This window comes from Vanellus vanellus, assembly GCF_965231255.1.
Source record: "Vanellus vanellus genome assembly, chromosome: Z".
NCBI lineage: Eukaryota > Metazoa > Chordata > Aves > Charadriiformes > Charadriidae > Vanellus > Vanellus vanellus.
In genome coordinates this window covers 60,951,963-61,005,484 of record NC_138908.1, presented here as the reverse complement: position 1 = coordinate 61,005,484, position 53,522 = coordinate 60,951,963, and the positions used below count along the sequence as shown (strand labels likewise).

The 53,522-nt window shown below is 41.1% G+C and overlaps 1 protein-coding gene across 1 annotated transcript; it reads left to right on the top strand.

Annotated features, from left to right (window-relative positions):
* Window positions 1-18,433: 18,433 nt before the first annotated feature.
* FAM169A (family with sequence similarity 169 member A) lies at window positions 18,434-50,434 on the top strand (the record flags this gene model as incomplete). The annotated part of the gene is made up of 13 exons (XM_082497995.1): window positions 18,434-18,480; window positions 32,054-32,189; window positions 33,645-33,744; window positions 34,780-34,865; window positions 36,281-36,452; window positions 40,029-40,208; window positions 41,623-41,751; window positions 41,956-42,065; window positions 45,191-45,245; window positions 45,602-45,740; window positions 47,908-48,073; window positions 48,939-49,145; window positions 49,895-50,434. 13 exons carry the CDS (start codon window positions 18,434-18,436, stop codon window positions 50,432-50,434), a joined length of 2,067 nt encoding a protein of 688 aa, XP_082354121.1.
* Between the last annotated feature and the right edge of the window lie 3,088 nt (window positions 50,435-53,522).

Here is a 53,522-nt window from a genome sequence, read left to right as displayed (position 1 = left end):
GAAAGGAAAGGAAAGGAAAGGAAAGGAAAGGAAAGGAAAGGAAAGGAAAGGAAAGGAAAAAGAAAAGAGAAAAAAATTAAAGTGTATTGGGTTTGCATGGCAAGGTTTTGGTAGCAGGGGACTGCAGGGGTGGCTTCTGTGAGAAGATGCCAGAAGCTTCCCCTGTGCCAAACAGAGCCAATGCCAGCTGGCTCCAAGATGGACTCACTGCTGGCCAGGGCCAAGCCCATCAGTGACGGTGGTAGTACCTCTGTGATAATACATTTAAGAAGGTAAAAAAAAACTGCTGTGCAACAGCAGCTGGGAAAGAGAAATGAGAATGTGTGAGAGAAACAATTCTGCAGACAGTAAAGACAGTGAAGAACGAGAGGGAGGAGATGCTCAAGGCACCAGAGCAGAGATTCCTTTGCAGCCCATGGTGAAGACCACGATGAGTCAGGCTGCTTTTCTGCAGCCCATGAAGGTCCACGGTGCAGCAGATATCCACCTGCAGCCTGTGGAAGACTCCATGCCAGAGCAGGTGTATGTGCCTGAAGAAGGCTGTGACATTGTTGTCGTGGTTTAGGCCAAATTGGCTACTGGGGACCTGGGGGACCCCAGATGGGACCGACAGATGCTCCCCTCTACCCCTCTTCAAAGAGAGAGGCAGAGAAAGGAAAAAGAAATTTATGAGTTTAGAAGGAACTAAACTACTTTAATGAAATATTAATAATAAAATAAAAAGAAATAATGAAATACAAAACCATATCAAGCTCCCAGGATGACAATCATGACACCGGCTGGCACTGGGGAAGTCCCAGACTGGACTCATTGACAGACGGGAACTGGATTCCAGATCTTCATTCAGGATTGGGATCAAAGGCAGATGAACAGACAGAGTCTGCCTCAGATGCCAGCCACTGAAGAAAGAGAGCGAGAGCTGACCCCTTGATCCCTCAGTTTTTATACTGAGCATGAGGCAAATGGGATAGAATACTCTGTTGGTCAGTTTTGGGTCACCTGTCCTGTCTGCTCCTCTCTGCAGTTGGGATCCCACTGCGCTTTTCTGCTTCTGACCCTCCAACAGGGCAAATACCAAAGTTGGTTGGCCTTGGCTGTTACAGCAATAAGTATAAGCAGGAGCCTCTCTGCATCCCATGCCTGGGCATCAGCTATAAACATTGGTCTTATCACTCTGAGAGAGTGAACACTGTCTGCAAAATATGCTGTTAATTTCAGTAGTTAGAAGAGGCCCAGCTAAGAAGCAAAGTTACCGAACAAAATTGGTTCTGTTTTACCTCAAACCAGGACACTTGTGGAGAGCTTGTGCTGGAGCAGGCTCCTGGCAGGACCTGTGGTCCCATGGGGAGGAGCCCACACTGGAGCAAGTTTGCTGCCAGGATTCGTGACCCCCAGAGGGGATGTACACTGGAGCAGTCTGTTCCTGAAGGACTGCACCTCATGGGAAGGACCCACACTGGAGCAGTTTGTGAAGAACTACAGCCTGTGGGTGGGACCCATGTTGGAGAAGTTCCTGGAGGTCTGTCTCCAGTGGGGGGACCCCACACTGGAGCAGGGGAAGAGTGTGAGGAGGAAGGAGTGGCAGTGACGTGTGATGGAATTGTGATGGACTGACCACAAGATCCATTCCCTGTCCCCTTGTGCACCTCTGAGGGAGGAGGTAGAGAAATTGGGAGTGATGTTGAGCTCAGGAAAAAGGAAAGAGTGGAGTGAAGGTGCCTTTAGTTTTGTTCTTATTTCTCATTATCCTACTCTGATTTGATTGGCAATAAATTACATTAATTTCCTCAAGACCACTCTGTTTTCCCCATGATGACGATTGGTGAGTGATCTCCCTGTTCTTGTCTCGACCCACAAGCCTTTCGTTGTATTTTCTCTCCCTATCCAGCTGAGGTGGAGGAGTGATAGAGCCACTTGGTGGGCACCTGGTGGCTAGCCAAGGTCAAACCACCACATTAACAGTCCCACAGTCAATGCACTGTACTGCTGAACCACCCAATGTCCAGAGGCACATTTCTTCTCTTAGCAGCTTTCTATTACAGCTACAATAAGTTCTACCTAACCTAAAACTTTAGAGTATTAATCACATCAAATGGCAAAATTACCTAACAAGAAACAAGAGATTATAACTTTATGTAGTTTGGAATCTGAGCTGAAGGTAATCTGAAAACTATATTTTCCTGTTAGGAACAAATTTAGGATGTTAACAAAGTACTGCTTGCCATAAATACACCCATATTTTTCTCTGTCTACTCAAACTGTTGCATGAACGTGCCCACCTTGTATCACAATAAGAGCTTTTTATCACTTGAATAGACATGAAAGTAGATGACGTCTACATAGTCTCATATTTTAGATAAAGCCTCTGGCACACTTTGCCACACCAGCACTTTATCACATATAAATTATGATACAAACACATACAAACCTCTTGAAAATTACCCAGTTAATTATTAAACGTGTGGGGATAATTTGAATAATGCAATCAGAAATGTTATATTTGGCAATATGCAGAATTTTACTATTGAAATCTAGAGTTGCCTATATTGTTCCTGTCAAGTGTTGCATTCTGCCTTTTGTATTTATACAACCTTAATTGAGGCTAGCTAAACGCACACTTTGCTCACTACTAAATTGTAGTTTTCCTGATAGTAAACAGCCTTTTCTTTTGCAGTTATCTTAATCTTTTAATTTAACATCTTTACCCACTCTCTGAATTGAAGACCATTTCTTATATTACCCAGTAGACTTTTTAATGCTTGAGATGTGACTGAATCTTACTCTCTGAAGATGAAACCTAGCCTGAAGATGAAGCAGCTGGCTGCAGCGGTAGGGCAAGATGCTCTGCTCTGTTAGCTTTAATGCAGGCTGTGTTTCAGACATTAAAAGTCATACAGATCTGCATACGGGCTTTGCATGGCCCTAAATAGTGTCTTGAAAAAACAGAAAATCCTGCTGTATCTTAAGGCCTATCACTAAATACTGTCAGCTCTTTGCTTCTTCTAAAACAGGTGAGAGAAGAGTGTGTAACCTTTTTTCCATGAGTCGTTATTGATAAGCGGGTACTAGCTCATTCGGGATCTCAGCTTATATCTGTAACTTTCAAGCCCGTACTTTGATACTATATCTTCTTTCTGTTCCTCATTCTTCTGATTCTGTGAATCTCAGCCTGACCCTTCCCAGAAGACTTTTACCTGCATTCTGTTCTCTCGCAACTCTCCTACAAAATGTTACATTACTGACAACAAACAAGGGACTTTCAAGAAAACTCACTTTTGTTTTCTTTCAGGAAAGGGGGAAGCAGTTTTGTTTAACACTCTGATCAGTGTCATCCTGTTATTTTTTTTTCCCCAAGTGAAGCTCAAACTATCTGTTTTTGTTAAATCTGGCTGAAACTAAGCCCAGGGTCAATCCAATTTCAACTAACACTTTCACCGCTGTCAATCATATGTGCTACACTTGCTTCTGCTAATAAGCTATGGCTTACAAAATGAATAATAGATTGCTTAATAGAACAACACCCTTCACATTCCACTGGTGATGGAAAATAATTTGCCACACTACAATATACAGATGCATAGTGGGCTGAACACGGAGTTGAGACAGCTGTCGATACAGGATAAGAGAATGGAGCTGTTTCACAGTAGGTGAAATGCAGTGATCGAAAAGGCACGGACTCCGATATGCAGGATCAAAATCAGCTTTATTAAGCAAGCGTGCTCTTTATATACTTTTCTACCAAGGCCAGTAATTTTTTACTTTACTTGTTTACACCATCGCGTACTCTAAAAGATCTCCTTCCCAATGAGAAGGGAATCTCTTCCTTGTGAGCAGCACCTCCTTATCTAGGGAGCAGCTTCACACAACTTCATCATCTGCCAGAACAGTGCTGCAGCTGCTTATTCCTCCCTATTAGTTCTACCACACTTAACCCTTCTTTTGCCTCAGTCCCCACAGTGAAACAACAATATTTTAAAGGAAACGTATCCAGTTGCTGTGCCCAAAGTCTTTCTAGAAATGACTGTCCTTTCTTGAGGAGGCTAAATGTATAGTTACTAAGTAAATAAATATATTTATTAAAAAGAATAAATCTGCATGTCTGGCGTACAAGTATCTAAAGGGTGGGTTGAAGGAGGATGGAGCCAGGCTCTTTTCAATGCTTCCCAGTGACAGGACGAGGGGCAATGGGCACAAGTTAGAACACAGGAAGTTCCGTTCAAATACACGGAAACACTTCTTTACGGTTCAGGTGACAGAGCACTGGCACAGGCTGCCCAGGGAGGTTGTGGAGTCCCCTTCTCTGGAGATTTTCAAGCCCCGCCTGGATGCAGTCCTGAGTAATGTGCTCTAGGCAATCCTGCTCTAGCAGGGGAGTTGGACTAGATGATCTCTAGAGGTCCCTTCCAACTCTGCTAATTCTGTGATTCTGTGTGATTCTGTGATGTCTTCCCATGCAGCATTTGTCACTCTCCTGCCCAAGTGTCCTGATGACAGTGTGCCAGGTCAGGCTTAGAGAAAACTGAAATGGGGACACTCGTCACATCAATGTACATCAAGATATTCAGGGAGCTAATGAGTGCTATCATATTGTATCCTGTCTCCAGGCAATGGACTGCACTGGAAGGTGATTGCTTTTCAGACCAGTGCAAAAAAGGATCATCTTGTTGATAAATGGCAAACAACCTGGCTTGTTGTCTCTTGAGTATTGAAAGGCAGTCCCAGAGGAAAGTCCTACATAACACGTGCCTTAGTGCACTGGTAAAGCTGGTGGTGCAAATGGAGAACAGTGCTTTCGGCTTGATGGCTGACCCACCAACTGTGAAGCCACAGGGCTGCCAAGTGAGAAACACAAGTTGAACAGTCCTGTACCCACAGCACCTGCTGGAGATGGGAAGGAGCAATCAGCAGGAGAAATTTGAAAAAGTAATTTCATCCTTTCTGTGGCTCTTTTAATTTCTCTCTCCATCCCTACATCATTACTTATATACAGTGTAAAGTGACATATGTACTCCTGGAGGGTGTTCACTGTGTATTTATTTTGGTTTTGGTGCAGACGGCCAAAGCGGACCACTGTTACCTTTCCAGGATGTTGATTAACATTTTCAGTTGTCAAACTGGTCAGCTTTACATTGCAGGATCCTCCCTCTCTGCCAGCCAAACTGCTTTCGGGGCAGTAAGAGGAGAGTGATAGTCGGTGCAGAGGTCAGCTGGGAGAGACAGAGTGAGGTCTGGCTGGAGGGCACAGTGTGAGCTCCAGCGTACAGGTGAAGAAACTTGGATAGATTTGACATTTCTTGTTTAGAAGAGAGGGACCAGTGAGCTGTGTCTCAGGAAATTCCTCGTTTACTCATAAATTTACTCATAAGTATTTGACAGCCTCGGTTTAGATCTCAGTTTGTAGTGTTAAAGACAACTTTATTATTATGTTCAATCCATAAATATCAATTAAGATAACACTAACTTACTTTAAAAGATCATGTTTGGACATGGAGTTAAGCAATAATTCCATATTTTGGAATAATACTTACCTTTCATTTTTTGAATTTTAAGATTAATTTTGGTCAACGTTGAGCTTTCCAAGTTAAATTTAATCATATCACAGAGCTTATAAATTATCAGGTTGTAGATAACTGTTTTGTAATGCATTTTAATTTAGTTAAGAAAATTATTATTATCTTCTTGAATCAGAGTGTTTAGACAGCCCACTGTGACATTCAGATGAGCTCTCAATGCAGAATTAAATGGTAAACTAAAATTTATAACTACTGTATTTACACCTGCATTCATTTTAAAATCTGTGCAGTATCTCAGAAACCTAAATTGTCCTTGGAAAAATCTAAAATCTACAAGCAGAAGCAAAGTTCAACCTTTTTCAGCAATCTTTACAAAAGCTTTTTAGATGTCTCCAGATCCTCCGTGGGGAAAAAAAAAATGGCTGTTTTTTTCTTACTGGTCCACTCTGACACCAGTTTGGATGGCTGAATTCTGCCCTACGATTCCAGCCAGATAGGGTGTTAGACACTTCTTGTCCTGAACTGCTGCTTGTGTTCACGGTAGCCTGATCCTCCAGCCCCAGCAGCAGGAGCAGGATATTTGGCATCCCACTGTGTATCTGTCCCCATTCAACAGAAATACAATATCAGAGCAGTCTGGTCCTTATTTATTATAGAACACAAGGCGTGTTGTAAGAGGACAAATTTTCACTGGGACTAATGAGCAGAGTCTTAATTGCAGTGGAACTAGGACAACAACATTTCAATTGCAGCATAACTGATTGAGGTAAAACGAGGATATTCTCCTCAGGTCATCCGAGGCCTTTTGAAATGATTAGATATGAGGCTGGCAGTACTTCGTAACTGTAACTGTGGAGTTGTTTGTGCAGTTCAATCTATGGCAATCCTTTCTGATTTCAAGTACAGCCTAACAAGCATATACAAATGCAAAATTTCTAGCAAATTGTTTACCCTTTCTGGAATTGCCAGAGCCTCTCAGAGATACAAGTGACGAGGAATTCTTTTTCCATATTAAAAATTACATATTTGGGATTCTTGTTCTTCTGAATAGGAATGAGAAGCCAAACTCTCTCAGTCAAAGTGGTTTGAAATCGAGGTAAGATTTTATTATTACAAATACCTTAAAAACTCTTTGGTTGCAATGAGATGAAAACAATGTTCATACAATGTCAAAACCTTGTAACGGAGAGGATAAATCTGGTAGATCTGGTCGTCCAACAGAGGCGAAGCCATTGCTGCTCCACACTCCCAGGTCCAAGCAGGAGCAAGGCTGAGTCCCAACAGGCACGCACACAGGCACACGTATACAACACGCATACAGACATACACATAGCTAGCCACATCGATGAACATGGACAGCAAATGCACCACTCACACCAACACAAGCCGCACCAGTGGCCTCAGCCTGTTCACTGCAAACAAAACATGGATTGCTGACTGCAACCCTCACTAACTGGTCCTGCATCCTCAGTTTCCATAGTTGCTGGCACCTGTGCACACAAGCCCCCAGTTCCTGCAGCCCCACTCACAGACATAAGCACATGATGGATCCCCCAGTAAGCACACCTGGATCCTCTTGTCCCCAGCTGCCTCACACAGGCACACACACATACAGATGCAAACCGGTCCCTCAGTTGACCTCAGCCCCCATGGTCTGGCCTGGACCCCGATCCCTGCAGCAACCATCTCCTTCTGTGGGCTCACTCAGAGATGCATGCACCCCTGGCTCCCACACCACCCCTGCTTGCCACCTAGTCCAGCATGATCTTCCTTAGTGCTCACATACTTGCTCGCACACTTGCGCTCCTGACAGTTGCTGTCAGCATGGATGGATGGGCCCCTGTGACGTGTGGTCCCTGCTCCAGTTGCTGGTGCTCAGACACCCATGCCTACACGCGCATGCAGGGTAGAGTCCCTCACCCAGGAAATTGCTTAGAAATGGATTTTAGTGAGAAGACAGGACATACTGTGGTGGCCAGACAAGTGCGCTGAGCAGCAACATGTTTACATGTCACCACCACTTTTATCCCCTCATCCCTCTATTTCCCCCACTTGTTCATCCCCAAACCACCCCGATCCCTTGCTTTCCCCACCCTTGGTTTCTCCCCTAAACATCCTTCAATAAGTCTTAAACAACCCCCAAATGCTCTTCCCAGTATGCCTGTTGTGGTTTAACGCCAGCAGGCAGCTAAGCCCCACTCAGCCGCTTGTTCGCTCCCTTCTGGTGGGATAGGGGCAGAGAATCAGAAGGGTAAAAGTGAGAAAACTCATGGGTTGAGATAAAGACAGTGCAATAGGTAAAGCGAAAGCTGCATGGGGAAACAAAGTGAAGTAAGGAATTCATTCACTATTTCCCATCAGCAGGCAGGGGTTCAGCCGCCTCCAGGAAAGCAGGGCTCCATCACACATAATGATGACTTGGGAAGACAAATGCCATCACTCTGAACATCCACCCCCTTCCTTCTTCTTCCCTCAGCTTTATATGCTGAGCACGAAGTCATAGGGTATGGGATATCCCTGTGGTTGGTTGGGGTCAGCTGTCCTGGCTGTGTCCCCTCCCAGCTTCTTGTGCACCCCCACTCTCCTCGCTGGCAGGGTGGTATGAGGAGCAGAAAAGGCCTTCACGCTGTGTAAGCACTGCTCAGCAGTAACTAAAACATCCCTGTACTATCAACACTGTTTTCAGCGCAAATCAAAAACATAGCCTGATCCCAGCTACTATGAAGAAACCCAGCAGCACCTCCTTCTTGCTTTGGATCCTGTTTGGAATTTTTCTAGGTAATATCTTTCACTAAAGTATTTTGCCTATTTTGTAATTGATAATATGAATTAAAGTCAAACTGAGAAATATGCAAAAACTAGCATTTATCAGCAAAAATAAAATCTTGCTGAAGAACCATTACTTTTCTAACTGGATAATATAACTGTTATTTGTACAAAGTGTATAACATAAATAATTAAACCAAATACAGCTCCTGGTCCTGCAGGAATATACGCAAGTACTCAATTACTTAACATTATTCACTCTGAACAAGTAGAAAGCTAAACACAGGTAGTAAATCTCTACTTGCTCCTAGTAATCAAGAAAGAAGTTGATTTTGTTTGGCTTGCCATGAATATTGACTACAGAACAAATATCCCTAAAGATATCCTCTCCTAGTCTCTTCAGGGGTACACAGGTATCTGCTCAAGGTCAATGTTAAACTGGCATTCTGATCCCTCGGACCAGCCGAGGTCTCCCACGCTTCTTCACTAGAGGTTAAAAGAGCAAGTTTAGACAAGTATATGCCAGAGTTGTGCTTAGGCTTAGTCCTCCCTCAGTACACAGGACTGGGGCTCCTTCTAGTCCCATATTTCTGAGAGAAGGCTTGCTGCTATCAGATGGAGAAGAAGAAAAAGATGTAAAAAATAATACTAGGTTGTCAGACAGCCTCTCTGTCCCTCTTACACCCCCACAAAGGTCTTAAATGTGACCTTACCACCCCCTGTCCATTATTAGGGCTGTGGTGGGTTTCTTCATTCCTATTGGTGATTTTCTGGCCTTTATTGGGACTTTCCCTTCTGCAAAACAGTATTCCCTACCTGTTGTCATCTAAGTGCTTCCTCTTCAGACTGCTGCTGAGGAAGATTCCCCAGTTTTCCAGACACAACCTTAGAAGTTCTTCCTACCATCTCCCCAACAAGTCCTCCCTCTTCTTCCTCACACAGAATGCTACTCAATAGTGACTACAAGAAATGAAGACTTGAAATTTGTATTCATTCACTTCAAAAACCCACTGCAGCAGCTGCTCCCCTCACATTGACACTTCCTCTGGAGTCGGAGACTGTAGGCACAGTCACACAACAGTGAGTGCCAATGCCACCTCTGTCCTGTGCATCAGGATGTACAGACACACCCTCTCCAGCCATAGGGAATCAGCATATAGAAACAAGTAGAACACAGGGAGAGCTGCAAGTGGATTTTAAAAGAAATTTTTGCCATCAATTTTGGGAGTAAAAAAGCAGAAAAGAATTTCTTTCTGAAAATGTGACTGTCCAGTAGGTGAGGTCACTGCTTTCCAAGGGAGAAAACAACCAAACATATAAAGTGCTAAGAACTAATCAGAACAATTACCAAATTTGTGGTTTGTAGTAAGAAATACATAGATATCAAAGGATGAAAGAAAGAGTTTGCTGTTTTCGAACTCTTTGACGTTAAAAATGTGTTCAGGTACAGCAATTGTTTTCACTCTTTCCCACATTGAAGAATTCTGCTTTGCAATGTTCACTTCTATACGGTAAAATCAAGTCTAAGGACAGAAAAATTGCTTTTTTTTTAAGTTATCCTTCAGAAATCCTTTAAAAGTTGTCACAAACCCACAGGGATACATAACCATGTTAAAAATCACTGTACTAGACAAGTGAAAAGATATGGCTGTGCGGTACTTTTACCTGCAAAAATGTAGTATAGGCAACATTTCTGTCACATGCACAACAACCTATGGTTCTTTTGGATGTGTTGAAGCTATGGGATGAAATTGTGTCTTCAGGACTGCCATCTGTCTGTGGTAGTTTGTGTGTGGTATTTTAGGACAAAAGCTGTCCTTCCATTTTCTCCTCTGCCATAAAATGTTAATCCTGACATAAACGAGGAACGGTCTTATCTAGGACTGGAAGATGGTCCCCGTTCAGAAAACTGACAGTGTCATGATAAGAAAGGAAACATGAGGCTTTATGAGCTGACAGAAGAAGCATGAGGTAACAGGGACACAATAGTGACCAGCCTGACAAGGATCGGTTCAAGCCCATCAAGTGGTCTGCATCTACCCATCTGCTATCACGTGTTTGCAGCTATCACAGACAAAAATGTAGAAGAAAGCATCTGAAGGAAGCCATGGAGAGCTGCTTTGGTATTTATTGAAAATATCTCTGAAGTACAAGGGAAGCATGTGTGTATTTCTGCCAGAAGTTAGGGTAAAAGTGCAGTAGAAAATGGTATTGTTTTAAAAAAATGAAAGGAGTAACCTCCTTTTAATTACCTTATATTCGTCATTGGGTAAAGGTATTCTTATGGGTGGCTACTACAGCTTAGTTAAATCCACACCAAGAATTGCTTCACACTAACTTGCTCTTGTCACTGCACATTGAGATAAGATAAACAGAGCTTGCTCACCTTAACTCTTTCTGCTCTTCACTATTTAAGTAATGTCTTATAAATTTGATTTAAGTTTTCAGTGCAACTTAACTGCAAATGTTTTCATCTATGTCTTGTCCTTCTTTCTTCCCATGTGTGCCCTGTACAGGGCCTCTCTAACTCCTGAAGACTGAGACTAGCGAATGCCTGGTTAACTTTTTGCTGCGCGAAGCAGATGGGACTGATGAGGTATTTCATTTCATGCTAGGAAAGCTATGAGAGGCCATAAGCCTTGGGGCCCGCAGGAGCAGTAAGTCATGGGGCCAGCAAGAGGACAGAGGCCACGAGGCCAGGTTGCAAATTAACTGCATAATAAGGGCATTGTACAGCGAAATGAGGGGGTAGAGGATAGGCATCCTGCAGAGGACAGACTACTGATTGCAGGCAGTCCTGATAGTGGAAGACACGGAGTGTGAAACAATAAAGAATATACATGTTTGAGCAAGCAAATTTGGGCAGTCTTAGAATGGTAAAGCTGTTTCTCAGCCTTTGTGAAGTGTCTTCTCTTGAGTTGTTCTGTGGTGTTAGAGCCCTCCTAGAGGACTTTCTACATCTACAATTCCATGAGGCATCTTCTTCAAACACACTTCGAGGTCGCTGCATTACTAATGCCCTTTTGCTATGAATAGCAGAGCTGACATGGTTAACTGCCTGCACGCTGTATGGACATTAATATGACTGCCTGTGTGGAAATCACAAATCTGTGTGATGACTGCAATATCAACATGATGTGAGAGGATGTCTATGTTGGTGGTTTAAAATGCAGTTCCACTTGGGTGAGGTTAGAAGATCTCCATATATATGGAGAATTATCCATTGGGTAATTGGCGATCCAGCGCTTGCCATTTAGCATATGATATTCATAACCATGACACCATGAGAACTTGCTACCTTTCCTTTTACTCTTTCTTTTTTGGAAAAAACTTTAATCTAGAAGTCCACCTGTGCAGGCTGTGGGCATCTCCCTTGCTGGAGATTTGAGAAAAAATAGCTTAGACAAACATCTCCCTGTCTTGGTTTTGCCTCACTGCAAGATGGGCCAGACAATTTGTTGAGGCTCCTTCCAATCTGACGTTTCTTGGAAAGTATCAATTGCTCTAAGATATCCATTGGATAATTCCTCCTTACATTGTTTTGAGGAGTCATAACATATATATGTGAGATTTTACTCTCACCTTCCCATTTTTTTTACAGGAGAAAGCTTTCTATTTGGCTCATTGACAGCACCTTTGATTTATTTATAAATGACCATTCTGTACTAGGGGAATGAAAAGATTTTGTCAAGAAATAGAAGATGCAGATGAAGGAAGCTTATGAAGCAAACCCAAAATGCTCCAAAAATCTTCACCTCCTGGTAAAACATACTATAACCATACAAAAATGTTTTCTTACTAGTAGACAGAAAATAGAGTCTTTGAGAGAGTAGGGGCTAGGCAAAATGAGTTTAGAGTGGGAAAACAAAACTCATACTGTACTTGGAAAAGGGAGATTTCAGGCCATGAAATTGGAAATTGAAAAGGAGGGGTTAACTTAGGAACTGTTATTTCTGTTAAATGCTGTTTGACGATGAAACTTCCGATGACATAGAAAAATCGTTCTGCATGTGGAATAAGCTGACCAGAAACGGAGATGTTTCTAGTTTTACTACAGGAATTTAAGAAGAGAAACAACTTTTGTTATGCAATTGTGGATGTATTGGGTTTGCACGGCAAGGTATTGGTAGCAGGGGGGCTGCAGGGGTGGCTTCTGTGAGCAGACGCCAGAAGCTTCCCCCATGACCGACAGAGCAGTGTTAGCTGACTCCAAGATGGAACCACCAATGGCCAAAACTGAGCTAAACAGGGATGGTGGTAGTGCCTCTGTGGTAAGGTATTGTCATGGTTTAGGCTGAATCAGCTACTGGGGACGTGGGGGACCGCAGATGGGACTGTCAGATGCTCCCCTCGACCCCTCTTCAAAGAGAGAGGCAGAGGAGTGAAAAAGAGACTTATGAGTTTAGAAGGAACTGAAACACTTTAATGAAATATTAATAATAAAATAAAAATAAAATGAAATACATACAAAACCGTATCAAGCTCCCAGGATGACAATATGTCATGGGCTGGCACTGGGGCAGTCCCAGGCTGGACTCATTGATGTATGGGAACTGGATTCTGGATCTGCATTCAGGATCGGGATCAAAGGCAGATGAACAGACAGAGTCCTCCTCAGACGTTGCCCATTGCAGAAAGAGAACTGACCCTTTGATCCCTCAGTTTTACACTGAGCATGAGGCAGATGGGATGGAATACCCTGTTGGTCAGTTTTGGGTCACCTGTCCTGTCCGCTCCTCCCTGCAGGTGCAACCCTCTACACTTTTCCACTTCCAACCCTCCAACGGGGTAAATAACTCAGTTATCTGGCCTTGGCTGTTATAGCAATAAGTATAAGCAAGAGCCTCTCTGCATACCATTCCTTGGCATCAACTACAAACATAGGTCTTATCACTCTGTGAGCGAACAGTTTCTGCACAATATGCTGTTAATTTCAGTAGTTAGAAGAGGCCCAGCTAAGAAGCAAAGTTACTGAACAAAATTGGTCCTGTTTTGCCTCAAACCAGGACAATGTATTTAAGAAAGGGTAAAAACTGCTGCACAACAGCAGCTGGGAGAAGAGAGAAAATGTGAGAGAAACAACTCTGCAGACACCAAGGTCAGTGAAGGAGGGGGAGGAGATGCTCCAGGTGCCAGAGCAGAGATTCCCCTGCAGCCTGTGGTGAAGACCATGGTGATGCCGGTTATTTCTCTGCAGCTCATGGAGGTCCCTGGTGGAGCAGATATCCACCCTGCAGCCTGTGGAGGATCCTATGCTGGAGCACGCTGGAGCAGTTCATGAACTGCAGCCCATGGGAAGGACCCATGTTGGAGAAGTTCATGGAGGACTGTCTCCCATGGATGGGACCCCATGCTGGAGCAGAGGAAGAGTGTGGGGAGGAAGGAGCAGTAGAGACAATGTATGATGATCTGACTGTAACTCCCATTCCCTGTACCTCTGCACCACTCTGGGGGAGGAGGTAGAGAAATCAGGAGTGAAGTCAATCCCAGGAAGAAGGGCGGGGTGGGGGAAAGGTGGTTTTAGATTTGTTCTTATTTCTTATTATCCTTCTCTAATTTGATTGGCAATAAATTAAATTAACTTCCCTGAGCCAAGTCTGTTTTGCTTGCTATGATAATTGTTCAGTGGTCTTCCTGTCCTTACCTCGACCCACAAGCCTTTCATCATATTTTCTCTCCCCTGTCCAGTTGAGGAGAGGGAGTTACAGAGTAGCTTGGTGGGCATGTGTTGGACAGCCAAAGTCAACCCACCACAGTGGAACACGCAGACTTTTGTTAATAAGTCACATGGGCAGACCAAACATCTCATCAATAGAGATGACAAGATGACATCACTTTTATTGAATCAAACACAGCTCTGCAAAGGATGCCAAGGCTGTATTTGTCCATGGAGGGTGGCAGGAGAGGTTAAAGAAGAGAAAGCTGGAGGACAGATATACCTGAATATCATGGTTTAGCCCCAGCCGGCAACTAGGACCATGCAGCCATTCTGTCACCCCTCACCCTCCCCACCCTCCCTGCACCAGTAGGGTAGGGAGAAGATGGAGAAAAAGGGAAAAAAAACTTGTGAGTTGAGATAAAGACAGTTTAACAAAACAGTGATGGAAGAGAAAGTAAAATAAAATAAAATAAAATAAAATAAAACAACAACAATAATAATAATAGTAATAGAAATAATGCTAAAATAATACACAAAATTGTGATGCAATACAATTGTTCACCAGCCAGTGATCAATTGCCCAGCTCAGCGACCGCGGATTCCTGAGCCCCAGCCAACTCCTGTTTATATACCAAGCATGATGTCTACGGTATGGAATATTCCTTTGGCCAGCTTGTCCTGTCTATGCTCCCTCTCAGCTTCCATGGGAAGCTGAAAAAGTCCTTGACTTAATATAACTATTACTTAGCAACAACTAAAACTATATGTGTTACCAACATTATTATGCTAAATCCAAAACACAGCAGCTTCTACGATGAAAATTAACTCTATCCCAGCTGAAACCAGAACACTGACATAGCTGCTTGATACGCTCTAAAAGAAGCTGTCAGTAAAAGGAACTGCAAGATACACATTACTTTCTTTACACCTTTCTTTCTTTACACTTAATTTAATAACAGCCCTAAGATTGCCCTTTTCTAGGAGTGAAAGGAAAGGAATACAGCTAAATGGTCAGCAGCTGTGATTTTCAATGTTCTGCATGCTTCATTTGTTATGCTTTGGCATGTTCTGTAAATCTTGCAAAAAGCAGGTTGTCCCTTTTTTTTGATGGGTTAGGCACTCCTGAGTCAGTAGCGATAAATGACTAATTCCTTCCTGGCTGCCAAATCTTGCTGGCCTAATGATGCACTTCAACAGGTGTGTAGCCATCAGAGCTCCCCCAGCAATGTCTGCCACCAGTTATTTACTTGTCAAAGCCCTGTCTCCCACTGGTAAGCCCCAGTATTTTGCCTGTTAAATTCTTGATTTTCTCTAGCGATAAGTCCCAGGATCACTAGCTGTAACATCTACTAACGAGTATAATTTTTTGTGATCAGGGTTCTGAGACTCTGCAACAAGTTGCCCAGAGAAGTTGTGGATGCCCCATCTTCGGAAGTGTTTGAGGTCAAGTTCAACAGGGCACTGAAGCAACCCGGCCTACTGAGAGATATCCATTCTCCTGGCAGGGGGGTTGAACTAGGTGACGTTTAAAGGTCCCTTCCAACCCAAACCATTCTATGATTCCATGTTTCTAAGTACATCATATGTCACTGCAACATTTATTTTGAGTACAAGTCACAGAAGCTGTGCCAAATGCATGGTCAGATGCACACCGTGTAGCTGCACAGCATGCTTGCATTTAGCATGCTACATCGCATGCTGGTCATTTAGCAAATGATATTCACAACCACAACACCATGAGAACTTGCTACCTTTCCTTGTACTCCTTCTTTTTTGGAAAAAACCTTTAATCTAGAAGTCCACCTATGCAGGCTGTTGGCATCTTCCTCACTGGAGATTTGAGAAAAAGCAGCTCAGACAAACGTCTCCCAGTCTTGGTGTTGCTTCACTGCAAGATGGGCAAGACAATTTGTTGAGGTTCCTTCCAATCTGACATTTCTTGGAAAGTATCAATTGCTCTAAGATACCAGAGAGGGGAGATATGAAAATACCGGGCAAGATGCTAGACCTTCCACTTCTACATTTCCTCTTCAATACAAAGGTTTTACAAAAGTATTTAGTAGTGGGAGCAGCTCCTTTTCTTGTACACTACCACGGCTTTAATGGGGTATGGTCTTTACTGCAAAAATTATCAAGGCAACCCAAAATGCCAAAGGAGAGCTAAAGGCACCTTGTGGCAGGTGGGATTGTGTGTGTGTGTGTGTGTGTGTATAATCTATTGCATATATATTCAGGGAATCATCCCAGTTCTATGTAATGTAATCTGTAAGATCTCCCACTGCATATATTTAATGTTATTGGTGTGAGTAGTCATACTAGTAAGGTTGAAAATGCTTTTAAATATTTGCCATGTAAGCATGATATAGGAGAGAAGAAATGGACACACAACCTCACAGTGAGATTAATATGATTACCAGAAAAAAAGCACTAGCCATGACCAAGCATCTTTTGTCAAGATTTCTGTGAGCCTCACAACCTAAGTTAAAGAGAAAGCAGTGAGTATTTATTTGTGGGTTTTGCACAGAGGTTCTTTCAGACATAAAAGATGGCATGAAAGAAGTGATAACAATGAAAAAAGAAAATGAAATGCAAATCTATTTCTAAACAATATTGGAAGTGACCTGTGAAGGCAATAATTTATTGGAGGATTTCTGTCTGAATTTATTTTTCTGCCTTAAGATCATATTTTTCTTTATATATTTCTTTTCCTAAAAGACTTTATCACCAGGATTTTAATAGCACATCTTTATTCCAAGCAACTAAGAAGAGAAATATTGTTATTAAATTACACTGCATATATTAAAGTCTCCTTATCTCCTTTACTATACCTAGTAAATAACGATGACAAAAAATGGATAAAAATTTTTTCACCAAAAAAGGCCCAAAGGTTTGGTCCTTCCATGAAACTGTCAGCAAAAATGAAGATAGAAACCCACAACCAGTTTCTAGATTCTTTCCTTACTTGTCATGAAAGCAAAAATACAGAAGAGGAGTTGCTAATTTTAAGAATTTCCTGACAGGTTTAAATTCTAATCTTACTCCATTAAAATGCCTTGTTTTCTACTACTACATATTGCAGAACGATTTTCACTATATAACACTGTGTAAATAAAATTTTCTGTCTTTCTTTGAAAAGCAAATGTAAAATATAATCAGTATTACTTTAATTAGGAGAAAAAAAATAAGGTAACATAAACCTTGGTCCTACTACACAGAGCTGTATGAGCCGATCTTTGAGCTCACAAGGCTTCTTGATGGACTGTGTTTTAGTAAGACCTAAAGGATATTCCCATATTAAACCCTTTTTCCATAGCCAACAGACCTTTGTCAAAGCTTGATCAAAAATGAATTTTTAAGGTAAACACTGTATTTAAAAAGTTCTGTTCATGCTGTCTCCTAAAAGATCCTCTTGTAACCTGATAGTTTCAGCAAAGTTACACTATTTTGGACGCACACATAATCATTATTAATGCCCTACTCCTCTGGCCCCTGGAGCGACAAACCTACCTTCGGCAGAGAGCACTGAGAAGCCCATGGAATGACCGCTGTCCCCCACATGGGGCAGTGACCCCATTTTGTCCCCAGCCTCCTCTGTCCCACCAATGCCACCACAGCTGTGCACCTCCTGCTCCCCCAGCTTGGCGCAAAGAATGAGGCGCTCTAAAGCAAGAGTACGTTGCACAGCCTGAGTTAAGGGCATGTGCTGTCCTCCCGCATGAACCCATGTTTGATTTTGTTGTTCTTCAGCTCCCTGGCATGCAGGTCGTCTTGGGGGTGGACGCTTGGGTGGCTGTGGCCAGTGTTGGTCAGTGCTGGGGAACAAGGCTGGCTGTTTTCCTCTGGAAAACACGCTCCTGCCGCTAGTTCAGCTCAGCTGACCCCCCAGTTTGGTGAGCAGGAGTGGTGGTGACGCCTCGGGCAGGCCCACAGTGTGGGTGTCTGTCGGAGATGGGGAGGCAGCTCATACAGGCCGGGACTATGAGGCCACCTTTCTTGCCAGAGGGCTGTTTCACCCCTAGTCTCACCTAGTGCCCGGTGTTAGGAGACTCCACGTGGCCTTGCTCCTTCCTCCCTGTGGGTACCATCGATCTCCCAGGCAGCCGTGGGCTCCCTCCATGGACGAGGGCCACAGGGCGGGTACCACCATCCTGGCATGGTGGGGGATGGCATGGGTACCACCACAAGCCACCGAGGCTGACCACGGGAACAGGTGCCAGGGCTGCCGCCACGGTGAGCGATGGGGCAGGTACCACCACACTACCCGTCACGGTGAGCGATGGCACAGGTATCACACCAGCCGCCACGCCGGGGCGCGATGGCGGGGTGACTGACGATGGCGCAGGTACCACCACCACTACCCGCCATGGCGGGGGGCGATGACGCGGCGCCCCCGGCAGCCGCCATGGCGGGCGGCGCGGGGCGAGCGGCGGCGGCGGCTCGAGGCGTAGCAGCGGGAGTGCGTCAGCGGCGAGGGGCGGGGAGGCCGCCGGGGGAGATGATATCAGGCGCCGGGCAGCGGGACCGGGGAAAGCCAGAGGTGAGGTGGGGAGCGCCGTGAACGGCGCCAGGGACCCCGGCCACCTCCTCTGCCTCCATTCATCCCGGCGCCGTCGCCTGCGTCCTCGCCCGCCGCCGCAGGAGGCTGCCCCGCCGGCTGAGGTAAGGCGCGGCGGGCTCTGAGGGGTAACCTGCCGGGGCGTCCTGCTTCTGCGCGCAGCCCAGCCGGGCCTGGCCGGCCTGGCGGATGGGTGGGCGGTAGGGAGGGAGGACGGCACTCGGTGGGCGCCTGCAGAGGCCGGGGGAAGGCAGGCAGGCCCGGCCCGGCCCGGCCCGGCGCGCCGGTGGGCGCGGGGCGTGCTGCCCAGCGGGAGGCAGGTAGGCGGGCCGGAGCGGCCGCTGTCCCGCGGCTCCCTCGTCGGCGCCCGCGGCAGGCAGGCCCGGCGCTGGGTGCCAGGGTGGTGCCGGGCACGCCCGCCGCCATCCCCCGCGGGCGCCGCGCCCCTTCGCTGGGGGGTAGCGCCCGGGCCCCGCCGCTCTCCCGCGGCCGTGGCAGCGCCGGGCAGGCCGGTGTGGCCGCTGCGAGCCTGCCGCCGGCGCCGCGGGAGGGCGGCGGCGGCTCTGTCAGGCGGTGAGGCCGACCGGGGTCTCCCGCGACGGGGGGCGGCCCGGCCCCGCCTCCCTTCCCCTCGGCTGGGCCCACCGACCCTCGCCCGGCCCGGCCCGGCCTCCGCAGGATGCGGGTCGGGGCTTGTGCCATGCTAAGTTTGGGGTGAGTTTTGGCCCCGGCCACTCCGCCTTGGCTAGGGCCAGCCATCTTTTGCGGGGGCATCTACGGTAGCTTTGCGATTTATGTGTTACAGCCACATACGTATACAAGATCTATTATAGGCACATATAGCTTTATACATATATATGAAAATAGTAATTGTAATGCTACAGTGGGTCCCTCCCACAAAAGATGGATCTGTGTGTGCGTGTATGTGCAAATACATGTGGACATGCACACTTACACACACACTCTTCTGTTTTCCTAGATGTGATGTGTGCAGTGGTTGGGTTTTTTTTTGGTTTTGGGTAGGGTTAATTCTTCCCTCTTAAAACATGGGGAAGCATCTTGCCTAACATATCCATTGACGTAGTATTGCTATCCTGCTTATCGAGTATTAAATCCAGCCTGAGAAAGTGGGTTATGCCAGGAGCTAGCGCAAAAGGTTTTACTATCATTAATGGAAAACAAAATCTACTAACTCACTGATTTTATATATATATAAATGTCCTATTTAGAGGAAACTGTTAAAGGGTGAACTTTAAGCTCTTCTGGGCTGTGGGGTTTTCAGTATTAATAATGAGAAATTTGGAAAAGTAGCCTATGGTGTGGGAACACTGTCCAGCTGGTACTTGATTTTTTGTGTATGTGCGTGTGTGAGAGAAGAGGGAGTTTGTTTTTCTTTCTGCTTAAGTGCAGATAATAATTTTGTGTGTTGGGCTGCACCATTGATCATAGCCTGGCATATAGCCTAAGAGTTTTTAAGGGGAATAAGTATTCTGGCAGTGATCAGTATAATAAAGTCAGCGCTGCCTGATGGAGCACCTATAGAAGAGTGCTGCAGATCAGAGTGATCATGGTCTCACTTCTCCTTGAAATTCTTCCTGTGGGGTCTGAGTGCACCTTCTCTCTGTGTCCTTAACCCCACCAGTGCCTTTCTTATTTAATTGACCTTTGCTTGATTTAGATACTGAAGAACTTGCTTCTTGTCTTAATGGTGGCTAGTAAGAGAACATTTTAGCATGTGTTTCATAGAGGGAAAACATCAGGGCAGAGAGTGGTTTATACTATAAATACTTAAATTCTGGTGGTGTTATCCTCCATGGTCGCCTCAATTTCAACAATTTTATGAATGAAAAGCTGCGGAGGCCTCTGATAGCAGCCGATTGTTTAAGTTGCTTCCCATTCCCCTTCCTCCAATCTGATCTTACTTGGGATCTGCTCTGTATGGAAGTAAATGTTTTACAGTGGCTTTCTTTACTGTTGTGGAAGATAAGTAATTAAAATGGGATTCGACTGTACTTTTCCAATATACTCTTTCCAGCAATGCATGATCGAGACACAGAGTACCAAATCTTTTTGGAGTGTTTCAGAACTACCTCTTTATAAAGAGTCATTACTCTGAGAAATGACTTGCAAAGTGCTCTTAATTTCTTCTGCATGCATATTAAGGTAGATCACATCTCTTCACTTTAATTATTAAAAACTGTTTTTTGTTTGTCTGTGTCGTTGTTTTTTTAACACCTATGAGTATTGTAAAGATAACACAACTCAGAATGAACTTAAAATTCTCCTTATCCAAAGACCCCATCTGTGCAGGTTGGTTTAAATAGTTGTAATTGCATAACTATTACAGTGCAGAATCTTTGCCAGTAAAAGATGGAGCAAGTTCACTTCAGTGTAGAGGCTGACACTTATTAATGCTTTTGTTTTCATTTTTAAATGTGAAAAATGGAAATGTTTGATATGAAAATCACTAGAAGAAGAACATGGAATTTGGTGATATTAGAGAAACTTATCAGAGTAGGAGAGCCCTTGCTTACGTTCTTAGGTATAATAAGGGTTGGTATCAATCTGTCTCATACTAATCAATGAATATCAAGTAGTAGTAATCATTTAAAGGTATTAAAAATTATATTTTTAATCTTCAAACACAAATAGTAATATTAGAGCTGAAGTAATGTGTATGCTTAGTTTCACATCGCTATCCCTTAAATATTTCTCTATAAAGTTACTAAAGCTTCTCATTTAATCACAGATAAATACCCTCCTCCAGACTCATGAGACTGTAACCTAGGCATCAAATTGTATCAGCTATACATTCCAAAAAGCCATAGTATTCCTTTGATCTGTGAAATGTGGAGTTTGGGGCAGCTGTGGTAGAGGTGCACGCTCTTCTTTGGAATTGCTTTCATCAATGAATGTCTCTTGGGTAAACTGTTTAAAAACGAAAAAACCTTTTTCATAGAATAGAAACGGGTTTTTTAAAAAAAAATATCAATCAAACAGAATTTGGCCCTCTGAAACTTTTGCTTCCAGCTGTTGCAGTACGGATTAAACAAACCGGAGTGGAAAAGCCTGCTTTAATGTGTTTCCTCTACTGCATTGTTTTAAATATGACTGAAACGGCATATGCGCTGTCTTGATAACTCTTCTCTGGCATTCTTGCAGTTTTGTCTGCTGTTGCTGACTTTTTCTTTTTTTTGAACAATGGGATGTGACAGAATATATTTACTTAATCATTATAAATTTAGTTGGTGTACTTCAGTGAGCCTGAGATTTCAAAGAAGCTTTTAAATATCTCTGTAAAATATGTAAAAGAATCCTGTCCCAAAGGAGTGACAAGCTGTCAGATCTTCCCTAAAAATCTCACTAAAATTAATGAGAATTGTCAGGACTAACGTATCTCTTTCTTTGTTCTCAAAGTTAACGGGGAAACCTACTAGTGTTTTAAATGATACATATATATGTACTAAATGATTCCTTGAATTGAAAATCTAGGAAGATCCATTTGTCTGGCTGTGTACTGAACTGTGTGTTGTACAGCTATTCAAGATAGCATTTTAGATTTTTGATTTGTTTTCAGATCTCAGTTGTTCCTTTATTGGGCCTGTACTTTGTTTTGTAGTAAAATAACATCTTACAATTTTATTACTGTAGAATGGGGGACCTGCTTATTCACAGTGTTAGTGTCTCCCCTCTGCATAGGGTTAGAAATTGTTTACGGGCCAGGGTGACTTGAATTCACTGTTACCCTTTTTTCTAGGCTTTATCAAAACATTTAAAGTAAGGGTGGTTAAATAGGTGTCCCTAATTCTCTGGATCACTGAAGAGGAAGAATGATTAGTAAAGGTGTGTTCTCTGTCCAGTCAGTAGTCCCTGAGGCAATGCTAGAAGAATACACCCTGTTCAGAAGTTCGAACGTAGCAGTGATTGTGGTCCTGCTGCTGCACTGGCCTTTCCTGAGCACTGAGTATCAATGAACTTTGAATGGTACAGAATGCTGCATTAACCCTAACTGACTTCATACTTCTAATGTACCAGGTGTAAAAATGTGAAAATGTGTTTAGGTTAGCAAATGTATTGCCAGAAGACCAGTCTTTTATCTAGCTCTTTTGCTGGTTGCAAATCCTGCAAATAGAAAGGCTTTCGAGCTTGAATAGCATTTCTCACAGCTGTTGTAGAATTAGCCAGCAATAATCATAACTCTGGGAAATTTGAGTGATTTGTGAGTTGATAATGATAAAATAGTTGGGGATGTTAACAATAACAATGTAAATGTTATTCCAGTGCAGCACCGACAACTTAAAATGATTTTAAAATGTTGGAATATTTTATTTCTTTTGATACTGCAGCACTGAGAGTTCATGTTGTCAGCCTTTTACTCTGAAGCTGCAGAAAGGAGTTTTCTGAAGAAGCAGGAGGTAACAACCTTATTCCTGCAACTCAGGCTTAAAAATGAACACTACTTTAGAGTCAATATCATGAGTTAGCAGTGCTAATACTGGTCCAGTTTTTCATACAGTATGGTGTAGTGATATGTTCAGAGGTATGATAAACGTGCTTGTCTTTGTTCTAAACCCACCCCTAACAAGCAACTAATGTCTGTATTTCTAGAGCAGATCAGTTTTGAAGCGCTTAAGGCATTTTTTTTCAAAAATTCAAGTACATTCATAACAGGATAGCCTAGGTAATAGGAGGTGTAGCTTAGAGGTGTGAATCTTGCACACATGTATTACAGTGAGAAGCAGAGGAAGTGCAGTATATTCCCAGAAGTGTCTAAGTTCTTGGAAGGATGTCAGGATGGTTGATGATGGAGATAAGGACAGGATGAGAGTAGGGAGGAGGTTGTGTACTAATTCCTTTCTGCTATTAGAGACATCCTTGCTAACTTTCTCAGACATAGAACTTCAGTCCTGTGGTAACATGCTTACTGATAGCTAGTGAATGCATGTCAACAAATGTTTTTTATAATGCAGCTGTGATAGGTTGAACTAAAACAGCAGTGGCTATATCCAGGCAATTCTGGGAAACAAAAATGAATTATCTGCAAGTAAGAGACTGCTGAAAGCAAAGGCCAACGCAGGGCTATGCTCTGTCTGCTAAGGAGTTTGCTAAATAGTGGTTCTGATGGCAGTAAGTATGGACAGTGGGGAGAAGTGATTAATTTTGAGGAACATGGTGTGTCCTGAACTGCTGCTTATTTGTGTGGTCCTGTTGGAAAGCCTAGAGAAGAGGGACATAACTCACTTGGTGTCTGAACAGATTCTTGAGGGCTCTGAGCAATGAAATACCTTTTTGTTGTTTTATTCTTCCTTTGTTTTGTGAACAGGACTTCATAAACAAGAAATACCAGACCTTGGTACTTATTTTTTTCTTCTAGCTGGAATAGCCTACAAGATGCCTGGCTCTTTCCTAGCTTCTTAGTCCTATTGATGCTAGGTATGAATTTGTGTTTCTTGAATGAGTTTCCTTCTACTTTTATAGTTTTAGTTCATATGTGCCCTTTTTCCATCCTTCTGAATATGGGATGAGGAAGACACAAATACTCACTGCTGAGTCCAGCTGTGAGCTACATTTGGGTAGTCTGTGTGGCCTTTGTAAAGGTGAGGAAGTATTGCTGCTGTTTTGCATGGACATAGGGAAATGCTTATACCCACCACTGTATTTGTGAAAATGGTGTCTGTCACCTGGGATGGTAGCTTGAAATCTCTCTTGGCAAAATGACTGGGCTCAGACTGACACTCAATAATGACATCCTCATCATGTCTGTGGCCCAAGCACGGTGTCTGAAAGCCCATATTACTTCCTTTGAACATTGTTCTTGATGTCTGTGGTGTTCTTGTCATCTGACTTTCACCCTACCTTTCTCTTGAGAAAGGCAAGGTAAAGTTCTTTCTAGTTATCTGTGTCCATAGCTCTTCTGATGTTCTTTGATCCCACCCTGTTTTGCTAAGTCCACAAACTGCATTGCCTGTGAAGTTCATCATTTTGTTGTACATTGTCAAGCCTTCAGCTGTATGCACCTGAAAGAACTTGCTACTGTAGAACAAGGAGCGCAAATAGCAGGCAAAATTCAGAATTTGCTTTTCTTAAACACTGTATTTTTAACCATCTGTCATCTTATGAAGATAATTGTAGTACCGGTTGGAGATAGCTGCCTATTCCCTTTTCTGGAAAAAAATGCAATTCTTAATCTACAGTAAGGTTTAAATTCTTACTGCTCCAAATATGTTGTGCTTACTGTAGTGCTGAATTCCAGATTCTGATCCTCAAGCTATTGTAAATGGGCTGTAGGATCATATAGTCAGACTCTGAACCTTCCCAATTCCGTGTGCTTGCCGGTCTGCAAGAAAGTTTTAGGGTTGACTGACAGGGATCTGCTGTTGCAGTCTTGTTTATTTGCTTTCCCTGCTTCACTTCTGTGACTTACTCCTACTCCTGGGAAGATCCCACCTTTCTGCATTTTCATTTGAATCACCCACAAAATCAAGGCAATTGCTGCTTTCTTAGTTATAGGGCTCCTGCTGCAAATGACTTTAAAAACAAACCAAAACCACTTACAGATAATTTAAAAAAAGGTAAAAAGAGCTTGAATACTACTTAGTTCTTGAATTTTCTACAGCTCCTCTGCTGAAAGCCATGACATCCACAAACTTCATGTGGCATAGTTGTAGCTCAGGCAACTGTTTTAGTAATTCCTTGGGTATGGAGGATACAATTACAAAGCTTAATAACTTGCTGCTCACTGTTAGTAACCATGGTCACCATCATATTTGAATCTGCATGTGGAATATTCTCAAAGCAGCCATAAAGAGAGTTGCTGCTGTTTGGCTAGTGAGCAGTAACTCATTAGTCTGTGCTAACATGTCTGCAATTGGCTGACCTAATCTGTGCAGCTTTGAAGTCTGCCCTCATTGTAGGGATAAGGTAGAGGACAGCACAACCAAGTGTCTAAAAATAGGTGCAAATGCGTACATAGGGTTCGTGCAACACCAGTCTCACTGCGATGTTAGGTTAGTCCACCAGCTGTCTGACCAGATTCAGTAGGTTTTTCCTAAGTATGGTCAAGAGAAGAGCTTTCTCTATTGTTATGTCTGAAATCACTAGGTGTGTTTGAAGTGCCCCTTCCACACCTGAGGGATAATGTTAAAGGAAAGTATGAAGGCTTGAAAACTGAGCAAGTTGACAAGAAACATGGGAGCAAGGGATGGTCTTCTGTTAGCAAGTGGCAAATAAAGCTGGAGAAAATCAGAGAGGAGGCATATCCTATTGTCTTGTTGAAGAGGTGCCTGGAGAAGCAGGAGGTGAACCTAGGCATGCAGAGCTGTGGAAGATGAGCAGAGGCAAGAGCAGCATGGCTGGGTGTATCCCAGGTGGCTGGCCAGCCACCTGACGAGGGAGGCTGAGCATGGGCTACAAGGAAGGCCTTAAGGATCTTTTAAGAGCAGATGCTGTGGGGGTATAAAGTGCAGGAGCAAAATTGGTGGGAGCTGAGGATGGAGCTGGAGAAATGCAGAACGGCAGCTCAGCTGCTGAGACATGGAAGGGAGAAAGAGCAGTGACCAGAGAGGAAAGGTGGGTCATTAGGGGTATCTGTGTGGGGTCTGGTGTTATTTTTCAGAACACTAAGCAGGTTTGTCTTGTGTAGTGAATGGTAGATATAGGAAAGTGGGAGATTAGAAAGAAGAGTGAGTGCTGAGCACAGGACATACCGGATATATGCCAGAGAGGCTGATCCAGGAAGTAATAATCCCACATAGTCCTATATTTCTGTCTTTCAGATGTTGATTATTTTCAAACGCAACTTTTTGTCTATGATATATTCACCTTGAATCTGAAAAGCTGAAAGGGAAGGCATGAAAGTTTTTTTTTAAGACAAACTCATTTTTTAGATTTATTAATTGTAGCTATTTTGAGTAGTCTCAAACACAGAGATTTAATTTATTAACTCTCCAGCATGCTCTCCTCACAGGAAACATTTGTGGGTATTAATTTCCCAAAACTCTCTACTGAAGAAAGTGCTCTTCAAGAAACCAGGTGATAATGTTATTAAAATGTGAGGCTGTGTAGAAAAATGTAAATAACATTTACATTTAGTAAATGTTAGTAGTTTGTAGACCAAAGAAGTTAGTCTTTGATTAAATAGACTACCTAATCAAATACTTAATTTTAGTCACTTGAGCAAAATGCCAGTGGTGTTACACAAGTGGTTAATCAGGCATATGCTTAAGAACCTTACCCACCTACCTTAGGTGGGTTTGAGAGTGAAGTTGCATAACATATTCTCCCTGATACTACTCTGTCACCTCAGTTTTGATAGCTGGTAAGTTTTCTGTCCTGTTTTCATTAAAGCTGTATAATTATGTAGTAGTTAGCAGAGTTCATGTTTTTTGCAAGTCTAACCACCGGTTGATTAAAAGTACCCTTTAATGCTGTTGCTTATACTTTAATTAAGAGGTTTATGTTAGTACATCTTGGTTGCAGTTTAGTCTTTTGGAATTACCAAATGTTAATTTTTTTTATTACATGTTAGAACATCCTGCATATATTTAGTTGTAGAGTGAACTTTTAGATACTTTAAGGCTGTATTTTGCTTTAATTAAATTAATGCTTTTCAAAGTTTAATTATTTTTATTAATTGAAAAGAAATCATGTGCAAATACTTTTTTTAATGTCAAGGACTTTTTTCTTTTTCCTTCCTTGTTCATGTTTCATTTGACAAGAGACTGAACCCAGTCGCATAGATCTTTTGACCATAATTCTTGCCGTTCTCCACTGCAATTGTGTTTTATAATAGGACCAGGGAGTTAGATCCTCTATGTAGGTTTCATAATTATGTATTATACAAGAAAATTAAAGTTCAGTTGTGGTGGCTAATTAATGAACAGAAAAGATTTATTATTTTTGTTTGTTTATTTGCATTCAAATCAACAGCTTTGATTTGTGCCTCTGGTAGAAAACCAGAGCTGCATAAGCAGCTTTAAGCAGATTACAGATAATGTGGTTGGCATATTAATCTAGAGTTCTTGCTGGATGTTGGCAACAATTTCTAGACCACTGTTCTGTGTTTCCTCAAGAACTTTCTATTTGGGATTTTATTGGGTATGAGTAGATATTATTTGGGGGTTTATGTTCCCTTTTCCTAAAAAAAAAAAAAAAAACCCACAAAAAAACCACCAAAAAAACCCAAACCAAAACCAAACCAAAAAACACCCCAAACATCCAAACACCGAAGCCCAAAACTTTTGAGGAAAAAATAAAACCCTAAACCAGACCAAATTTATCTGAGTTGGCAAGAATTTGTTTTTAAGATTGGTGTGTCTATATCCTCTAAAAATGTGAAAAGCCACACTGTAGGAAGTAGTATTTATACCACTGGCTCTGGAGTGTAGCTCAGGACTTCTGCAGTCCTGGCTTGGTTTTCTCTGGAACATCGGCAGATAGTGTATATAAGGAGATAAATATTTAGTTTGTTGTTTATGTCTCTTCTCGTGATGCTGCCCCAGATGTAGCTTATTGCTAGTCTGGAAGATCATGGTAGGATTATATTTTTAAGATAGAACTTGGTTCAAGGTGTGTGATGATTCGTAAGAAATGCACGGCAGTCCTTGGCGTTCTGTGATCCAGTACTTCCATGCTTGTTTAAATGGGTTAAAGCTTAGGTCAGACACTACTGTGCTCTACTTTTTGTCCGAGTAGGCCAGTACTTCATCACAGGACCGGACCTCACGTGTGTCCTGAAGGCTGGGGCTGGATTAGTTGTCCAGGTTTAGCAGAAAAATTCTGCAGGTTGCAGCTTGATCACCCCAGTGTCTGTTTTCTAAACTTCAAATTTTAATGACAACCCCCCAATTAAGTTATAATTATTTATTATTAAACACAAATTTAAGCCTGAAGATTGTTCACCTACTCTGTAACTGTTGGTTTAGTTTTGCGCATATTTGTTACACCCGGCGTGTTTATCTGTCACGGTTATTTTATGTTGAAAAGTCCTTGGTGGATTGTTTGTTACTTTTTTTTTTTTAAGGAAAATGAGCTGTGCAGTTAAGTTGTGCTGTGTAAGTTATTGTCTGCTTCCAGTACTTGTCAAGTTTTGCAACAATTTGTGTTCAAGTATCTCATGATTTTGGTAAAATACCTCTCATACTGGTCTCTGAAGTAGTGATTATTCGCATTTTGTAGATGAGGAGTTCAGGCAGATCAAGTAACATGTCCGTGCTAGAGCTAGAAATTCATCCTGATCCCTCTAAATCCTTGGCTGGCAGCCTAACCACTTAGACTTCAGTTCCCCAAGATAAAGGCACCCGAAACCAGGTTTAAGCTGTATTTAAGCCCTCTGACATGCTGTAAGAAACAATACAGCTTTTGGCTTCTTATCTTTTTGCTATTTCGTGGCCCTCTGTTGAGGGTCTGCAAGGGGATGAACAGATCTCTTGATTCCTGCTGAAATCGATGTGTGAGCTCTACGTGCTGTGCATCTCTACTTCATTCACTTCTAAGATAAAATAGGGATTGTGGCTATAATTTATAATTATATAAATTTGCAACACTGCCCACTTATTCTACATTTAATTTGTTTTTTAACCTTTATGCTTATATATAATAAAGATTTTGTGAGTAAGGAACTGCCTCAATTGCACAGGAATGTGTTCATTCATCCTGTTAAATGTGTTTTTTTTGTTGGCATTCCTTGAATTAATCTCTGTTACCCTCTGGTGCTGCAGCTGTTCCTAAAAAAGGACGTGCGGTTTCTTGCGTAGTAGATTGCATAATGTTGACAAGGGGGACCATGATACAATTCCACATTAAAGCAAATGTTGCTCATGTGATTCTATGCATAGTCTTTAATACAATTATGTGAAATGATATGGTTATGAAGAGTGTAAGATTTATTTTTTCACTTGAATCATGAAAAGCATCATTTGCCTCATTTAAAAAAGTAAAATAAATTTTATTCCCTCCCAAGCACCCACTTCAAATATGCGTTTTGTACAAATGCTAGTGATGAGTTTGGTTGCTTAAGGCTACATTGCGTGTGCTTGGTCAGCCTGACTATTTGCTAACCAATTGGAGTGGTACCCCGTGAGCAGAGCATGGTCCTATGATGTGTGACAAGGATTTGACCTGACAGTTTTACAGTCATGCAGCACATAGAGGCTTAGAGCAACAAAAAGGGGCATGAGGTACTGTGTGGCAGAGACCTGTGCTGTTCCTGCTGCCTCTGCAGAGAAAAATGTGTAATGCTCTTATCAAGGAAAACAGAAAAGCTATTTTCTTCCTCTTTTTCTCTCTCCTGTACTACTTGAGACTGGCTAGATGTGGAGCCATCTGTATTTTTACTTTGTAAAGACACTGACAAACCAGTTGTGGTTTTTTGAGAGAAATGTATTATCTTATTACTATTGGAAGCCATTTGGTTTGTCTTTCGTAGGTTATTTTACTTTTCAAAATGAAGATGCTTGCATTTTGGACTGTTGAACTACTTATGCTCTGTTGTAGATCGGCATGGGACATTCTGCTTTCATCAACTGTTTAATGCTTTTAATGTAATTTGATAACTTTCTGTGTATAGTTGCTGGTTTCTTTGGGGTTCTCATGAACTTAGTGTGAAATATTTCTAATCTCATCAGCACTGAGACAAATTACATCACACAAACGTTTGAGAGCTTGTCACCTTACATGTCTAATCTGCTGCACAGTACAAATGATAGATGGTTATATAGCAAGGATGCTGAGTAGGTTTTCTTTGGTTCAGTCTTGAAGATTGCTCTGTGTTTTTTTTTTTTTTTCTGCATAACCCATTCTCGGTAAATGATATAAGATTAAAATTCAAAAGTGACTAATGTGAGTTAGGAGTGGATAAAATCAAAGTATGCTATATGAAAGTGTTAAGTATCCAAGACAGTTAAACAGAAAGGGGGTCCTTGAATGGTTTAGAGGGTAATTCAATTAATTTATTAATTAGCAGAAAAGTTTTGGGATTTTTTGCTTGTGAGCAAAGATACAATTGTTGCTTTTGTTTTCCTAGTGGTGTAGCGGTTGGAATTCAGACAATCTACTGTATTTCTTACTGCATGTTTTCTGCTTTGGTCCTGTGTTATTTTATTCTAAAAAAAATGTCAGGAATTATTACCTAGAGGCTTTCAGTTACAGTTTGTGGCTTGTTTGTCTCTGTCATGTAATAATGAAAGCTCAGCTCAATTTATCTGTTATTCTCAGAGTTATCCAAGCACTTAGGTATTTCTTTAATAGTGGAGGGGGGGTTCCCCTTTCTGTCAGTATACAGAAAATTAAATTTTGTGGTTTTCATGTGTGTATTCCCTTAAGGCAGAATTTACCTGGCCTGTTGCAGCTAACTGGGTCCCAAATACTGTTGTAGAAGCAGTGACATGTCATCTCACACTTTGCCTCTCTTCCTCTTGCAACATACTTACATCAAGCTAGTGTGTATGTGTACTACAGCATTGCTGGTGTGTTTCAGAACTGTAATATGGGTGGCTAAACCATATCTGCTAGAGATGAGGAGACCAGCAGTGGATGAACTGCTAAATTTGAAAGGAAATTGCAGTGGGGAACATGTGCGTATATCTGAATGACAGCATTCATGGAAAGCATTAGTGTTTTCATCAGCAAAAGCATTAAAGCTAGCATTTGTAAATGCCAATGAAGTCATGTCAAAGTTTGTTTTCAATTTTAACAGAAAAAAAAAAAAATCACTTTTGTAGAAGGGGGAGCCTCATCTATTTAAGTAACTTAATAGTAGTATCTTATTGCTGTTAAAGCTTTTAAAATGCAGACATTTTAATTGCTACTGGATAAGTTAAAACAAAAACTTTTGAATTTGATTTACCTGTAGAACACTGAATGGTGGATTAAAGGGAGGGGACTGGAGATAAAGGGAAAAAAAATCATTGGAAACTAGGATTTAAAATAATTAAAAAAAAAAAAAGTCTCCATGGGGAGACTAGGAATTGTAAATGCCCTACAAAAAGCTTTGTGTTTTTGAGGGTTGGGTGATGAGTTCCTGGAAGCTGAGTGAGACAGATCATGAGATCCCTGTGTTCCTCCAGAACAGGTTCTTGTGAAATTGTGGTAGCTCACACTTGCAAGAGCTTGGGTTGTAACTTGAAAGGAGCTGAGGAGTTTGTCTATAATTTTATAGACCTGGAAGAGCCTTAGGTGAAGAGCACTCAGTGGATTCCAGGAGCTCTTGTTCATCTTAATTTGACACCACTTTGACAAGGAAAACTTGAATCTAAGAGCTTTCAAGGAGCTATCTGACATGTTTGGGTCTAGGGCAATCTATGGGCTGGGCCCATCCCTTTCTGCTTATAAACAGAGATTGGGTTTGTTTATTGTTTTACAAACCGGGTGTTAATAGGCACTATCCTAATTAAATGCCTGGAGCCTTTCTCCTTTCTGGCTTGGATGTAGAGGGCTCTAGAGGGCAGTGGGAGGGAGGTGTTCAACAGTCTTAGTTATATGGTTAGTAGGAATCTGTGTGATAAACTGTGCATTGTATCTCTCAAAATACCTACAGTAATAATGTTGCTTATTTCTCAAAAGGATGTCCTTCCCTGTGGATACATTGAACGGCTACAGTCATGAGGACTTGGAGAGGTCAGCAGAGAAATACTTGGCTGACCTCCGGTATAGCAATCCAAACCATCATGAATTCTTTTCTCTGCCAGACCGCAGGAAGGTAAGAACCAGCAAATACCTTAGTCCCAGTTTTCTTGATATACTTGTAGATTTAAAAGATTTAAAATATCCGGTCCATAACTATTGAATTACGTAATTATTTTAGCAAAGCTGTTGTATTTTCCAAATTCGTGTTTGTGTTAAGCTCTACTTCTCTTTTTCATTCTGTAATTGGGTTTAAATGTGGGCATCAGTGACTATTTGCTGCTTCTAGGCAATGGATCTGTATGCATTATGTAACTTTTTAAAAAATTTAAAATTTCAACTGGTGAGTCAAACACTTCCCTAAAAAGCACTAACTCACACAGTCACAAAAATCTATCAGGGGTTCATGATTTATTGAAGCTAACTGGCTCCTTCAGTGTTCTTCATGGTTGGGTTCAGTTCTTGATCAGGAATTTTTGCTAATTTCAGAGGTGATTCCTTTCTTTTTATTCAGAAATATTCCCTGCTGTTGTTTGGAGTTCTAGCAGAGGCTGGCTGTAACACTTCGTGTTTTAAACACTTATGCCTTGCGTGATAAGCTGGTCAATGTTGGTTCTGTCTAGATGAACATTTCTATTAGAACTAGTACCAATAAAAGCAATGGTGTATAACTTTAATGAATAATAAGTGAGCTGAGAGGATTCTCTGGGGGAACAAAAGGTCAATGCTGCACATTCCTTGGCAGAAGCAGTCTTAAGTACTTTACTGCATTTCTGCAAGTGCTGTATGCCTAAATATTTGTATTAACATCCCTGTTTGTGCCATAGTATATAATAATCTTCTTAAATTGGGTAAGCAAGTCTATTTACCACTCCATTAATGTCTGTCTAGTTTTTATGCATTAATTAAATATTGAAAACATGTGAATTTAAATATCAAAACACATTTCCACAAAGGTACTCAAGTCCTGAAAGGTGGATTGATTTTTACCCTTCTCATGTTGTTTCTGAGGGGAAAGCAAGCAGACAATGTTGGAATTTCTAAAATGTGTGCAATTTAAGGGAGGAAAACCCTTTTGAATCCAGCCTTCCCACCTTAGCACATTAGGGCTCGTGTTAACAAACAGCAATTTCACTGTGCCAGTTTGTTTCTGTGCTTAGCTGCCTGCCTTGTTCTTCTGTTGGCTTTGACAGCTGCGTAGCTGGGGCAGTGAACATACTACTGGCTCTTTGCACGCCTTACTTCAGTTGTGCACATAAATGCAAATTGCTGACAGCAGAGGGCTGTGAATTACTGTAGCTAAATCTGCCAGAGCTTGAGAGTCAGAGCTGTTTGTAATGTGGTCTGTAGTTAGGAGGAAATGCCTAAAGTAAGGGCTGGGGTCTGATGCTTGTCCTTTACATTTTACAGTTAACTGTTAAGTGCTCGGTTTTCAACATTTGTCTTGCTTACCCTGCTAAACATTCTCTGTACACTTTGCTAATGTTGTTCTAGCAAGATTGTACTGAGGTATTGTACACTCTTGTTTCAGATTCCTATTAGGTTGTCAACTGTGGGCTTCGTTCCTCTTTATGGTGAAGAACAGACACACAAACTTCTTGCTTTGTTTGCACCAAGGGACTTGCTCACAGGTTTCATTTTAAGATTTTAATCTCTGTTGCTGTTTCTTTTTCTGTGACAAATTCATGTAAGCAGGCCCTTGCTCATTCCGTGATAGTGTAGCTCATAACTTTGGCACTTTTGCATTTGTTGTTCACTGTGTTCTTGTTCCCATACTATTACTTTTTTTAATTATTTTTGTTGTGGATTCATGTACACAAGTGATAGAACTTTGCACGCTATTCACAGTAGAACTGGACTCAGTTCAGAAGATAGGTGGCAAAATAACAAGGTGCTCGTCTGAATCCAAGTACATCATGTATCTCTTGATCTCCTCACCTCTCCAAAAGGAATTTATTGAGCACCCATTTATTTGCCCATGCATTTAGATGCTCGTTATTAGCAGTGATTGATCAGCATCAAGTGTAAATTTGTCCTTAGCTTTAGGTCCTAACATAGCTCTGGCTAAGGTGACATCTCACTGGTTTTGGGGTTTTTTTCCTCCCTTTTTCCCTTCCCATCCAGTCTTCCATGTTTCCTTTTCTTTCCATTTAATGCCATATATAGGATCGCCAAGTTTGCCACAAATGCCCATAGATCAAACTCTTCCTGATTGCTAGTTGCATGACCATCAGCCTTTTTACATTCATCTCCCTAGAACTTGCACAGTTTCAATATCAATATCCATTAGTGACCCAAAACTAAAGTACAAGTATGAATGAGAGTCCTCTTGGCACCCCCAGTTTTTAGTAGAAGGAGGTGCTAGAACACAGTGAAGGATAGTGCTTATGCCTGAGAAACAGTTCCTGTATGTGATACTGCACAAAATCTGCATTTGGTTTTATTGTTCTCAGTTTTCAAACATGTCTTAGACTAGGGAGCTTTGCATATGGGAGGATGTATAGCATCACATAGGGTAGTAAGAATTGCCTTAATATAGTGCCAACTGAAGATTCTTAACTTGGTTTTTACAGTGTTATTCCTAATTGTTTAGCAGCTTTAATGAATATTTTTCTTTTGGAATGGTGAGAATCACTAACTTCTTATTTCCCCTTGTTTCTTTCAAGCTGTAGCCCTGTATCTTGCTGGCCAGTGGTGGTCAATTGATGACATTTTGAGAACATCTATCCCTGCTAGACAGGGGCTTCATCAGGTAAAGCTCACCAACATTCACCTAGCAATTATTCTTATCCCTCAGGATAATGGCAAGTAATGGCAAATAGCTAGTGTGTGAGATGTTATGTTTTTTTTTCATTTCATTCAAAAATGACTTGGCTGTCTCATGTCAAAAGCAAGATCAATGGGAACAGAGGAATAGGTACTAGGGGGAAGGGAAGTTGGTTGTGAAGATAGTATCTAGAGCAAGAGTGACTCTCGTACAGCAGCTTCATATGTAAGCTATTTAGATGTTAATAATGGTAAGAGTTTCTTCTTTACTCTTTAGAGCATCCTATGTTTGATTGTATTGAAACATGTTAGTAGAGTGGTGCATTGTACCATAGCAGTACCTGTTGCTCTCATCAGGAGACTAGTAATGTAAAAATGTTGTTGGAAGCCTGTTTGATAGAGGCAACTTGGAGCTGGTGGCTTGCAGTGGCAATACATGAGGTTTGGGAAAGTTGCCTGATATCTGCTTTATTGCTCATCATTGACCTTTGTTACCTTTACTGACACCTATGTAACATGGAGGTTTGAGTGTTTTTTTCCAAAACTGGAAATCTGTATTTTTCCAGGACCGTAATTTATGTCTAGCTGCTCTTGGAATCTGGGCGCTTATCTTTGATTTTTGTATTTTTTTTAATTTACTGTAGAGAATTTGGTATGTAGCCTTGTCTTCCATGTCCTCCTTAATGGTAGGATGGTAGTTAAATCAGGAAAGCTGGATCTTTTCCAGGTAGAGTAGCTGAGACTCGGCATTGGGAAGAGAGCATGGTTCCTCTGTTCTTCCTTCACAGTGGGTAGATAGTGGTGGACTTATATTTCATATGTGAAAGAAACCCTGCAGGACAGAGAAAAGGATATTGAGTTCCTTGTTTCAGGCCACAGAAACTGTTGTAACTAGTTCTTCCACTGCATCATGTCCTGTTGTCTGCCACTCTATCAGTAGTGACTGAGTGTGCCAAGTCCTGCTACCCTGTGAGGCTCATCATTTCTCCTTTGTATGACTCCAGTTACCTGCTAGCATGGGAATTCTGAGACTGGTGTACTACTATTGTGTTTGGTGTATGTTTCTTATATCCAAAAGTACTTTTGAGTTAAAATAAAATTCCACCCACTGCCCCACTCCCCACACTTCTCAGCTTTTACCCATTGGATTAGGAGTGACACTGAAGTTGTGAAATATCCTATGCCTATGGTAGTGCTTTGTACTTAACCTATTACTATGGCTTCTGAGCATCTCCTTGCCCTCAAACAAACCTCGGAGCTTCATCCTGCTTTAGCACTTACAGCTTCTCTTGACTCCATCTGCAGCTGTGTTAACTGGTGACTTTGAAAACCAAAGTCCCTGATGTGTAAGTATTAACTAATCTGACCTCTCTTTTTAAATGTTCTTCTGTGTTTCCATAGGTGAAGTCTGTTGGAGAGAGGGTTGTTCTTTATGTTCTGAATCGAATTATCTATCGGACGCAAGAAATAGAAAAAAATGAGGTCCCATTTCTCTGTCACGGTAGCAATGACTATGCTAAGATCATGTGGAAAAAAGGAGAGGCTATTGGGTTCTATTCTGTTAAACCTGCAGGTAAAACACTTGGGTGTTGTGGGATTTGGGGATAGAGCGGGCGAGGTAGGGAGCTTATTTGAAGAATGTTGTGTTTAGTAGACTTTACAAGCCTTGTAGGCCTAGTGAGTTGGTGTTTTCCTGAAATCATAAGAGGTCAGATTGCTGTTAAAGTTTCTAGCTTAAATGCTTATGTGCTTTAGCAATCTAAGCAAGTTCTTAGATTTATTCATATTCTACAAATGTATTTAAAACTGTAGAACTGAGGTATACCCAAAAGCTTTTTTTCCTTTTTTTTTTTTTCTATAGAACAGTTATTTACAGTTGGATTGGGCTGTGCTTGTGGTTTTGATATTGCTGGTTTGGGGTTTTTTTGTGTTTTTTTTTGACCTAGCTCTGGAATGCAGAGATTCTCTTTATCTGAAGTGATTGTAGAATCAGATGTCATTATCACTGTCACGGTTTAACACCAGCTGGCAACTAGGAGCATGCAGCCGTTCCATTGCTCCTCCCTCCTGCCCCCTCTCACAGGATAGGGAGAAGAGGGAGAAAAAAAAGAGGGGAAAAAAACCCCCCACTTCATGGGTTGAGATAAAGGCAGTTTAGTAGAACAGTAACGGGAGATAAAATAATAATAATACTAGTAATAAAGGTAAACAAATATACAAATAAGTGATGCCATACAATTCCTCTCATCGCCTGATGATCAATTGCTGAGCCTGTCTTGAGCAGTGATTGTAGATTCCTGCCCCCAGCCAACCCCCATTTATATACAGAATGTAATGTCTATGGTATGGAATATTCCTTTGGCCAGCTTGTCTATGCTCCCTCTCAGCTTCTATGGAAAGATGAAGTCCTTGACTATGAATGTTACTTAGCAACAGCTAAAGCAATATGTGTTACCAACATTATTATCATGCTAAAGGCAAAACATGGCAGCTACTAGGATGAAAATTAGCTCTGTCCCAGCTGAAACCAAGATAATGACCTAAACATTGTAAAGCCTTATGGACATTATGAAGTTCAACAAGGACAAGTGTTGGCACCTGGGAAACCATAATCCAGGAGTGCAGCACAGGCTGGGATCTATGCGGCTGGGGAGCAGCTCTGTGGAAAGGGACCTCTGGGGCTCCTGGTGGACAACAAGCTCAATTATGAGTGAACAGTGTGCTGTTGCAGCAAAGAAAGCCAAGAAGATGGTGGGCTGCATCAACAAGGGCATTGCCAACAGAGAGAAGTCATTATCCCACTCTACTCAGTGCTTGGCAGGCCACACCTGGAATGCTGTGTTCAGTTTTGGTCCCTGCTATGCAAAAAAGACGTGGACAGGCCAGAGTAGGTCCAGAGAAGGGCCAAAAAGATGATCAGAGGACTGGGAAGCCTGCCATGTGAGGAAAGGCTGAGAACTGTGTTTGTTTAGCCTTGAGAAAAGCAGGATTAGGGGAGACCTTATCACCATGTTCCAGTATTTAAAGGGTGGCTACAAAGAAGTTGGAGACTCCCTTTTTACAAGGAGTCACATGGAGAAGATGGGGGGTAATGGGTACAAGTTACCCCTAGGGAGATTCTGATTGGACACAACAGGAGAATTTTCCACAATGAGAACAATCGGCCATTGGAATAATCTCCCCAAAGAAATGGTGGGTTCCCTAACATCAGTCACTTTAAGATTCAGCTGGACAGGGTGCTGGGCTGTCTTCTCTACACTGTGCTTTTGCCAAGAAAGGTTGGACCAGGTGATCCTTGAGGTCCCTTCCAATCTGGTATTCTATGATTTTATAGCATAACAGCATAGAAACTTCGTTCACAGGCATAAGATTCAGCTACACCTGGTGATAACAAAAAGATATTTCCTTTCTTCCCACACATGCATTCCCTCAGAGATTACTATTGAGCTGGCAAGTTTACATTACTAATGTTACACACTCTGTTTCTGTTTTTCTAAAACACTATAATTTCCCTTTAGTTATTTTGGAATTTATTCTGTCTTTCATTTAATGCTGAATAAAATTTAGTGTTTGGGTAGAATATTTAGCACATTGTTAGCATTTTGTAGAACATCAGTATTTGGATCAAGGAGAAAGAGTCTGGCGTTTTTGTTTCCTTTCTAGAGGGGGTTAACTAATTCAGGATTAATGATGGTACTGGAGCCTTGCTGGAGGCTTCCCCCATCTAACATATGTATATGCCTTTGCAAACTGTTAAAAATAAAATAGTAAACTGTCTGGGTCACTGACAAGATGGGAAAGCAAGCAGCTAGTTTGTTCTGATTGTTACCTTTGTGGTTTTTCTTTAAAAAAAAATGCATTGCATAGTTTGTATAAGTCTCAGCATTATTTTTAATGTCAAAATTGCTGCAGTGTGGTGGTCACAAACTAGTATGTACATTGCAATGTTTTTTGTTGTGGCCTTATAGAGCTGGAAGTTAGTAGTGGTTCTATTTTTAGCGTAGAATAGGCATGCTTCTTTATGTGGCGCTTAAGTTTTGCTATACTCATGCAATTGTATTTCTGATGATGCCCTCTCATTAATGTGTCCTGAGTTGGCAAACACTGAAGGCTTTTTAGGCATTATCAATATTTCACCCATGTTTGATTGTGTGCTGCATTCTCTGAATAAGTAGTCTACATGGAGAAAGACAGCTGTGGAAACAGGTGGTGAGCAAAGAATGGTGGAGCTTGACTGGTATCCCCAAGTAATGTAACCTCTTTGCCCATGTTTTCCTTGCTTGAAAAATGAAGATAAATATATTTATTGGTCTTAAAAGTACAAGGTTGCAAAGACTGGTTGTGTTGTATAGACAACTGTGTGCTTCTCTTTGGCCTTGTTAGAGGAAATTTTTTGGCATAGTTCACACTGACTCACAAAATGAGGGCCTGAAAATGGATTGGATAGTTAGTGAGCTATCGTAATGCCATTATATGTCATCCCTTTGTCACCACTGAGTCCATAGCTACCCTTTGAATCCCCTGATGCTGAAGTACCTATGTGTTGTGACTGACTGTTTCATCTCTGTTTAATTCAGGATAATGTGTTATTTATAGGGGAATTCCAGTGTAAAGCGTCCTAGGATATTTTCTGGTTTCACTTAAAAAGTTGGAATTATTGTTTCAGTCTTTAAGCAAGAGCTGAGTTGCAGTCTCCATGTTTGTCCTGTGGAGTGATGTACTACATAAAAGTGCAATTCAAGAATTTTATTGTCTCCTTTTTCCTCCTCCCTCTTTCAGCTTCATTTTTAGTATAGTTTTCCTGTGGAATCGCATAGTGAGATTTCAAAGTGAGCCTTTCCTCTGTATCTCTGCTATTCTTTTCTGGTACTACATATTTTTTCTGACATATTAACCTGTTAATATATCTTGGCAACATTATGAAGCTTGCCCAAAGAACCAATAAATGGCTGATAGCAATTATTTATTTTTAATGACCATTATAAATTATTTTTATAATTTTAAATGCAATTTTATATGAGTAATAATTATATAGTTGGTATAATTTTTATAAATTAAAAAAATCTTTATTTGAATATGCTAAAATCCATGCTGCAGCATGTCAATGCTGAAGTACTGATGGATATTTTTTCCCCTCCTATTATTTCAGGAAGTGCTTTTCATTCTTGTCGTGGTCAGAGTTATAAGCTGCCAGTGCTAGACACAGTGTTTGTAAGAAAAAAGCATCGTGGGAAGGACTCTGGGCTAATCATATTGGAAGATTTTGTGCAATCCTTTACTGAAGAAGCTCTTGGCCTGCGATACCCACTGTCGTCCTTCATGTACACAGGCAAGCACTTTAATTTATTCTTCTGTTCTTTGTGCTTCCTTTACATGTCTAAACGAGTGCTGTCATTCAAGTTCCATGTTTGTGGCTGCATGCTCAGTTTTTGTATTAAACGTTCTGCTCTTCAGTGAAGGTTTAAAAATTCTGATATGTTTTAAGATGGTGAAGTAGTTCCTGATTAGATTTTTTAATCCTCTGCATGAAATTAGATTATGGGATCTCTGTTGGCTTTCTGCTACTGTGAAGTTTGCCATGGTATTCCACCAAGCCTCCAGAAAGGGCTGATGTGTTTCTGTGTGTGATCTAATCTATATCTTCTTTGTAGCACCTTTTTCTTGTTTGCTCCTAAGCCCCGTAAGGTTATTTAATTCATGCTTTCTCAGAACTTCTGGTCAAATGGACATACTAGGCTATGTTTTAACTTGGGTATACGAATGCACAGTTCTAATGTGTAAGGAAAACACATCTCTTCCATTAGCAACGCAAGAAGGTTATGTCATCTAGGAAATGACACATTCTGGAAACAGTTGCTCAGGACTATGTTCAAGCAAGAAGCACATTTCCTTCGCCCTGTTTCTCAAGGCTTGTCTTAACTCTTAGGGCATCTGCCAGGCTTCTTCCTAGGAACGCTTTCATCTGGTCTTCTTAGCAACTGGAAATTTTCTGCTTTTCCAAGTACCACTGTCTGTTGTTGGACCTGACTAGACCTGGTTAGGCTTCAAGTAGCAAACTGAGCAGAATTTAATGACTAATACATTTCCCTGGTAAAGGGATCTTGTCCACTGAGATTATGGATCAATAGTAAATCATGTAAAAAACGGTAGTTTTCTTGGTAGCTACTACAGAATAATGTCAAAGCATGCCTCTCTTCATGAATGTTTAGTACATGTATTGGGAGAAGAGAGGTGGAGAGACAGCAGAGAAGAAAATATTCCAGAAGTGAGCAGTAAGTGGATCACAAACCATGCAATGATAACGTGTTTGCATTCTCAGTGCACTTTTTACGAGTGTGTACAACAACATGGAGTGGCAAAAATCATTTGACTATATCCTCTGCCTGAGGGCCCTTCCATCCTGCCTTGGGTCTTGTGATTGGCAAGGGACAGTGACCAGTGAAGTTGTAAAACTCAAATGAGCGCTTAGTGAAGCAGAGAATCCCATCCATCTTTGTTTGCAGTTTAAGGTAATAATGGAAAGTGTTTAAACTTGAGGAAAGGATTTATTGAGGAGGACGAGTAGGGTAAAGCAATATTATGTTTTTATCAGACGTAACTGTTTTGTTGAACAGTTCTTTCTGTGGTGGTTTGTGTGTGATAGAGGATTGCAAATTAATTCGATTTCAGATAACCTTTAAACACTGAGGCACAGCCAAGTATATAGTATATATAATATAGTGTGTTTTCTTATGTTTGTTCAGCTTGTAAGCAATATCTTGAGAAGTATGCTGTGGAGTCTAAACTTCTGTGGGAAGTGGAGGGACCAGGATATTGGTTCCAGAGAACAAATATTTTGGCTATGTTGCAAAGGGAAAAGCTCAAAATTGCAGGTATGGATGCTTTTTTGGTTGTTTTCTGGCACTTTGTGAAAGGTGAAAAAACACTCTAAAAGTTCAACAGTGACTTCTGTGAATGCTGCCCATGGAAACTATTTTTCCTGAGATGTGTGAGATTGTATTTGGAATGGTTAATTGTTATATAAAGGTATTAAAATTTGATTCAGTTCCCCTGTTTCCTCTTTTAAATCTTAACAGCAGAAGCCTTGCAGAAGGAGAAGACTTTTGAAGCAGAGGATCATTTTTCTCAGTCTACAACAGTATCTGAAGCAACTGAAGAGGAGACTCAGCTAAAAACACAGCCCAGTGTAGGTACACAGACTGTCATCCATACATTACTGTGTTCAGGTTTGGGCCCCTCACTACAAGAAAGACATGGAGGTGCTAGAGCATGTCCAAAGAAGAGCAAAGAAGCTGGTGAAGGGTCTAGAGCACAAGTCTTATGAGGAGCGGCTGAGGGAACTGGAAAACTTTATTGCTCTCTACAACTACCTGAAACAAGGTTGTAGAGAGGTGGGGGTCATTCTCTTTCCCCAAGTAACAAGCAATAGGACAAGAGGAAATGGCCTCAAGTTGCACTAGGGGAGGTTTAGATTGGATATAAGGAATATTGTCTTCACCAAAAGGGTTGTCAAGCACTGGAACAAGTTGCCCAGGGAAGTGGTTGAGTCACCATCCCTGGAGGTATTTAAAAGATGTAGACGTGGTGCTTAGGGACATGGTTTAGTGGCAGATTTAGCAGTGCTAGGTTTACGGTTGGACTTGATCTTAAAGGTCTTTTCCAACCTAAACAATTCTATAATTAAAAAGGCTTGAGAGCTTTTATATAATGTGTCTTGTCCTGTTCTTCTGCCTTTAATTACCTGTTGTTTATGTTAGGTAAATATTATAAATTTCTATGAAGAATACATTTCTGATCTTAAGTTAAAAATTTCAGCACATTTGTAAGTTTGATCAATGGTATGTCATGCGTGCTTGATATTTCTATTTCAAGTTCTCAAAGAACAGTCCTGGATTATGCAGAGAGCTTGTACTTTCTGTATCTCTTGCAGCCAGTCTGACAGAACCCATGGCTTTTACCAGAAAGTGGTTTGGTTTTTTTTGATAGCTTTGTTACTAAAAAGAACCAAAGTATGATAAATGCTTTTTGTCCATCTCATTATAATTGAATTGGCTTAAGTCTGCACTTACATATATATGGCAAATGCTTTTGTTACTTTTTTGGGTGGATGTTATTCTACCCACTGATGTAACACCAATGACTAAGCTGGGGTTAAAAATACCACTTTTTTATTTTTCTTTTTTTGCAGGGTGGTGGGGTGTTCCAGTGAATATGGAGGGTCTGTGGCACAGCTGTCAGGTCTATAGTTTGAGCTGTGTACTAACAGCTTGGAGAAGGGGCAGTATTTCAACTGGCTCTGAGATTAAACTGTCTAGAAACGCTGTTGAACAGTAGAGTAATTGTTAGAGTGGACAGAATGAGGAAACGTGTTTGTAGGAGCACCCAGGCACATCGCAGTTCAATACAATGGAAAGCGTTCAGTTAGCATTGAGTCATACATTGTTCATATACAAGGACTGCAGCTTTCTTTGTAGGTATTTGAAGTATCAGTGAGATTTCAGCTACATATGGGTGTGTGGTTGTGAATATATTTGTGTCTTTGAATATTATGAAGCTGTTCCTCTACCTCATTTGTGTTCTGAGCCCACACAGAATGTGCTTGAGAATAACCGGTAGCTCCAAATACAGCGAGCATGGGTTTGTGTGCTTCAGGTCTGTCTGTAGTATTGGTATGACCATGTTTCCATGGAAGTCAATGCTTTAATTAAAAATAGGAAATAACGGCTGAGTTGATACACTCAGCTGTTAGTATCCAAACTTTAGATTTGAAATATAAGTGAAATACCCCTTTTCCAGTTGAGAAAATTACAATTTCCCAAAGCAAAACTGACAGCAGTGATGTTTTTAGTCTCTAAATGAACAGAAACAACAATTCCTAGTTGATTTTCATTTGTAACAGTGTCTTGAGTGTCATCACTGAGTTCTAGATTCAGATTCCAATAACGATCATATCAGCACAATGATCTAAAAAGTGTATGTTTTGGTTTGTATATGGATGTTTGTAGAACTATATGGATGTACTTGTAGAAGATAGCAGAGGAATGGTACTTCACATGATTTTTGTTGCTGTGAGTTAAGAACTCAAGCCTTGTCTCTTGCCCTTTTCTGGAACAGGAAGATGGTGCATCAAAGTGCTCCAACTCCTCATTGCTTGGTAGAATTGCTGGTAGCTCTCTTCTTGGCACCTGCACTATCTATAAGCAGTTCTGCAATGCTCTGAAAACTATTGGACCACCAAACAAAATAAAACACCCTACCTTCCCCCAAACCAGGGAAAAACATTTCCCAACTTTCACTTTCACCTTTCATGTAATGCTCCCCATTTTGTATGTTTTGATGCTAGAATAACTTGTCATTAGTCTACAAATTCTTATTTATTTAAAAGTCACTTGAAACTATTACTTGCAGCAGAATTCTAGATAAGGACACTTTTTGCTGGCCTTCTTGGGTAATACTGGAAGTGAGGCTGGAAAGGTGGCAAAACATCTGGATGCTGGTTACTGCCAGTTCTAGATTACTTCCAACAGCTAAGAAAGAGAAATGTGCATAACTTCATTTTGAAGTGTGCAGCTTGTACCCACTTCAGAGTATCAAGTGCTTGACCACTGAGTCCTTAGCTAACTTCAAAAAAAAAAAAAAAAAGGAAATATTGGGATGGTGGGGAAGAACAAGAAGCAAAAGAGCTCTAGAAGAGGGAACTCTAACATAAGCAGCCTCTTGTGCTGACTCTACGTGTAACCTGTGTTACTGCTGAATCGTTAAGTTCTGTTTTTTCTTGTCTGATCTCTTTTTTTTTTTTTCACATGGGCTGCCATATTCTGTTGCACACCACAATAAAAATAAGACTAGAAAATAGAATACGAATTTAAAAATAAAACTTTCCTGTTAAATTTTGTCAGCTATTGTAGTGTAGTCCCTTGGGTTTATACAGAAAAGGGAAACAAAAAAAAGGAAATTCTAGGGTTTCATTTATGTGGACACCTATTATAAACTGAATGGTTAGGAAAAAAAATCGGTAGTGTTTATAATGACAGGTTACTTGCAAGTCTGATGTACTGTGGGGAGGCCAGAAAAAAAATGCAGAAAAATATTCATCCTTGTAACAAAATAATAATTAAAAAATCTATTGAAAGATAAGATACATACATGTAAGTATCGTAAATCAAGAACGATTGTAACTGCTCTTCCTTCCATAGGCTTATTACTTTGAAATAGTGCTTTAGGAAGATGCAGCCACAGATAAGGAGATGAAGGTGTTTCAGTCAATTCAGAAGTTTTTGGAATAATATTAGCTTTGCTTTTGCTTTACAGGCTGACTCTCAAAAAGGTAAAGAATCAATAGAAGTCTGTGCAAGCACATCTAAAGGTAAAAGCAACCTTGATTATCAGTATTGCAATTACTGTGGATTAATAGGTTAGCAGTCTCTTACTGCTTTCAATCTTACCATATTCATCTGCAAAGTGTATAAAAAACCATGCCTTCCTCTAAGGTGCTGAGGCTCAACTCACAAATCTTTTAGAGGACTTCAGATAAAATCGTTAGGAGTCTTGATAAAGATATTGTGCATGTGTGTTCAGAAAAAAAAAAGTACCACAGTGAAATGTTGTTTTACTTGCACTCAGTTGCTTTAATGAAATACTAGGGGGGGAAATTGTATGCAAATTTTAGACTGCATTTGTTCACTTGCATTTGTTTTGTTGTTTTGGTTTATTTTTCCTAAGACCTGAACATGATTCCTGTTTCCGTTTGGACACGAAGCAGTCACTTAAAACGCCCCAGGATAAGAAAAAATAGCCAGGAATCTCAATCAGAAACTTCCCAAGGCTTTGAGGAAGATGCTCTTCATGTGTCAGAAAGCAGGTAGAGGAGCCCATATTTTACTGATTTTTTTTTTTTTATTATTTTATTTTTTTTTTTTACTTTGTTGTTTGGGAAGTCACAAACTACATCAGTGTCTCATAGTGTGCTACTGGGTATTTCTTTTCCTTTCTTCCTACTTTATTTGTTTGATATTAAAATTACTAAAAATGAAGCCTGATGTGAGAAAGAAAATTGGGACATTGCCTGAAGAGTGGTTGCACCAATAGGTAGCATTTCTGAAACCTCCGCAGATACTGGAAATAACAGTAAGAAAACAATGAGGGCTGAGGGTGTTCTGTTATAACTGAATCTACATGAAGGTAAAAAAATCTGTAGTCACAGTTTCTTGTGACAATATAACTGGACGTGTATCAACAATGCTATGGGTTATCTTTTGGAGCGGTGTCCCTTCCTGACCTTTTGTTATAGTGGCATATTGCCGTAAAATAAATTCTGGCTGTTTTAGTTTGGGAGCTGCTTACTGCTTGTCACTTAACAAAAGAGTTATAGGGAGCCACCGGTTTTCAAAGTAAAGCCCTTTGTTTAGACAAATTCTGATTTAAAACAGTCATAATCCCAACTTGTATCCCGGGAAAAAAGAGTAGTTTCAGTTCAAAGGATGTTATCCTGTGTAGTAATTGTCAAATGGGGATGTGAAGAATTGTGCCACTTGTGTGCCATAACAATTCATACAAGGCAGGGCCTGAAGCACTAATTTGCACTGGCTTCCATCCAGAAAGCAGAACTGTGGCTATTTAAAATAAAGAAATAAATGGCTCCTTCCTCCCCTTTACTGTGTGTGAGTATATGCATGCTTAAAGACACACACTGCCCAGTCTCTCCGACCCCGTGTCTCTCCCTCTCTCATTGTCTTCCAAAAAACCCATTGCAACCCCAAAATCCTCTGTGAAGAACTGAAGATAACCTGATTATTTTTCTAGGAAATCCCTCAAACTTGTTCCATTAGGTTTCTTTAAACAAAATTAGTTGTGTGGGTTTGTTTTGTTTGTTTGTTTTTTCATGTGAAGCTGAGGTCTTCAACTTAAACACAAAAATTAGGCTGCATCTAGCTACTCAGTGGAACTACAAAGATAGAGCACTGCAGTCCTGCACTGCCAGTGTGCGGCCCTAAGCTGGTTCAGACAGGCCAAAGGGCATGGTTTGATGCTGCTACAGGTTGAGAAATTCTTTGCCCTGTTACTACTAATAATTGGCTGGTTGGTATGTGAGAGGACAAGCCAGTTATTGAATGTCAGTATTTTGGGCCTTGCAAAATGAAGGCAACAAAGGTGCCACTGCTACTTTGAACAAGATGTGTAACGTGTGTTTGTGAGCAGAGGGGAATCCTGATAGCAGCAGGGCAGTATATCAGCTTGGGTTCTCTCTTTCCATGCACATTAGCAAATGCAGCAGGGTCTTCTGTCAGGGACTTTCTCCTATGGTGTGCCTTCATTTCAAGACTAGCACCTGGAATAAAACACTCCAATACTGCCTTTACTATGAGATTGTGAAGCAGTCTCTTGCAAATCTATTGCACGTACTTTTTTCTTTGCTTGTATGTAATACTTCAGTTCATCTGAGTTTTATCATCTCAAAAATGAGAACTGAATGTTTGAGATAGTGTTACTACCCATCAGGTGCATCAGAGCTTAATTTAATCTCTAGCTGATTGAATCTTCTTCAGCCATGATGTGTTCATTGCCTTGAGTTCTTTTCCAGTCATGGTCTTTTGTAGTATATGTATATTCAGTGATTAAACAACATATTTGCTTTTATAATTCCATAATTTTAAAATGTTTCTACAGTGGGGGTTGGAGAAGTTGCTTCCTTTCTCACTTCCTTTGGCTTTCAAATATGTAACGGATTGCTGCTTTCTACATTTAAAATGACAAACACATTTCTAACTTTTATTCCCATAAAATGAAAGTGAGATAGATGTCTTCATTTTATAATTGCCAAAGCAATTTTTTTTGTAGTTGATGGGATTTTTTTCCTGATGAGGAGTTAGCCATTTTCAGATGTATTTAGTTTTCTGGATTCTTATTTCTTATGGCAAGCATTTGATGCAGCATTTTATAATTGGTCATGAAAGAATTTTCCTGCTGAGATCATTGAAATTATATATTAATCGAAAAGATGAAAGGATATATCTTGATACTTGCTGCAGGCTGGAACTTCCTGCCCACACATCTGAAAGCTCTGAAGACTTAGTAGAAGTACCTAAGGAGAATACTGTGGAGAAGGATGAGGAAATGATTGTTGAAGATGAAGGCCAGTCTGTATTGGAAGCAGAGCTACATGTATCACCCCCTGAGAAACAGAGTGAGAAGGAGGTGAGCTGGATGTGATAGTGATAGTGGATAAGTTTGAAATACAACTATGGTTTCTGTTAAATATGGCCCATGCTGCCTTGATCCATATGACTATCAACTCAATAATCTTTTTCTTTTTTTTTGTACTGATGCTTCATTGAGAAGTATATCTGAGAAGCTAAGGCTAGTATAGAACTAGTTTCGGGAACATTCCATTATACTTATTGTGAACAATAGGCTTCATAGGATCTTCAGTAAGGTGAATTTGTAGCTTGTCTACCAACCTAATTTTCTTAATTGATTTATCCTACTCACATGCTCCAGAGAACTGGAGTAAGGTAAAGATCTGATCCAGTATCTCTAATTTTAAAGAAAAAAGTTTATTTGAAGAAGCCAAGAGCTGGTATGCTTCAGTGACTACTGCTGGCTCTTCTTACTTCTCCACTTAAAGCTTGCTTTGATGTTTAAATCCAGCTTTTATCCACAACTTGTTAACAGCCTGAATTTAAATCTGTGAGTACCTTTTGTGCCTAGTGATGCCTCCAGGGTTTTATGTTCTTACTGATAGGTGAGAAAGTGGATCTTGCACTATGTTGGGGTCAAGGAATGACTGCAGCATGTATGCTTGTGAGATGCGTAAGAACTTCTTGGCTGGGGTCCTAATTGTGTAAGCTGTGGTCAGAAATTTAGTGCAGGTGGCAACACCAAACTAATACGCTGGGTAAGTTAGCTACTCTGCACTAAGCTCTGCCTTCTGAGGACACATTTCTGGGTACCCAAGCTATCTGCTTCTCACATTAAGCTGCCAATTTAGATCACAAATACACCCACTAGTGCTGGGGAACAATCGCTGGGCATAATCTTGACTTAGAAATGTGATTTTTAGGAAACTCCATCAGAATCTCTTAATGGTGAGGTAACAGAAGAAACTGGTAAGACCTCACTTATGGCTGAAGAGGAAACAGCAAATGAAGTTGTAAGTGGTGAATTAAAGTTGCAGTCTGAGAGTCAAGGAGAAGAGCCTTTAACACTGTTTTTGCCGGAGGCTCAAGGATTAATGGAACAACCTTCAGAAGACACTGTATCAGAAAAGGTGAGAGAATTGAAACAAAATGTGGTCATCTTTCCTTCAGAGTGTACCTATCTTGTTTTTTTTTACTTTTTGTTAAGTAACAGATAGAAAGTAGCCCCTACCACCATATTAAATTCTCGGGAGAAGCAATTATTAGGCCAGATGATGTAAGTCCATAAACAGAATATAGTAATGTTTCTGTTTTAATTAACAAAAGGGGAGTATATATATTCATGTGATACTAAAAAGAAGGATATGTTGCTCCAGTTTGGCTTGGCAGTTAATGAAACAGATGTTTCTAACTAAAATACTAGTTGGATATGAGTGAAAAGCCACATCCCTATTTTGTCTAGTAATTCTTCCCTGATGAAGGGTAGAAGCAATTAATTACTGGTAAAATACCCATGGATTTTACTGGGTTTTGTTTATAGTGCAAAAGCAGATTGTTCTATGTGACCAAAATGATAATTGTTTGTCTTTTTCCCTGGGTTTAATTTCAGAATGTTTTTACTGTATCTGAATAATCATTTGAGTAATTTGAATTTGAAAACAGGAGAGCAACTCTGGGTTATCAAATGCAGTTCACAAAATAGTCTTGTGCAAAAAGGAGGAAAAGACTGGTTTGCTGACTGTACATGTAGTACTAAAAACTGCTGATTGCCAAAATATCCTCCAAGGTTGCTAGCTAGGGGCTAGTAGTTGTTCAGCCTCTTGTATCTTCAACTGATTGTCCCTTTGGTTGTTTTGGCACCCTTCCCCTCCCCCCACAGGTTTTAAATGCAAATGATTCAGAAGTGACTGAAGAAAGTACGTCAGTGGAGAAGTTCACTGAAGAACAGCAAGAATCTGACAAGACCATCACTGAAAAGGCAGCTGCTTCAGCATCTAAGGAGGAGCCCTCTGACAATGGCCTGCCCAACTCTGTGGTAAATGAAGCAGCAGAAGAATCTGTTTCTGAAAATGTATTGTCTAAACCAGCTTCCTCATTGGAAGATCAAAATGAGGAAGCAGGGCACAACTCACAGGAGGCTTCTGTTGCCTTGAGTCAGAGCTCTTTGATAGTGGTTGAACTTGAGGGTGTTTCTTTTCAGCAGCCTTCTGGACAGGAAGGACAGAAGAACCAGTTGGAAGAGCACTCAGAAGAGTCTGCTGAGCAAACAGATCAGTACGTGCAGACAGTAGCGGAGCGGGCTGCTGACAGCAGCTCTGAGGAAGCAGAAATTGAGGTACCCGTTGTAGACCGGAGAAACTTGCGAAGAAAGTCCAAAGGCTACAAAGGTCCACCCAAGAAAAAAGGAAAGCCAGCTTAAAAATGAAATACTGATTGTTAATTCATCTATTTATAAGAAAGTTATTATCTTACATAAAACACTAGGGTGTAACTAAACAATCTGGGACACAGGACACATGGGTTTAAAATGCTGGGTTGGACTTCCTCTTGGGATCCATCACCTTTCCTCAAGTTTTCTTAAATTTTTAACCAGTAGACATTGAACTTTATCAGGGTATGAAAGTAAACAGCCAGTCTCTTCCTTTTATAAATGATACATGCTGTATAAATACAGTTGCAGTAGCAAGGGAACAGTTTGCATATTTGAGGTGGCAGTTGTGGAAGAAAAATGCAGCATGAAATCCTGACCCTTTCGAGGTCCCTTAAATTCCCATAGACTTCCATGAGGCCAGACATCACTTTAGCACTTTTTTTTTTAGTAACTTTGTGTTCTCTACTGTGGAGAGAAGCAGAACAAGAAAAAATTCTTCCTCGTTTCTTGTTCCCTCCCTGTAGATTTTCCCAGATGAGATTAAAATAATGTAAGATTCTCAAAATACACAAGAAGGTATAACTCAGGAGACCAAAACAACATAAGCGGCATCTGTCTTTCATAGAATCAGTTGAAAACAGCCAAGTGAGTAGAAGCATGGTCAGCACAGTATCTGCCATAGTGAACTCTGATAATGAAGTTCTTTACGTGAAGATTGAGATGTCTATACAGTAAACTGTAGATTCCAAAGCAACCATCTCAGTAAGCCTGTTTTTCTGGAGTGTATGGAATGTAAACTTTGGCGCATATACAGAAGTCTTTGAACTGCCTTCCTAGCTACTTGCATGTGTTGAGTGGATACTTGATTACCTGTTACATTACAGGAAAAGGATATGACAACTTTTGATCTTGTTTTTGGTCTGAATGGAAAGTCGTGCTTTGTGTTTTCCAAATACTTGGCTGGTGCTGTGGGGTAACTGTTAAAATGTTGTGTCTGCCAGGTGTGTGGCTCCTGTGAGTGCTGGCATTTCAGGTGGTTGTGACAGTCATTAGTGCATGTACTAGTGGGTTTCAGCAAATGCTTGTTTGCCAGACTTCCCTGCCTTCAGGAGTTAGCAGGTAATTGCTTTCAAATACTTCTAATTCCCACTTTCTTTTTCTAATTTGGGTGTAATCCCTGGGATGATAGCTTCCCAGTTCATAGCTTTTATTAAAAACAGCAACCAAACTTTGCTGTATGAAAACAGAAATAAAAACAGGCTTTTCATGCATTTTTCCCTTCAGTGGTTCTCCTGGCAAACGATATATTTTATTTAATTTGGCACACACACAGTAAGTTACTCCTCAGTTTGCTATGTGTTTCTTTACATAAATGAAGCTTCTCTCATAATGGGTTAAAAACAGAGGAATAAGAAAGAACAATGGTTCTAATAACAGGAAATCACACCACTATTTGTCCTGCTATATGCCTTTTCTAAGATGAGTGAACTAGTCTCCCACAGTGTCTCAAAACCAGAGGTATCTAGAAATTGCTGCTCAGGACTTCTGAGTACAGGGTTTTCTTGAGTAGTTGCAATGCTGTCTTTTATCCCTCTATGAAGCTAATGTAAGAATCTGGTTTTGAATTTTACGCTTTCACAGTTTAACTGTATTTATAAAAAATTTTAACTGTATAAGATCCATTCGTACTACTTTCAGCTGATGAAGTACCATGCTCCTTTTCAATCTGTTAAGAGCAGTTTACAAATAAAAAAAAAAGGCAGTTAAGAAATGTGTGTTACCTAAAATTCAGATTAGGGTACATTGGATTACTGAGTTAAATCTGGTTTTCTTGAACTATTGCACATAGCTGTAACTTCCTACCAATATAGATACAAGTACTCCTTATGAGCCCCATGACTGATAAATGTACAACTTTCATGATTGATTGTAAGCATATTCAAGTGAACCTTAAGCATTTCGAAAACTAATCAAGCATTTTCTATAAAGCATATGAGACAAAACTTTTGTTATCTTCTGTGTGGCTTCTCTTTTACTGCTAAGATTTCTTGGGGGGGGGGGAAAAAAAGGCTAGAAAACACTGCATTGCTAAGAATTTGGGATTTGTGAGGGCTGGTGGCTTAAGAAAAAGGGCAGTTGAATACAGTATATTCACAGAATGGTCAGGGTTGGAAGGGACCTCTGGAGATAATCTAGTCCAACCCCCCCGCCAGAGCAGGGTCACCTACAGCAGGTTGCACAGGATGACGTCCAGGTGGGTTTTGAATGTCTCCAGAGTGGGAGACTCCACAACCTCTCTGGGCAGCCTGTTCCGGTTCTCTGCCACACTCAAAGCTAAAGAAGTTCCTCCTCATGGTGAGATGGAATTTCCTATGCTCAAGTTTGTGCCCGTTACCTCTTGTCCTATCCCTGGGCACCACTGAAAAAAGACTCCTCCCATCCCCCTGGCATTCTCCCTTTAAGTATTTATAAGCATTAATAAGATCCCCCCCTCAATCTTCTTTTCTCTAGACTAAAAAGACCCAAGTCTCTCAGCCTTTCCTCGTAGGAGAGATGTTCTAATCCCCTAACCATCTTTGTAGCCCTTTGCTGGACCCTCTCCAGCAGATCCCTGTCTTTCTCGAACTGGGGAGCCCAGAACTGGACACAGTACTCCAGATGTGGCCTCACCAGGGCAGAGTAGAGGAGGAGGATGACCTCCCTCGACCTGCTGGCCACATTCTTCTTGATGCACTCCAGGATGCCATTTGCGTTCTTGGCCACCAGGGCACACTGCTGGCTCATGGTCATCTTGTTGTCCACCAGGACTCCCAGGTCCCTTTCCACAGAGCTGCTCTCCAGGAGGTCAGCCCCCAACCTGTACTGATGTATGGGGTTATTCCTCCCCAGGTGTAGTACCCTACACTTGCCCTTGTTGAATTTCATAAGGTTTCTTTCTGCCCAATTCTCCAGCCTGTCCAGGTCATGCTGAGTGGCAGCACAGCCTTCTGGTGTGTCAGCCACCCCTCCCAGTTTTGTGTCACCAGCAAACGTGCTGATAGCACGATCTATCCTTTCATCGAGGTCATTGATGAATATATTGAACAGGACTAGACCCAGTACTGACCCCTGGGGAACACCACTTGTTACTGACCTC